Source organism: Lepisma saccharinum, chromosome 2 (assembly GCF_977018435.1).
Source record: "Lepisma saccharinum chromosome 2, izLepSacc3.1, whole genome shotgun sequence".
In the NCBI taxonomy this organism is placed as follows: Eukaryota; Metazoa; Arthropoda; class Insecta; order Zygentoma; family Lepismatidae; genus Lepisma; species Lepisma saccharinum.
Window position 1 is genome coordinate 197,935,871 of NC_139230.1, and position 72,089 is coordinate 198,007,959.

Here is a 72,089-nt window from a genome sequence, read left to right on the forward strand (position 1 = left end):
GTTCCTGTCTATCGTAATGTTACACATAATGGATGAGCTTGTCATCTGGGGCTTGGAAATGTGCAAGAGGACAGTAGGTGGTTGTTGTTCGTTGTAGTGATCGCTGTTCGGCATGCACGTTTGCCATCATCTCTTGTGAACCACCGTCAATTAACAGCCATTTAAGCACGAGACAAGGCCAGGTACATGGACATTAAGTGAATTTCTTCACCATTTTACATAACGGTTCTGACGTAGCCGGTAAGCAACTGCCAACACTTCAGAAAAGTTTCCACGCCGCTCGGTAAAACTAATTTTGTTATTGGGAACGTGGGCAGGCATGGACAGGTGTTCATCACTTTTTTTCCATTTTTTAACTCGGCACAATATCCTTTGGAGGAAAGCAAGGAACAAACGTGTTATCGTGTGTATGATGAACAGGGCACTTAAAACGTATTTTCTGGAAGTTAACAAGGAGGGTTCCAAGTGAGAGTAGAGAAGTTTGAAGCAGCCATTCTCAGTCTTGCAAGAACAATATACATCACGGATTATAATAATGTCCAGCACGTTTTCTCTCTTCCATGCATATACTGAGCTGATAAATTTCGACGAGTTCGTTGTGGGTCAGTGGCTAGAGTATATTTATTTCTGGCGCATGACTTCAATAGTAATTTTTTTTCTTTTTCGTTTTCAACGTGCCTTCCTTGCTTCATCACGAATCTTTCTGAAGTGATTTAAAAGATGTAAATTCTAATTTTCGACTAGTCCTAGCTACCTATGTATTTCCTTGTACTTGTCGACCAATTTTAATGTTTTTATTCAGTTATACTTATCGTGCTGGTAATGTATATTGTGAATTAAAATACACAAAGAAATAAATAAATACATAAAATCTTTAACTATCTACTGAAATCAGTGGACATGATGAACTATTTGAAGTATCACGAGATTATTTCGGAAGACAACAAAACTTTAGATGAGAAGGAATTATTTAATTTTCTGAAATGTCATTGTTATTAGTATGTATGTAAATTAGATGGATTAAATTTTCAGTTCATACAAAAAAAATTGTATAAGATTTACAAGAGCAGATTGAAATCAGATAAATGAGTGATGTTATGTGAGTGATACTTCATCAGTGACATCAATTAATCACCCATCCTCATCTTCACGATTAGCCAAAAGAGGCAAGAAATCGATCGAAGGAAATTAAACCAAATGAATAAATCAATTAATCAATTATAAAGTGTGAAACAATTTTAATTTTATTTCTTACTTGGTAATTGTAAAGTTTTTGCAAGGACAATAAGGATTTTTGTCAATATAATAATCCAAAGGTTTCCGATACACTATCCACTTCTCATTATGAGCTGGTGTTCATACAATTTTACCAAGTCTTTATTGATAATACTGCTAATATACGAGGCTGAGGACATTTTTTAAAAATCTATCTCGTATTTAGACAGTTAAGCACATATTGTAACGTATTACATGTATTCAACAAGGCTTATTTCATTAAAAATATTCCTACGTTCATCATTACAACACTGGAAATCTCACGGTATGAAGTCTTGATGACGAACACACCCTTCCTCACGGAAAGGGGGGGGGGGGGTATTTTCTAGGGCTGAGAGCAGTAAGATTTGATATATTAATTAATGAATATCATACAATAACGAATATTTGTGTTGAAAGAGCATGTGTTTATCTGTATGTTATTCTTTACCGGAGACAGTAGGATTGGATTGGATTGATTTGTTGTTTTAAGTCCACTTTATGCACAGTAAGGCTAATCGGGACTGGACCTACAGTTTAAAGTGGGATCGGAACCACTTGTGTCTCCACCGGGTATCGAACCCAGGACCCCTTGATTACAAGGCGATGACGCTACCACTGCTCCATCGGGGAGGCCCGGAGACAGTAGGAGAGCGGAGGTGTCCGCCCCCATTGCCGTAACTGCAATAGATAATACCTATCCATCCCCACTTACTAATGTACAGCCACTGACACTTCTGGGTTTTAACAGCCCCGTAGACTTCTATGGTATCATTGCAACCCAGAATTGTCTGTAACTGTACAATGCGGTGGGGTATCCAAGCTTAACCATGACTCAAAAAGTGCAATGTCATACATTAATGGGAGGGGTTCATTGGCCCGTAGTGAAAAAAAAATTTTTTTTTTAGTATAATATACTGTATATCCTTCATGAGATAATTTATGTGTAAATAAAAAAGCAATGTTCGCTGTGCACATTGCACCGTGCAATGAAAGCACATATACAGGGATGTGGAGGTGGCCCCACACATTCTCGATCTCGGCCATTCTTTGGAGGTGATGTGATTAGCACCCATACTCCGTAATATGTATGTTGATTGTGTCAAATATCTTGGAGAGTTATGTAACTGCCACCTCATTGACATGACTCTCCCACGAGTAGCGTATTGGATAACCCAGTCATGTTATAAGCAAGATGTCCTGGGTTCGATTCCTGGTGTATGGAATTGCACAGTGAATCAGATTCCACTTTAAATTGCAGACCCAGTCTCGATTAGCCTGTCTAAGCATAAAGTGGTATTGAAAAAAATCAACCGCATTGGTCATTCCATCATGATTTATTCTCTGAAGATTCTGGGTTCGAATCCCAGGCAGGGAATCCTTGTGTCCTCTTTGTTCTTTCATCAGTCATGGTCATCGTCCAGATTAGCGAAGAATAGAACAGACAAGTTTAAAAAAAACAAATAATGGTGTGTATGCTATTTCTTCTCTCCGTCACTGATGTCATCGGTGTGTTTAATAATATAAACTTGAACATTTAGCCCCAATAATGTACGTATGTATCGTTTGGAAATATTAGCACAAGAACATTTTTATTGTCCGTAAAAGGAAAGAAAAACTCGCCACTTAATTATCTTGCAAAATTTGCATGTATACTATAGTTTAGGAGAAATTTGATGGGGTGGGTATTTCCAATACTGGATTTGATTGAACTTATAAGTGTTTGTTTATGATAATTTTAATGGTATTTCATGCAAAAGTGGCACATACATAAAAATATCTACGTATATGTGTATATATTTGTTATTCACATGGAGAATGAAGGGAGTAAGAAATTAAAAATACGATTTTAAAACCAAATTAAGTGACAATGAAAATATTTACGCATGATTCCAAGTATTTATGCGCACGCATGCGTGTGTACATATGCATGTATGCGCATACATACATACATTTAATGCTAATTCACGTTTTCGGTAATAATAAAGGGGCTGATTTTGACATTTCTATCGTCCAAAGATCGATTTGAAGACAAACGTCACAAATGGAGTAAATAGGATTGTATTTGCGTTGTTTGTGGCCATGGTGATGAGTTCAGGAACAATTAAACAATATAATGATGCAGGACGCGGACTCCGATAATTCTATGCATGGCTTGCCTTCAATCAATATGCAAATTTCCGATAATTGTGTAAATACAGACGATATATCTAAAGTACATAGTGTCCTACTCTTCTTTGTTGTGGCGCAGTAAACCAAATTCTCGTCGTCCTCTTGATGCATGCATATTTGGGGTGGAAACAATGGAATATACGGCTAGAGCTTTTGAGTGCATTGAAAGGCAGGTGATACTTGATTGTCCCTTTCCACATTACGTGAAATCTTCAGGTTACCGAAAAATACGCTTCAAGGATGCATCCAACCATACGTTATGTTTCCACTAAAGTAAGAATGAAGCTGTGCAATGAGTGCATGCATGAGGGATGTAGGGATACCGCTCCACATATTCTGCCTCTCCCCCCCCCCAACTTTCCCGAATTGAGTTGGTGTGATTCAGCACCCAGTTTAGGCCACCGTACACCAAAGGATCCGGTTCGAATCCTGGCCTGGGTGTTTATTTGTGAGTGTCCAGTCTTCAATTTCACCATGTCATCAGTCGCGATTAGCCAAAAGTGGCAGAAAAGCGACGCTACATAACAAGAAACAAAGGATCGCGCCTACACTCTGTCTTGGGAATCTGCGGAGCAAGGCCGTACATAACGATAGAGATGGGGAGAAAGCGAGTGGGCGCTTGCTGTAGAGATTCGAGGAACATAATGTAGGTACCCATTTGTGAGAGGAGATGTAGCTTCGGAGCTACTTATGCTGCAACATTTGTGTGTGTGTGTGTGTGTGTGTGAATATCAGTGGCGTAGAATGGGCAATTCGGGTGGGAACGCCAAGTCCGAAGGAAGGGTCGGCCCTTTCTTGCTTAATAATTTACTTATGGTATTAGTCGCCACAGGTATTGTTTATTTGCCTGAAGTCAGCTGGGTTTTCAATAAAACATCATCCATGCATGTTTTAGCTAGAAAATTAGATGCCTCACTATGCCACAGATGTTTTGAACTCTGGTGTTTTATACCTTTCTGCATGACGCAAGTCATTAAGAAACCTACCTGAATCACAAGCGCCTCTGCACAACAGTAGACGTCATTGTTGTGGATGATCCAACTACTGATTGATTTGGTTTATTTTACTTCGCTTTTCTACCACTTTTGGTTAATTGCGAATATGAATATGAGTGATGATATTGAAGAAGGGACACTCACAAAGAACACCCGTGCTCACGCCGGGATTCGAATCTGGGGCCTCTGTCGTCTTGGCGCCCTGTGCAAAACACTCTGACACGGAGGTGGGTGGATGATTCAACTATAGTACACTCAACTGACGTAACAGTGCCGATTAGTAATTCAGACCACTGTTTATTACATCTTGAGAATGTTGATAAACATTTTAAAATAATTTTATCCAGAGACCATTCGATGTTAAGAGTTTTCAAATGAATGCTAAACATTTCCATTGACAGATACTAACAAAAAAGTAATAATAATAATAATAGAAAAGAATAGTTTTGTGGGTTAAGTGGTAGAGCAACTACAGGCTGAACTTCTACCACGAGGACATCACCAACTTATTTGACAAAAACTGTTTTGATCTTTTAGTTTCTAATGCACGTCGCTGTTCGTGCGATAAATTATACAAGGCAGTGGCCATTAAGAAGCAGTATATTTGAGATTGGTAAAGTTACGTCAGTCAATATTGCGTATTGTAGAATCACATAGCACGAGTTGCGTGAGCGCGAAGAGCGAAGAGCCGAGTAGGAATTCTACCGCTGTCGTCTGCTTCAGAAGGCAGGAAGGGTCACATGAACCAATCACGGTAGTAGCCCTCTGCTCCGTACGCTGGCGTACGAGAGAGCATTTGGGCGCGCGTGCTGTAGAGATCCAAGCTTCCCTCCAGATAGACAGCAAGGTATATAAATTCCTTTACGCCGAACCTGCCCTGCGTCCGGCCAGTAAAGGCATTGAAAAAAATGCTAGAACGAGTGTTGTTAGTGGAGCGTTGCAAGCGGATCGCGAAAAATAGCTATTATAATGCCATGAAGGTCAAACGTCCATGAAATTAGTCAAGTTTTACTTTATATTGACAGCATTTACGCATTTTTGAAATTTTAAATCTGGGAACGCCGGTTTACGGGCGTACTATAGCGCTACGCCACTGGTGAATATGTGTTTGCATATTAACATATAATTTGCATTGTATCAACAAAACGCAACCTACACCTTCAGTAATTAGAGGTTAATCTTATGTAGAAGTGCAAAGAAACAATATATAAACATTGACGGAAAACTCTTGCCTGAAATCACCTACAGTGGAAATCAAACCTGGGTACTCGTCTGACAAACCTCTACCAACTGTTAGTTAATTAATTGATTAATTCATTTTCTTTATTTTACTTCGCTTTTTGTGCCACTTTTGGCTAATTTGGGAAGATGTGGTTAAGTGATGTCATGATGAAATTGTTGAATGAACACTCACAAACATCCATGACCAGGTCACGATTCGAACCCTGGACCCCTGGCGTCGTAGCGCGATGTGCTAACCACTCCGCCACGAGGGAGTGGTTAGTTAAGTAAACCCTATTAAGACAAAAATATAGTTACATCATTATGCCACTAATAACTTTTACCTTATTAAATCAAGCATTATTTATAGCCACCCCCGCCAGGGTAATGGTAACGCAGTCACCTTGTCATCAAGGGATCGCATGCTCAATCTCCGATAGAGGCACATAGTGGTTCAGATCGTAATGTATAAAGTCTTAAGTCTAATTCTAATTAGCCTATCTGTGCTTAAAGTGGACTTAAACAAATTTTCACATCATTGTCAGGTACATTGCATAATATTCCTTTGCTCCACACATCCAGTTCTGTGGCATAACACCAACAAAATTACTTAAACTTCATTTAGTGCCATTTGTTACTATATCCATTTGTAAGAAATATATAAATCTGGTCTCAAAACGTATCTTACTCTTAGGTCTATCAATAAGAAACAAACAATACCAACACAGGGTCTCCCCGATGGTGCAGTGGTGCCGTCGTCGCCTTAAAAATCAAGAGATCCAGTGTTCGGTATCGGTGAAGGCACATAGTGTTTCGAGTACCACTTTAAATTATAGGTCCATTCCCGATTAGCTTCTCTGTGTATAAAATGGACTTAAAACCAAACTTAAACAAACAATACTTACAAAAAGCCTGAAGTTATCTCACAATGGATTAATTTATGTTGTATGGTACCTCAAATTCAAAACCTTTGGAGAATATCCAAATTTCGATCCATACGAAAACCTACTTTCAGAAAACAACTTCAACAAACTAGCACTCCGACGACAAGTGACTTCCTCCTTCTTTACAAAATAATTAACGGTATAATAGACGATTCTAATATTTTATCAGCCGTAACATTTAATGTTCCCGTTTTTAAAACACGTCCCATACACAAAATATTTTGATTGCCAGAGAGCAAAAACGTCATTTCTTTCTACCTCTCCGGTGTGGAGAGCGTGCAACTCTTTCAACACAATTTCGAGTGTGTAAATAACACCATTGATATTTTTGCAATGAGTTTACACAATATTGAAACATTGCAGTGAATCTATTGTAAGAATATTATGTAAGCAATTATGTAACTAAACACACGGCCATGAAAACATTCGGCTGGGCAGAATTCCGCTGATACCACTTATTGGAAAAGCAAAGCGATAGCGGGACAAAAGTCGCTGGTTCCCGCGCACTGTGTGGCAACGTCAACCGGGCTGCGTTGCCTAGTTCATGCGTCAGACCGACCTCTCTCCGGGGCATACAGTTGTCATCCCTGAACTTTGGAGCAAATACTGTCAGTTTGTATCACATGAATTACAAAGACCAACTCTACAACGATATCTATAATTCTCTTAAAGCTTCGAACATACGGGGTTGTGCTTCAACGTGGCAACAGCGCGAACTTGTGCCACCCGCCTAATTTCATGGCCGTGCGTTTAGAGCACTTTAATTGGGATCGGTCTGTTGGGATCTATCAATAAATAAATAAAACACCATATGAACTTTAGTTCGTGTAGTTTTTCTTTACAATCGAGTATTTCATTTACAGGACAAGACCATAACGACCATTGAAAATTTACTTTTGAAATACGTTCTTTTTTTTGTGGAGATAATCACAAAGAGGAGGAACCCTATTTTGATGGGAGAGAGCGCGTCTGTTGTTGGTCAACAAGTTCGTTTACTTACAGAGAGCGAAATTGACCCTGTTTCTCCGTGAACTCGCATTGACCTTGATTGGCGTGGCCTCAGCTCGGCCTTGTAATTAGCGCACGGGGAGGAAATTGACTTGCAGCCGAGGTTCCTGGTTGGATCTGCTCCATTACACTCCAGGGAGAAAGGGTCGGATTTGTATAATTGGTGTGCAGCATCGTCGACCTAACAGCACAATTCGACAAGCTCCAACAAACCGTCGCAAGGGACAAATTCGGTTGATCACGGCCGGAAGTCCTTAGCCAACAATTGTTCCGCGTCTGCTGTGGAAGTGAAAGAGAGGAGCACGTTTTATACATGATCCACACTGCAGACAATTTTAATTAGAAACGAACTTCAAAGAGCTGGAAATAGTTTTCAGTTTGGATGATTCTGCTTTTCTTTTTTTTAAAGGTTTGGGTACCGGAGGGAAATTTTAGATTAAGGCATGTTTCGTATATCAAATTTTAGTACTTTTTTAATGTAAAATATTTTATTTGGAATTTTAAGTATTCCACATTGAAATATTGCAAGTGGAAATTACAATGTTACATATAATATTAATCCATTAATTTTGCTTCTATTACTTTGTATGTGTGTATAATAAAACTTCTACGTATACTTAGAGGCATTTGAAGGGGAATATAGGGAGGGATGGTGGCAGCGTCCAAGCAATAGACAGAGATTATAAACAAACTCTTGGTTTACTTACATAATTAAAAGTGCACATTGTACCAATGTAATAACTTTTTACTTTTCAACAAGTTCTTGAAAACCAAACTCTTAAAGTGCAGAAAACTGCTGAGTTGCTTGCTTCACACATAACATTTTTATCTACAGTTTTCGTTTTACAATTATAGAAAAAAAGTGATCGCATAAAGGAAATAATATGGAAGATATAAAAACACGATTATGCGTAACTTGGGGCAACGTACGATAAGCGAACCTTGAGGATTAATTCACCCTCAGTGACATTGTTAACCGCAAACTAATGATGAGAGAAGGAAGAAAATTGTTAGTACATGAAGTTACAGTTGTTAATGTTGTCACACATGTGTAAGTAACTGGAGGCCAACTTGTTAATAATACATTTAAGTTATTGTCTATGTTATGCCAGTAATTAGATCCATGATACAGTCAAAGTAAAAATTTCAAAATATCAGAATACATAAGCACAGATCGCATCTTTATAGTACCAGTTACAACTAATACAACTAAAAAATAAGTTCAAACTATAATGTTGGTCGTCACCTGTAATCTGGCAGCTACCGAAGAAGACGAAAGATTTGGGCATCCAGTCGAGAGCGTACTAACTTGAATAAGTACGCACGGAACACTTGATCTTTACAAGTTAAGGGCATACGGGACAGTTTCCACGGGGCTCATCCCAAGCTCTTCCCCCCGTGGCAGTGTTGGCAACTTAACTCTCTTAGAGCCAGAACTGGCTCTTTCGTGCACTCGTTTGGCTGTGAACTGGGGCGCCTGCCCCCGTGACCCACTATGATGCCATCACTGGTTCCGGCCCACATAGACCAACTTTTGCCATGATTATACATTTTGCACGTGACGTGATATTGTTATATTGGCTGCGTCGCCCCACCCCCTCTTATATCCCCAGCTGCTTTTTTCTATGACGCCTTGTTGACGTGAAATTGACATAATATTGTTATCAGGGAATCCTTTATTTTCGATTTCATACGACCATCGGTGGATTATTGAGATGGGTGATGTCACCGGATGTAGATGGTGAAAACTAAGAATAAATTGTCATCAATTTAGAGTTAACGGTAATACATAGCAGCACCCCAACCCTTTGACAACTTGCTTTACCCTAGGAAGCACTTTATCCAGCCTTCGTAAATCTAGCTCCTTGAAAGTCAGTTTTAACTCCATTTAAGGTGAAATATAGGTCTTTTATGCGCATCAGGTTTTGCAGCACTGCCAGGATGGCCGTAGGAGGCAAGGAGAAATCCATTGGGCTTATGGGAGTATTATTTGACTTGTTCTCTTGGGAATATCAAACTTCCGATGGAATGGAAAAATATATCAACGGGAAGAAGGCAGCTTGAAGATGCATTTCACCAGCGGAATAGTCGAAACTTCCATTTGATTATTCATCATATTTTTCAAATATCGTATCCAGCTTAATCATCAACATTAAAAAAACGCTTCCACTTGCAACATGGAGAGGAACTCATACTATTGGATACAGCCAGTGTTTTTTTTTTTTTAGCGGTGCCTATTCGGGCGATATTAACATAAATGCACAGTTGGTGCGTAACTGTAACTCCTCACCTTAAGTTGTTACCTTTCCAAATTTATGTAAAATATATAGCCTGTGAGCTCTATTAGTGTTTGAACTAGTAATCAAATAATATTTTTGATTCAAAATGTTAAAAAGCCTAACTATCCTTTTTGTTAAGCCTGGAAATGCAATATTTTTTTATCGAAATTACTAGTAGAGTCTACATCTATTGTTGTTTTAAGGAATGTAATTCTGTTGATTTGAAAGCAGGTGTTGTACTCCACTTATTGACTTTTCAATTTCAATTCATCATCATCATATTGTGGAACATATTGTGAGTATAATTATGATGGACAATTCGACTACTGCTGTTGGGTGTACAACAGGTCATAAAAATTAATTTCACGATAGTTAATTCTATTAAGTTTTGATTTTAATTATTAGTAATGCTATATTCTGTAAATAAAATATGTATTTCACAATGTGAATTTATATCCACCATCATGTTGGTAGTTACATGATTCACTACAACCGTACAAGTAAAATATATTTTTCACCAGTGTTAATGCAACACCATAAAAATAAAATGAATGCTACGCTTTAAATAGCATCGTGGTGAAACAACAAACAGTTACGAGGCATTTTATTGTTCGTGTTTCGTCCCTTGTAACTGTTGATTAAGATAAGGTTCCCAATGGCGAAGGGTTGGCGGAGGGCTAACAACTTCTCGACTTGTGTCTGTAACTCTCTCTAGTTCTTTCTCGCCTCCGCCGTTGTTACTTATAATTAATGGGGATCTCTGTCGGGGAATGTTTTCCTAATTGAACAGGACAGGTGAGCGCCGCAATACTATGCAAGTAAGCGTGTAGCAGAGAGCAAAATGAGAGCGAAAAAAAAGGGAGAAACAGAATATTTGCCAAGGTTTGAATTCAGTAAACTGTGAAATTGGGAACATTTCGATGGGAACTGCAGAGAATTAACTTATACCGGTGCATTTATCACAACGCACGGTTATTTTTCCTCTCCTATGCAGACATTCTCTTGGTCTCCCTCGGTGCCGGCTTCGTCCGGAGCAAATGAGATATTCTATCAAGTTTTCTTTTGCTTTTTTCCAACGGTTTATTTAGATATGCAGATGCATGCATATGCAAAATCGATCCTCCCAACGCATTTATTTGCCTGGTAAGCGTACTGAAAGGTAGAGTCCTATTATTTTTACTTTAACAAGCAAGTTTATGTTGCTAGGTTATTTACCCAGGTCAAACGTGACGATGACTTTTTATTTTGATAATGACGAGTCCAATTTCTCCCTGCTTTCAGACCGCATTATGTGGGCCTCCACACTACACTACGAAGGCCGACTCGATTGTTTTAAGATCAAACAAGGGGTCCCGGTTCGATACCCGGTGGGGGCACATAGTGGTTCGGATCTCACTTTTACACTTTAGGCCCAGTCCCGATTAGCCTATTTGTGTATAAAGTGGACTCAAAACTCAAACTCAAACTTTATGATCAAGTATATTATTTAAAATACTTGGATTTTTTAAACATAGTATTCAATGGTTCAAACTTCAACTTCGACTACTATGTGCTTTAGCTCTTGTTGTAGAATTTTGAAACATGGTCCATCCTGGTTATCCATTTATCACCAAGTTTATACGAGGGTGTGTCAATAATTATCTGCAATGCAGGTACATTTGTGTTTCCTTTGGCAGCATTGTTATTTTATCGCATGTATTTTATCGCTACGAGTGGTTTCTGACACTTTGCGCAGGTTTCAAGTTGATCGATCAGTTTCAGTATCACTGCATGGCCACTCGCTTTCCAGTTGCACCAAAGGGCAGCATTCCATTATCAATTTTTTGTGATCTCAAGGCGTATCGGTAGTCAAAATCCAGAACAACGCGGTATCAGGACATTGTTTTGCCTCAATGGAGTGTCTACAAATGGATTGGCGTAATGGAACAACCTAGTGATCACGCCAGCGACAATGAAACGGACAAAGGACCAGCAGTGAGAGAAACCGCGCCTAGTAATGGATGCGAGAAAAGCAAAAAAATGCTGCAAACGAAAAACAAACACAACTGCATTGCTGTTAATTTAGGTCTTGCCCTCAGCTCCGGTAGGATTGGGTTTCTTCTGACTTTCTAACTATGCTCTGTCTCGGGAATCTCTGTAGATAACGGTAGACAAGGGTAGGAAGCGAGTGGGTGGAGCAAAGCAGTGCGCGATGCTGCAAACGGCTGGTAGCTGCAGCCTCGTTTTCCCTTTCATGCACCCATTTCCCCTCTCACGCATTTATTGGTCGAGCCCTCTCGAGTCACTATTTACGCAAAGACTTGTTTGTGTTTGCTTGCTCCAGAGTTTCCAGGGACAGAATGTCGCAAACCCTAAACAAATTACCGAAATACAGAAAGGGGATCTCAAGGTGTAACATTAGCTTTTAAAGCGTACGTATCCTGAAACGTTTGCAACGCAATTAACGCTTATGGATTTCTAGCTTGCGTGGAACTAAGGCGTACGTGGAGGAATATCTGAAAACTAGACGAACCTTACATTCCACAATTTTTCTTGCTGACTGTACAAGAAAATAGTCCTTGTTTAGATTGGAGTTTCCTCAACTTCACCCACTCTCCATCTATACGTTGCACGTGATGATTGTGACACCGTAGGCTAGAGAGAATCCTCGTCAATAATGGAGTTTGGTATTGATCGAACCCAACACACTTGTTCGAGTCAATTACTCGGGCTTAAGTACGCAGATAATTACATTCCATCTCTGCGGATCCTCTCTGTCTCAAATGAGGCGAGGCCGAAAAGAAAGCGAAGAAGTTTTGGCGGTTCGCGTCGGGACGGGGACAGGTTGGGTGGTACGGAACAGCTGGCGAGTTCGCTACCGGTTGCCGTTTAACTGATAGAACAGTTCCAGACCAGCAGGAGAACGTGGCGAAATATATGCGAACGTCTACGATAGTTCAGCTGCTGCACTTGCGCTTTTGGGAGTTTTACCCTCCGAAGAATTTTCACTCTGCGACCTACCTATCTGGCCGTTAGCTTCGCACCCATTCGCGTAATTAAAATAAGACAGGAAATGGTCTCCCAGGCCCGGAAACGAAATATACGGTTGCCATTTTCATCTACTCGGAAGGAACCTAAAACAACCTCTCCGCCGATCCTATATTCGAGCGCATTTGCATGGTTAAAATTAGATTATTCTCTGCAAAACAGATTGAAATGGGTCTCCTTAGTAAGATTGCCTCGAATCAAATTCAAATTCGTAAGCGCGGCCGTTTATTTTTATCCTCGGTATAATTTAGCCAATGAGATGTGGGTTTAAACTTGATTTTCCGATCAACAAACGCTTCTAGACTGGTAACTTCATATTTTCTCCTCTGTGCTAAGCAAAAGGAAATTGAACATCCTCGCGCGCCAAGCTGTTGTTTTCCATTCTGAACGGTTCAACGGTAAACATCTGTGTTTACGTAGAAACTTTTCAGATAATTTTGCAGCTTTCCTGAAACGTGACACTTTCATTTTCAATTGAATTAACAGACCTCTTCATTTTATGAAGTTCTAGGGTAAGGGATATTTGCAAAGTGAGAGAGACAGCGAGGTAGACAAGATTGTACAAGCACTTAACTTGTACCACTGATTAAGAAATTTGAATTTATTGAATTCCTGTGTGTAATTGCTAATATTCTGTGAAAGGCAAGGACTTGAGGCTTTTGGAAAACTTCACACATATTGAGCATATGCACAAATAAATGCGTCGCTTCCCCCACACCCCCTATACGCCTTCATGGTGTGGTGCTAAGCACAGGGGAACACTTTACCTTTTTTTACCTCATAGATGCATATCTAGAATTTTCTTTACTTAATTCTTTGTTAACACATGGACTAGTATTTCATTTGTTTTTTGAATCGATATGAGTATTTATATTCCTTCGTACACAGTCTCTTTCTATTTAGAAGAAATCATATTACTAAAATCGGAGATTTGCTCTTTGTAGTTAATGTAAAAAAATTGATGCCTTTATTAATTGATTGGTGTTTTAAGTCCACTTTATGCACAATAAGGCTAATCGGGACTGGACCTACAGTTTAAAGTGGAGTCTGAACCACTATGTGCCTCCACCAGGAATCGAACCCGAGACCCCTTGATTACAAGGTGACGACGCTACCACTGCGCCATTGGCGAGCCACCTGATGCCTTTATTAAATCGTAAGTCAACCCAGTACAGTTGTAAAAAATATACATGTACAACAAATCAAATCTTTCATCCTTTGCAATGTAATAAATATTCAAGTGATCATTAAGGGACGTCAGTGAGCTGGAGATTTTTTTTTTGGTGTTACCTTTTTCCATTACCCGTCATCTTTTGTAAGTGCATACCTCATGTAAGTTATTCAGAGCAAAAAGTGAGATACTCTTACACCAAATCAACGAGAGAAATAACAGTAGGTTCCAGTATACGTTTAGATTATTTCGATTAATTCCACTTTATACTCAAATAGCCGCACAGGATTTCATCTGTACATAAAAGTAGTATCCGAATCACTGTGCAATATTCCTCCACCGGGATCTAACCTGGAATATTCTTGATTACCGCTACTTCTTCGGGAAGGCCTAGTTTTATATTCGTTTGAAAGAAATATTTATGCAAATAGTTCTAATAAATGTTTATGTATAGGAACCGGATACATGAAAAGAGGCTATGGAAAGTATGAGAATCTTTGAATATTACAAATATTTGATGTCACTTCAAAAACCAAGGTTATTCACTTTTCCATGACAAACAATATAGTATATTCAATAGTCGTAACTTCTATTTATGTTAAGGAAATTTATAATGTCAAATTAACATTGTCATCAGAGAATAATTACATTGTTTACATTCACCCTCTTCAGAAACAATTACAATTTTAATCGAACAGCTGCACTGTGACCCCACAAGAAATCACACTTGGGACAAAGATAGTATGTAACTAAAATCTATCAAGATACAACAATGTATTTAACGTTTTTGCTATGTCTTAACATATCATTTGTTAAATTTCCGGTATTTCGGTTTCTACTTTAAACTGTTGTTCCACTCCCAATTTCAGCATAACTTAGACTTAAAACCAACCTTTTACAGTATCTGCATCGAGCCGAACGTGTAGATTTCATATTCACATTTCTCACACCCAATTGTGAAGACTTCATCGAAGTACGTGATCTTGTGCCTTTATTACATGTTTCTTCCTTTTTCTTCAGTGTTTTCGCTACATATTCATTTAGTCGAGACTTGGAGTATTGCGGGTAACTTTCAGGAATAATTGAATTTAGAGCCGGAAGGTCTGTTCTTCAGCTCTTAAGATGATTATGAGATGAAATACATTGATCTCAGCCATTCTTGTAACTGCTGTGTCTGCCAATTCCACAAGCAGCGAGATTTTTTACTTTCTATTGACGGTACAATGCTCTGGGTGGAATCAGAAATTATCAGAGGAAAATTATCATCTCTCTGATTTCTTCTCTCTCTCTCTCTCTCTCTCTCTCTCTCTCCCTCCCTCCCTCCCTCCCTCTCTCCCCATCTTTTCGGATTTCAATGTCTCATTTTACCTTTTGTTGGTATTATTTGAGAATGCATTGAATTGCTTTCCGCAAAGTGTGTATTCCTCTCATACATTATCTAGCTTATAAACTTCTATCTCATTTGGCACAATAGGGGAAATTGTAACAAATTGCTACTATAAGCTGTATCAAATATAGTTCAATATAAATACTTATAAGTGGCATTGATTTTAATATTTACCCATTACATAAGATTCTTGAAGGAAACAAGAAAGGTAATGTCGTTGACAAAGGTCGCTTAGCAACGATTTCCATTTTGCAAAATATATTTTAATAATCTTTATCATAATTCCTAAGACTAATGGTGTGTTTGTTATTGATAGCAATATAGATTAATGTTTTTAGAATTTTAACACCATTGTTCAATTTATTTCAAAATACAGTCACTTCTAAAAGTGAGTAGAAATTCTGATAGTCTGTCTTGGATGTTCAAGAAATTCAAAACAATGATGAACACGAAGAGAAAGTATCATGACAAATATAACCAAAGTTGCAAATATGATAATTTTGTAACATACTCCAACCTATGAAAATGTGTTAAAAATGCATTATACTGATAAACAATATTTTCCTGCTTTAGATGAAACGTAGAAAGGAAAATATCTGTTCTGGGTTCACTTTTATGAAATATACTTTATGGAGATGAATTTCTCAACGAAGAACATGAATATGAAGAGTGGTGGGAATATCTTAATTTACAATATAAATACTTATTTTTGCTAAAAAAAATGTTCACCTCCAAGATTATTATCGACTGTTTTTTGAGAATCATTTCTTAACAAAGTTCGTATATATATATATATATATATATATATATATATATATATATATATGTATGTATATCTCATCTCAATAATCTGTTACATTGATAAATTCTTTAAATTATATGTATTGTAAATTATTTGTAGAAATAATGGACGTGGTCCTGTGTTCCACACTATAGAACAGTTGATTGATTGATTTAGTTTATTTTACTTCGCGTTTTGTGCCTCTTGCCTAATTTGCGAAGATGGGGATGAGTGATGAAATGATGAAATTGATGAATGGACATTCACAAACAACCAAGCCCGACCGGGATTCGAACCCGGGACCCTTGGCGTCGCAGCGCGATGTGCTAACCACTCGGCCACAGGGTCGGGCTATAAAACAGTTGAGTATTATTGTTATTGAAATAGGTTGTCATGTGACATTCCACGTACGATGTGTCAATTTAGTGTAATAGTTAGATTAAAATCTGTTAATCATAATGCACCCATACAAAGCGATATAATATAGTAAATGTTATTGTTATCGCCTAGAGACATGAAAAGATGGCGTTTAAGGGGTGATATTTTGAGAAAGCACTCAAATGTTCACGTAGTGCACCCCAGTAACTGCAGATTGCAGGCCAACGAAGCTCCGTCGCCTGGACCTACAGCCAGTATAATCCTCTATGGGACTTGTGTTGTCCTTTGTTTTGTCCATATGTGCTGAGTGCCCCTTTGCAGTCTCTGCTTTTAACTAGTTAAGCAGATTTTAGTCCTCGAAGACATATATTGATTTTAGCTACTGTAAGGTACTGGGCACCATATAATGTGACGGGTCCAAATAGCCTAAGTGCTGACGCACCCATGATTTAAATTTCATTCAATCAATTAATAAAAGACACGAAAATATGTATAAAAGCAGCAGTGGCGGATTCTCCAATGTTAACTGGTTTACCGCCGGTAAATCAACTTATTTCATATACGAGAAATTGCAGGAAAATTTGAAGTTGTCTGACTTGTGTCTTTGTTTTACTTTCGTGTCTGTGTTTCATTTCTATTAGAGTAAGATGGGGCAAGACTGCGCAGTTTTGGTTCATTATGTTTTATTGAAGTTATGAATCTATAGTAACACACGGAAAAAGTAACACAGAATGCACTATCCTTTGCCAACATACAGTAAATTTCCGAAAGCTCAGTAAACAATATTTCAGCAGAAAACAAACGAAATACATGACCATGCAAACGCGCCGTCTTACCCGCAGCGCGGGGTAAGACTGCGATCACGTTCGGGTTAGAATGTGCATTGTACTAACACTTTATAAACAGAGCCACATTCGTATGAAGCTTCTATAAAAAGGAACACAAATCACTAAAGAAAGTTCCTCTTTCATATGAGAAGTATTTGTCGTGCCATCCAAACATGTGGCACAGTGAATCAAGTCCTCGGCTGGGTATCGCTAATACAAATCACAAATGAAGGTTCCTGTTTCATACGAGGTGCAGTTTTCGTGCCACCATTCGTCACATGCGGCACACTGAATCCAATACTCGACTGGGAGTTCGTGTACTTCTCATCCCAACCAGGGCAACTGTACTCTTTCTTTTGACGTTGCCAGCTTGATACGTCGTATTCAGCAAGGATGTTCGTTTTCATCATCATACCAATAGCAGATGGCGGTACCCCATCAAGTAGTTCTGCTTTCATTCTTTTCCGTGGAGAGATGAATGCAGAAGGAATGAAACTTCCTGACGCGCTCATACGACATACGGCAGTGATGGTTTGTCCACGTTCTTCACTAACAACCTTCTTAACCGATCCTTTCCCCTTCACACTTGTCACCTTTGGGTTTAGGAAGGAACTGTGCTGACACCAGATTCATCCATATTAAATACACAGCATGGTTGAAATTTATATCTATGCAATAATTACTGCAGATTTGTAAAATATCTGTTCACCTTGGAATTTATTGCGCAGTCTTGCCCTACGCTGCAATCGGGAACAATGAACGTGATGCTAAGGACCCATTGCACAATGCAATGAAAACGAATGCACAGATGGACTCGGCATGAACACAGCTGCTTCTATGAATCAACATCGAGATATTCTCTAAATTTACAGTGAAGAAATTCTAAGAAAACTTAGTATCGAAATATCTCGCTTTCCTCTCTCAGCACAACGAACTACCAAAATGTCTTCACCAACATCTACGGCTAGCTTCCATCTTAGGCGAAGTGAAGGTCGAGCAGTGGTGCCAACCGTGTATGATTTTCACCTGAAAAAAACCCAGAAAAAAACCGGTTCGCAGTCTTGCAGTAAACCTGATCAAATTTTCAGAATACACCACTGAAAAGTAGATATATGCGAACAGTGAGGGAAATATAAAATATCACGAAGATGTCTTATTTTGAAAGACTAAGGGAGACCTAAAGATTTAATTTGATCTTGCCAAGAGTACAATGTTTCGAAAGACACCGTTCCACGGAATTTCTCCATAATAAGGCATTTTGTGGTTTCCTCTATTTAATTCCCCCTTCCTTGGACAGCTGCGCGGAAGGGTGGTGGCTGCGAAGTGCGAAGGGAAGACCAGTTGATGGTCTTCCGTTCGCCCATTGCCGCCCGGCTATTGTCTTCTCCCGGCCATGAAGAGGTGGAAAGCCGAACTTTTATATAACTTAATTTTAATTTCAATCAATCAATTAATCAAAGACATGAAAAGATGTATAAACGTAGCAGTAGCGTATTCTCCTTACCGCTGGTAAATCAACTTATTTCATATATATAGAAATTACCGGAAAATTTGAAGTTGTCGGATTTTCTGTTTTTGTTTTACTTGCGTGCCTGCATTAGTGTTTTATTTCTATTATATCTAATTAATATATAATAAATATATGCAATAAATAAGAATTATTGCAGTAAACCTTCAGAATACGTCACTGAAAAGTAGATATATGCGAACAGTGAAGGGTAGATAAAATATCATGAAGCATGAAGATGTCTTATTTTGAAAGACTAAGGAAGACCTAAGGATTTAATTTGCTCTTGCCAGGCGTACAATGTTTCGAAAGATACCGTTCCATGGAATTTCTCCATAATAAGGCATTTTGTGGTTCTCTCTATTTAATTCCCCTTCCTTGGACGGCTGCGCGGAAGGGTGGTGGCTGCGAAGTGCGAAGGGAAGACCAGTTGATGGTCTTCCGTTCGCCCATTGCCGCCCGGCTATTGTCTTCTCCCGGCCATGAAGAGGTGGAAAGCCGAACTTCACGACGCCCCAAATAAAAAGCCAGGGCAATCCAAACCTTTAAATCTCGCCTGCGAAGGGGGGGCCCTACGTGGTACAAAGACCACACTTGAGGGTCTCTTTTTTTCCCCCTTCTCTTCCGTCCAGGTTACTGCTTAGTTTAATGGCGGTGTGGCGAGACACCCATCCTTTGCCGACTGACCCTCCTTAAAGGAGCAGGACGTAAAGCCCCGCCTTCAAAAACATTTACACCCTTTTTTAATGCGTCACATAACTGGAAGCTAACGGCGCACGGCCCCGTACCTGGTCCTCCGTGATACACAGTATTACATGCCTTTAAGAGCAGCTTTTATCGGGCAGTCTACGGATTTTAGTACGATTCGTATAACCTGGAGTGGGCCTGCTTTTCCAATCGAGAAGGGCCTGCACTACGAGATGTATACTTTGATGGATAACTTTCTTCCCCTTTCCTAGACAGGTTCTGCCGAATGGTCCGCAATATATATGGAAAGAAACAGCCTTTTATGACGTACCAGCTACGCAGTAGCGGAAGACATTGGCACAGGAAGCAGGAAAAGACGAAACTCGCCGAACTCCTGTTTCAAGCGAAAACTGCAATATATCTTGGCCAGAAATAAAAGTTGGCAATGGATGTCAGTTTGTTTCAATTTGGTGTACGTACATCATACAATTGACATGGCAGCAGGAAAAAATATAAATATTGATTTAAGGAACGTAGATATTCCAAAATGAACAAAAACATTTTGTAACTTGTTTACATTTAATAATGAACTTATTATACATATATATCCAATGAGGTACTTGTTTTCTAAGTCTTGGTACTAGGTGGGGGAAGTTCTACATATACACTTTGTACACAGACTGGAATCTCATCCCTATTGAAAAGTTGTCAAATACCACGCTGCATACCGGCTCTGTGGCCGAGCGGTTAAGTGGTCCACTTTCTATCTCGAAGTACCAAGTTCGAGTTCCAGCATGAGCACGAATATATTTGAGTGTCCCTTCATAAATTTCATCGAAGCATCACCTATCCTCATCGTCGCTAGTAGCCAAGAGTGGAAGAAGAGCGACGTAAATAACAAAATGCGTGTTCAAAATTTTCACTCCTAATGTTGGTTTGTTGAAGCTCTTTTTGTGCCATTCGAAAATTTTAATCCTCTCCCCCACGTTATTTCTCTGTTATTTCTCTGTTCCTTTCATAGCTCCTTTTTGTATTGTTTGTTCTTTGTTCTTTTGTGTCCCGTTCCATTTCTTTTTTCGGTTCAGTCCGAAATATAGTCACTCTCTTAACCCTTACATCATTGAAATATTTTCTCTCCTATGAAGTTTCAATGAATATTATTTAAACCTGCTGTTTGCATTTTACTTACAATGCCACACTTTGGCATTCCAGAAGTCAATATATTCTTAATCTGGAAAGTGTTTAATTTTAAGAGGAAAATTTAGTCTTTAATTGAATGTGGCATAACGGGAGATTACGTATTTCTGGAATTTCTAGTGAGCCCTCCCATCTTAGTCAATTTTTGTGCTCTTTGGATCAAGAATTCATAATAACTACTACAATCATGAGAGAGGAACTCAACAAAATTCCCTTCTTTCCTTGAGGGAATGGCGTAAGCGTATTATCCAGGTAGATTTGAAGGAGATAAAAGGATATTCCACGGTGACGTTCTTCCAACAAGAAAACAATCAAAAGAGAAAAATCATAATATATCCCTTCATTGTTGAACTAAGAAAATTGAGAGTGTAACTACATTAGAGAGAAGGGAAACACGGAAATATTATCTTGAGAGGAAATCTTTAAAGAAGCTAAGTGGTAAACGGTAAATATATCTTCCTATATTTTCAGTGCATGTCATATGATATTTCCTCATTCCCAATCATCAGCAGTGGATTCATATTAACATATTATTGTATGTGAATGAAATATTTCTGTAGCACATTTGTAGTTTAACTTCATAAACGTGTCATTACTATTATACTAGAAACTTGAACTTTTCATGTCCTACCATTGTAATAATACTCTTTACTCTACGTGTTTAACTTATAATTCGTCTTCCAAAACAAGATGTTCACTCTTGCCCTGGTTTCCTATAATTTGCAATTTTTTTTTAATATTGCATTATTCACTTTTGGAATAATAGTTTAACAATGTTGCACATTGTTACATGTGCGATGTATTGTTGTTGCACACCATTCTCTAGCAGTTGATTGATGACCCGGCTCTCTGTATTTCTAAGTGAAACTTGGAAACCGGATATCTCGCCTGCAATATTGGTTTCGGTGCGAAAACCGTCGTGTTTGAGGACGATCTCACGCAGGCTTATGTCGGCACGTTAATTTAAGGACGCACCAGAATGTGCAGCATGAGTTTCAACCCAACTGACTCGTATGTCTTCGGACCCACACCTTAAATTCCATTCCCACCGTCATCACCTTTCCTGTTTTTTCTCTTCCTTTTAAAATGTTATTGCACTTCTGGAAAGGATAATCTTGAAGGCTCATAAAGTCCTTCGGGCTGGTGCAAGCGGCTTCTTTCCAACAACAAAGATCGCGGCTCCATTGTAACCCGGGAAAACAAGCGTCGCTTCCTTCCAGCTATTCTTGCAAAAGTTATTACGATTAATAAATTTTCTACTCCTCAACAATGTTTCAAATGGCCAAGTTGAACTTACCCTTGGGAAGAAAATTCCCACGTCCATTGTCAAGTACCAGCTCAAGGATGATGCAAATTTGTTACCCAAGTTCAAAATTACTAATCACAATTTGAATGTTTAACATTGTGATTAAACTTTTATATTTTCACTGAACTAAATGATATTGCTCATCAGAGTCGTCACATTTTATTAATTTATATTAAAATATAATGAAGTTTTCAAATAATCCTGATTTTAATTTTAATGTTTTTTTATTAATTTCCCTTGCTCACTGATATTCTAATTTCTAGAAACGTTAGAATCTAGGTGCTTTTATTTGCCCACATTTCCGCTTCATGGGCTGATCTTAGGATAAACAAAATAAGAGAATAACCATAACAATACATGAAAATGCAATGAGAAAACTAAAGTTTTAAATAATATGATGAAGATTTAAGAGTATTATGGAGTGTGACGAAAATAGTATAGCACAATAAGAGGAAAACTATATATTGATTCGCAAATTAATGAAGTTTTGTGTTAACATTTAGAAATGAAGTAATAAAGCAATAACAGTTACAACGATTATAATGATTGTATTTGATGGTGCAGGAAATTTGTTCCCTTACTTTATTGCTGTCACTGAATTGTACACAAATTCTTATTTCTTAAACTTGACTCTTCTTTAGCGTTATCTTAATTTAGAAGTATGGTTAGGAAATTTGTAGAAAATATATTAAATTAATTAAATGAATTTTCAATTATCTTGGAAAGCTGAACGTAAAAGACAAGAACATAAGAGATAGAGAAAGATTAGAAGAGGTAAGAGGTAGGAAAGTAATTGATTGATTGATTGATTTGCTTTATTCTACTTCGCTTTTGTACAACTTTTGGCTAATTCCGAAGATGGAGATGAGTGATGATGAAATTGATGAATGGACACTAACAAACATCCATGCCCAGGCCGGGATTCGAACCCGGAACCCCTGGAGGCAGGGAAGTAAGAGAGAACAATAAAGAAATAGATATAGAAGTAAGAGGGGGGACAGAGAAATAGAGAGATTGTGATAAAGGGAATCAGTTTTGAGAAAACTGGAAAGAGAGAGAGAGAGAGGAGACAAGGTAGGAGGAAGAGAGAGAGAGAGATACAAAGAGGAAAGATGGAGAAAGAGATAGAAACGGAGAAACCTAGAAACGAAGTAAAGATATTGTAGGAATAAACAAAATAGAAAGACTGGAGAGGGAAAAGTAATTGGAAATAAAGATGAAGAAGAAGATGCGAGAAAAAATCGGAAATGGAAAGAGAGATAGCTAAAGAGAAAGAGGGGAGAGAGAAAAGGAGAAAAATTTACATACAAACAGATAAAAAGTAGAAGCAAGAGATAAAAAAGTATGCGAATGGAGAGGAAAGGCTAAAACGGGAAAGAGAAAGATACAAGCAGAGAGAGTAGGAAGACGAAATAAATAGCAAGATTAGGGAGGAAAAAAGAGGCAAAGAAAGAGGAAAGATATGTTTTTCCTTTACGGAAGTTTATTGTATTTTCCCATTTCTGTTCAAACTTTCGTCCTCTATTCTTAGTCTAACAAAACTGTCTTTACAATGAAATTTTATTTTGCTCAGTTGATTTATTTTTTATTTAGAGAATTTTCATTTCTTGTTTCGGCAAGAACTCCGATTTAATAACCCAGAGGGATTTGAAAGTCATAAAATGTAATTTTATATAGGCAAATCGAAGATGTTCGTGAAAACTCTCAATTTTACATATACGAGTACGTATAACTTAATTTATAAATATATTATGTTGTAAACCTATAATTATCATGGCTGTTCAATGGCGTTGGTGGGAATTTAATGTAAACAATAAGCAACAAGCTGCTTTTGAAAAAAAAAAATACTTTTTTGCTTGAATGGTATGCTTGCGGTCCACGATGCGTTCATTCATTTTGTGTTCTTATGAGAGGTTAACAATGAAAAAGGAAATCTTGCAGATACTTTTAATTAAACCCTATTTTAGAATCTTATTCATCTGATAATTTTCATATATTCTTTTATGTAGCAGTTAATGCCAACAAGAATATTTTTCAACGCAAACATTAAGTCATGAAATAAATTGAGATTATCTCTGTAAAAAACTGTCGAAGATTTAGTTCGAACTAACAACAAATCAACTAATGATAGAAGTCTTATTTTATTGTATTTGGACAGTAAAGAAACGGTAGATTTTTCATTTGAAGTGATATCTCTACGTGATAATTAAGAGGTAGACGTTGTAAAAAGTATTATTAGTACATTTGTAACCGTAAAGGAGAGATAAATGTCAATAATTTTTGTGGACATGATAATCTATCGACTTCTTCAGAAATCAATTTGATCGTAGATGTAGATGACCAACTCGTGCAGAGTGGTAAACTCAGGATCTCGCCAAAGAATGTTCAAGGATCGAGCCCCGTCCCAGATATGGATGTTTATTTGCTATCGTTCCTTCATGAATTTCCTGCAATCATATTCGCGATTAGTCCGAAGTGGTAGGAAAGTGACGAAACATTCAAAAATACAAATATAGATAGATGCAGCAATTGTCATGTAATTTGTTATTTGATTTTTGTTATGTAGCTTCGCTTTTGTACCACTTTTGGCTAATCGCGACGATGAGGATGAGTTATGGTATGATGAAGTTGATGAAGGGACACTCACTAAGAACATCAATGCCCAGGCCGAGATTAGAACCCGAGACTCCTGGCGTCTTATCGCAATGTGATAACCACTCAGCCATGGATGTCGGCGTAATGTAATTTGTGACGTGTAGGACATGTCGGATAATAGTAAGAACGTAGGGTAAATTTTTGTTTGATAATTATATTATTATATAGTTATAATTATATATTATCCAACCTCACTTCCACGTAGTACACCCTGGATTACATTTTGCAGTCTAAAGAGGCTCTGGCGTCTGGACCCATGAACAGTATAATCCTCTAAGGGACTTGTTGTGTGTTGTCAATATATGTTTGTGATTGTCCCTTGTCAATATATGTTTGTGATTGTCCCTTCATCTCTTTGCGATTAGCCAAAATTGGCAGAAAAGCGAAGTAAAATAAATTAAATCAATCAATATATTATCCAGTTATTATTAGTGGATAATATTATATATTATTATCCAATTTTAATTATTGTATAATTGAACCTGAATTTTATTTTTGAGAGAGAGTTTTGACACATAAATTGTCTGCTTGCTATTCCTTTGCCGATGTTATAATTCATGGCCACGTTCTTGATTTACCAGGGTGCATACTGCTTTCCGGCGGAAGAGGATATGTTTCCAGCTTCAATATCAAAGCTTCCAAACTTAAATCTTTGGACCATATTGCTGAACTTTATACCTAGGTATATGATTTAGTATTCCGGTTGCCGAGTGGATAACTTGCCTCCGGGTGTGGATCTTAATCCCACTGGGCGAATGTTTCGGTTATAAGTGAGTAACGTTTTCATCGCACGGCGGAAGGAAATGTCCCCAACGAGACTTAGAAATTAGTCCCCCAGGGGCCCATGACTGACACGCGAGAGGGAGAAGCGCACAGTCCAAATCCCCGCCAGATCGCACCCTATTTCCGCATAGCTTATCCAATGAAATGTACCCTCTTTTCTTTGAGAAGTTTCAATGGGGATGAAGAATGGGATTGATTTATTTGATATGGTTATGTTAATTCTTGCAGGATGGGCATGCGCTCTACCTACTCTTGACAAATATTTGCATAAACCAAGTTATGAATAATTCCATTTGAGATCTAGAGATGTTCTTTTCCTCATGATCCTCGGGTTCAAGGGTCAATGAACTTGTGCATGCGCATGTGGAACGATAAACTCACAAGCTATAAAATAAGTGTACGTACCCTTGTTTCCGAAACAAGTTATTTTATCTACTAAGTATGTGGAACATTATGTGCAACTTGTACTAAATGTGCTAAATTTATATAATAACTATGTATGTATTAATTTATTTATTTATTTATTACCTATAACAGAGCTCTGGCTCCAATTACAATAGGCGTACATAGATTACTAAAAATTCAATAATACCAATTATAACAATAAAATATAACAGAAGAAGAAATATAGAGAAAACACAACTACAGTACCTAATTGTATAAATAATACTAGTACAAATTTTATACAGTGCATAAATCTAATAAATGATATTTGCAGAAGTATAACCATATATATATATATATATATATATATATATATATATATATATATATATATATATATATAATATATCGTGATACGCTATAGGGGAGAGTTGTCGAAATTGGACCAGTGGGTACTATTTTGCTTCTGCATAAAAAACAAGACACAGAAAAAGAACTAAATTGTAGGTATGAGAAGCACAAACTATTAGCTTTCACTTCATATATGTATTTCAACAAGAAATGCAGGAACCAATATAATAGGGTACGTAAACGAAAGTAGTGACATCGGTCCACTATAGGCAACTGGTTTTCTAACTTGGACCACAGGTTGCATAGGTTGGACTGCTCACAAAAGGCATGTACGTATGTATGTCTACGGTATCTAGACACCTGCAACATTCACTGCACACACCATTCTGGTATTTAGTCCACGTTCACCGCTTGTAACAGCACCTGCCCGTGATTTTCCTTTCTTTGCTACATTTTTTTGTGGACGTTTCTGGACTGTGATGAAACCTGACTCATCCACGTTGAATATTCGGTCAGCTGTAAAACCAAACAAGCCATACCTTCTACTACACTCGTTCAAGCCATAGTCCCCATTATTGTATGCTGTTATAGCTATTTGCAATTCCATCTCTGTCCACAGCCCATATTTTCCCCGGTCCAATTTGGGAAACACGTGGTGGTCTAACTTAGGCAATTATACCCCGTTAATATAAATATGACTCTACACGAACATACGCAACTAAACCATAGTTTTACCACATGTAGTTAGTGGTTAATGAACGGCACCGAAGCACAATAATTGCAACACGAACAATGGAGGTCCTCGTCGTAGTGGTAGCGTCGTCGCCTTGTAATCAAGGGGTCCCGGGTTCGATACCCGGTGGAGGCACAAGTGGTTCGGATCCCACTGTAAACTGTAGGTCCAGTCCCGATTAGCCTTAATGTGCATAAAGTGAAGTTAAAAACACCAAATCAACCAAATCAAATCAACGAACAATGGCAACACAATAACAGCACTCCTACTTCGTAGAAAGTCCCTAGTTGACTGACCATTCAGTCATTTGTACATGGCACTGAAGCCAACTAGTAGTGCCAACTCACCTGTTTCAAATACTCGTCTATAGGCAAAAACAAAGGCGGTCCAACTTATTCAACGGTACAATTTCGGCAACTCTCCCCTATATATCATATATATATTCTCATATATACGTACTCATATAAAAACAAATATAAAGGATGTGAGGATAGAGAGAGATCTAAGATCCTCCTTATGCTATATCTTTAAATATATGCTTCTGTAATTATGTTGGGCTTCTGCGATAACATTATTTTCTTTCGCTGTTTGGTTTGTTATGTTTTACTGCAATGTATTGAATCCTACTGTATAACTTTTCCGTGTCTTAATTGTAACACAGCTCATTTTCATTATTAATACTAATTGAATGACAGCACCATAGCACGATCAATGGTGAGGACACATTCAACTTTTATTCGGACCCTATTTGAAATTGTACTTCCAGTTCTATTTAGCCTATCTACGCATAAAGTGGACTTAAACAAGAATACCTTTAAGCGATAACACTGTATCGGCGGTCAGAATATTCTGGAAAATTCGAATAAATAACAGTAAGAATAAATTAAATGAGATAGATTAATAAACAAAAATAAGCCTAACTGATAATTAAACCCTGACTATCCATGGTATTATATATCATATATCTCAGCACGAAAGGTCTTGATTTTAGGCACTTGAATTACAAAGATTAACTTTGTTAATAAGATTACTGTTTCCTCTTCACCAAACATCTGATGTATTGACATTATTTATTTATTTACTTATTTAATGTTTCAGGTAAACTGCTGAATGAATATTTTATACTGAAAATGAAAAAGCAGGAAAAGAACAACAAAAAAGAAAAATAATACACAGAAAAAAGTATTTATAAATTACACATACATTCTTAACCACTGTTGGAACTGGCAAGAAAATATCAAGATTTGGAGGTAGGTAGAATTTTAGAATTTATTACGTTTCCTTTTTGTATGTGTCTCATTGTAAGTCGCTTTAGTTTTCTGTTACTTTTGGCCAATGGAAATGATGAGGATGAGTGATGATGAGATGAACATGGGACACCCAATGCTCATGCCAGAACTCAAACCTGCTGGAATCTTCCATGGCGAGATCGTTAGTCGACCGCTCAACCTACTCAGCCATCGATGCGGCAACATGTCTCCTTTAGTTTCAATGCGTACATGCAGCCTGATTCTTTCCACTTTTGGCCAGCAGATCCATACTTAAATTAATGATATTTTACACCGCCGCTAATTTTGAACATTTTTGTTAATACATTTGGACGTAAACGGTTAATAATAGACTAAACTTCTTTTCTTGGAGATAATACCTAGTAACAATCGTAACAATACGAAATTATTCCAATTTACTAGACAGATCTTCGAGTCGTCTTTTTTCCACTATTCTGAATTGGGCGCCCTTAAAGGGGAAAATCTCTGCTACATTTCTGTAGCCATTTTCCCAAATTATATTTCCATTCCTCTTTTGAAGAATGGCACGTCATTCTCTTTTTAGTGAGATACCCGGTGGAGGCACAAGTGGTTCGGATCCCACTTTAAACTGTAGGTCCAGTCCCGATTAGCCTTACTGTGCATAAAGTGGACTTAAAACACCAAATCAATCCAATCCAATCCAAATCTTTTTAGTGACACTGATCTTTGTTAATTTCACCTCATATCGCAGATGCTTTATGACTTTCAGCGTTACTTAATATATTGCAATTATTTTTACCCTTCCATTTCAAAGTTTAATCATTGATGAACTATAATTCTATGCATCGAAATATACGTTGATAGATCAATTAAAGTTCATCTGATGTGAAAAATTTAGGATTATACTATTTACGAAAAGTTCAGGATTTCCTTTCTGTCAGAAGCCAGTAAATATTACGTAGTATTTAAGAATTTTGTACAAGTACAGTAATTAATTGAAATAGCATATTTATGACGTCACATAAGTGGTACTAAAGTCTGTTCATGTAGAGGCCTTTTGAATAGATACTTAAATTAGTCATGTCTTGAACTTATTGATAAGGAGTTGAATTTTTGGACAATTTACGAACAATTTTTCAGTGTTATATTTAATGTTTGTTTCAAAGCCTTCAAATCAGTGTTTGATACACGTAAGTTCAAGTTGATTTATTCAATGTGTAGAAACCCAGATATTTCAAAAATCGAGAATTCGTGAGAACAAACCTCAATGAAACCTTTTGCAAACAAGAATGTATATTTCTCTACTCATGAAAACTGCATAAGTTTGTACTTCTGTTAATCACTTTTAGAAGAAAATAGAGTAAAAACTATTCTGTGTTCGATAATTGATTACATAATGAACCAGAATGCAATAAAATTATGAAATGAAAGTGCAAGAATCTTTATGTGGAAGACATATGTTCTTTTGCATGAACATAGTAGTGCTTCAATTAATATTTATAGTGGAGATACGTTTTTCTTTTGAAAATAACTTTGCATAACTGAGAGCAAAAATGAGTCAACTTTGAACGAACAATGCATTGCTCGAGTATTAATGAAACTTAAACAATAAGTTTGTGGGGCAATTTAATTTCAACCACTTATTCACACAAACGCATTCCACCCATGCATTAAATAAAATCACTGCCATATTTCTGGAATTAATTATTAAAAAAATTCACTGCCTTATCTAGCAGTTACAATTTTACTTTAAATTCTGGAGTAAGAAACATTAATAAAATAATTTTAGTCATTGAATGTAGACAAAATCTGTAAATATGGAACTGCGGTAAACACTGGCAGGTCCCATACCATATTTTCCTATAAATTCAACCTTCACTGACACGCACACTTTGTATTGAAATGGAAATGCATATGGACATGATGGAAGCCAGTATTCATATTCATAATCATCTGGTATCACTGGAAGGAGCAGGCCTTCATACAAATAATAACTTCCTCTGTCAGTCCGCATCGCATAGAGGGAAGGCAGTTTGTTTGCGTTCTTGCGGATCCCGCCCGCTCTCTGGTGTTCTTTGCCACTGGGGATGCTGCAAACTTAGTTTGAGAGCAGAGGATGAAAACTGGCCCTGTCGTCTCCCCCAACCTCCAAGAAGATCTAATCCTTTATAACAGGCCCCCAGTCGGATTTCTGGATCTTGGTTGGTTTCCAGTTCACGGCGAACAATAGTGGATGGGCGAAGATTGGAGAAAACGGGTCAATACGCGAAAGGGACGGAGGAAAGAAAGCGAGATTCCTTGAAAAGGGAGAAGATGAAGAAGAAGAGGAAGGCGGAAACATAAAAGGGAATTGCACACTAAAGTAACTGAATAAGAAAGCGGAGAATAGAAATATTTCCGCTCATTCACGGGGCCACGGTGGTGGGAGGATAAAAATTATTTTCCATTTCTGTGCCGCTTCAGATTATCTGATTCCCCTTCTTTACTCGACACCTGTTTTGAACAAGATACCTTATTTTTTTCCTTTACAAAGTATGGGATCTTTAATGCTTTTATATCTCGTGATTTCGGAAGGTAGTCTTTGAAACGAAATTAGAGTTAAGTAGAAAACTTCAAGGAATATATCAGGATAATTATAAAACTTTGTGCTACAGTTCACAATAAATAAAAGAACTTATTAACTGATCCACAATCGGGCCCCATATAGTAGCAATCATCGTTAATATTATGTCTACGCCAACTACAAATTGCTTAATTTTTCATGGATTTATATACGCTATTAATATTTTCAAATGATAAAGAAAATTGTTAAAGCTTCTAACGTTTTACAAGAGAGAATAATAAATGAAACTCTTTCTTTGAAAACAAACTATGGAATATTATTTTCCTGGATATTCTCCCTTTTATTCCACTCATTTTAATGAATACCTGACGATAACAATTACATATTATACACTGTTGGTCGGATTATGCTGAGGGCCTCCCCGATGGCGTAGTGGGAACGTCGTCGGCTTTTAATCAAGGGATTCGGGGTTTTGAAGCAAGTCTTTTGCACATACTTCAACGAAACATCCTAGTATTTACCTTTATCCAAATCTACTTACTGTTTGCTAAATTCAAAGAAAATTCGGACGTCACTATACAAAATTTCAATATATTTTTCACTTACTGATCTACTGTCTTTTTTTCTTTGTCGCTGCTGTGGTCAAAATGTTATGACGTTTTTTAAGCACTTGATGCAAAATATACGAATAATACACGTCACATTGCTTCGGTAAAACACAAACGCAACCTGGGATAAAGAAATAAGAAACTACTTACAATTTTTCGATTTCAGGCTTCAGCCATCTTATTTCAGTAGTGGTCATGATAATTTTTCACCTCATTCTTTATTGACATTTTTTCTTTCCAGAATCGAATACAAGTTGACATAATTTCTACAAAGTTTTATATTAACAAACTTGAATAGTTTTTTAAAATATTGTCTGACTTTAACTTATTATTGAATAATTTGAAATAAAATAGGTTTTAAAAAAATCGCTACTATGTTGGGATATGGTTTGCTATGGTGAACAATAGATGGCTCTGGACTTATGAGTATTTTTCTGACATTTCTCTTTATTGTTTCTGAATGTTTTACTGTAGTGGAAATGAGTTAATATCTTGATCCTTTTTACAGAATTTAGAATTTTATTTGAAATTGAGAAGAAGAGAAGTAATAAGAAGTAATAAGAAAGCTACAGCTTCTCTGTAGAAGGCAAATAAATAAATAAATAAATCTAAATTTTTCTTGCCAAATGATATTGATATCAAAGCCATTTGGCAAGAAAAATTTAGCTTTCTTATTACTATTTACTATAAAAAATAGTAAAACTAAAATTATTGCGAAATAAATTTATTTGGGTAAATGTTTCAAAACAAAACAGAAAGGTTCAGGATATTCAAAAAACAAATTGTAATCATCATTTGTACAAGAAAAAAATCATACTTATGTACATTTTAAAATTCATGTAACATGTCTTGGTTGAGTTGAGCAGTGGATGGTTTGGGATATTCAGGGTCTGTAGTTCGAACCCATGTTGATCGCCATATATCAATATCATGCAAATGATATTGATATGAAAGCCATTTGGCAAGAAAAATTTAGCTGTTCTTATTACTTCTATAAAAGGAAATTACATACATTTTTCTTTATGGCAATTAGAAATTAAACTTTGTTATCTTCCTACATGTGGTCTATCTTCTTAATTTCAAATAAAATTCTAAATTCTGTAAAAAGATCAAGATATTAACTCATTTCCACTACAGTAAAACATTCAGAAACAATAAAGAGAAATGTCAGAAAAATACTCATAAGTCCAGAGCCATCTATTGTTCACCATAGCAAACCATATCCCAACATAGTAGCGATTTTTTTAAAACCTATTTTATTTCAAATTATTCAATAATATGTTAAAATCAGACAATATTGTAAAAAACTATTCAAGTTTGTTAATATAAAACTTTGTAGAAATTATGTCAACTTGTATTCGATTCTGGAAAGAAAAAATGTCAATAAAGAATGAGGTGAAAAATTATCATGACTACTGAAATAAGATGGCTGAAGCCTGAAATCGAAAAATTGTAAGTAGTTTCTTATTTCTTTATCCCAGGTTGCGTTTGTGTTTTACCGAAGCAATATTTTACATTATCAATAATGTAATCATAATAAAATTATACATCACGTTTTGCGAACATAACAAAATAGAAATTCATAACAACACAAATATATCGTGCGTATTAAACACACAAATTAAACAATAAATAATATATTAAATAAATGTGAATATTTGGGTCAGTCACAATACACACCCCTTCCGGGAAAATTTTCGACCTATTTCTGTTGTGTAAATATCGAAAATTTTACCACATTTAGTTACAAACTTATGAACATTGCATTTTAAAATTACAACATGCATTCCTTTTATCGAACAGTATTAATTCAATTCAGTATGAACTCCGTGAATCAAACTTGCCCGACATATTTTTTCATTTTGTTTTAGTTCCATGCATTCAGTACATTAAACGAATAAACAATCAAATATACAACATTTTTCATTGTAGAAATGTCCGTAGTTACCTTACAATAACTACATTCAAGAATTCTTTAGACAAATTTGAGCAACTCTGTTTTGCTGTCGGCTGAACAATTAAACTTCTTTACATTAGATAAACTTTGCTTATTTACAGATTTCTTCCCATCTAGAGACATAAGTTCTACGTAATTGTTCTTAAATTTTTTTAACTAAGTAAGGACTTAACCATAAATCCAAAAGTTTGTGAATTTTCGTATTAAGGACGCTGCTTTTTTCGTAGTTTTTGACAAGGACAATATCGTTGACTGCGATTGAGATACTCCTTCCATCCTCTTTGTTCGTTTTGGTTATAGACCTTTTCTTCATTCTTGTTTTTGCCATTACACATTTATTCTGCCACGTCACCTTATCCAGTTCAGATGGCCAATTGATTTGATGAAATACTGTATTCTTGACATTATCATGAAGAAACAGTTCGGTATTCGAGGTCACAGGTCACTTAAGTGTTTAAGCCACTGCTGATGATTATCCTTCGTGTAGAGTCTTAGAAGTCTGATTATTTCCTTATTGTATCGCTCAATTGGATTGGCGAAAGGTGAAACACTGATGTTATAACATGTTTTATTCCATTCGATTCTACAAAACTCTTCCATTCAACTGATCGAAATTGAGATCCATTGTCAGACAAAATTACTTTAGAAAATGGATAGTGATATACGTATTGCAGCTGGAACTTATTTATAATTTCTTTGTATGTAGCTTTTCTCAAAGGGTAAGCCATTATAAATTTCGACATAACGTCCACTATTGTTAAAATAAAGCTATAACCTTGTGATTTTGGTAAAGGTCCAATAAGGTCTATAGAAAGCTTACTGTGAGGGGTTGCAGTATGTACGTGGAAGTGTTCTTTATCAATTTTTAAGACTGCCTGCTTAGTCTTTGCACATGTTAAGCAGTTTCTGAGATATTCATTAATAGTATCTTTCATTTTTGGCCAATAAAAACAACCTTTGCATTTATTATGAATCTTAAAATATCCAAAATGTCCTTGTGTGTCGTGATGCCGATGTAGAATTTAAGGTACCAACTACCTTGGAACTACCAGTTTCCACTTATCGTCTGGAAGGTGCTTCAGAAACAGAAGACCGTCATGAAATGTGTAAATCTCTTTGGATCCCTTCGGAGTAGGTCCTTCCTTTAAATTCCGCATAATTTCAGAACAGTATTGATCCTGTCGTTGACTCTCCTTCCAAAAGTCAACTGTGTCCTCATCAATAATATCTAAATTCAAATAATTAATGTATAATTCAATGATAAGAGGAACGCCTGTAGATAAATCAGGATACCTACTAAGAGTATCGGCAGCTTGGTTACAAGTTCCAGGTATATGATGCACGGAATAATCAAATCCTTGTAGTTTCAAGGACCATCTGTTTAGTCTCTGATTTAATGACTTCGCAGACTCCAGCCATGATAATGATTTGTGGTAAGTATACAAATTTATTTTGGTTCCAGTAACATATATATAAAATTTTTCGAAAGCAAAAAGAATTGCCAAACATTCGATCTCGTGAGTACTGTAAGTCACTTCGTCACCGCGAAGAACTCTTCTTGCATATTGTATAATCCTGGGATCCTCTCCTGAAGTGTCGCTATTTTGCTATAAAACTGTCTCGATCCACTTCTTCGAGCCATCTACATTGATGTTGAAGGTTTTTGAAAAATCAGTTTGTGCTAAAACCTCGGGAGATATAACTAATTCACGCAACTTCTCAAATGCCTCTGAATGCAAATCCTTCCACATCCAAGGAACATCAGATTTCAGAAGTTCATACAGTGGCTGAGCAGTTTCTGCAAATTTATTTATGAATTTTCGTCTCCAGTTGACCAAGACAAGGAATTTACGAAGAGCCCTTTTGTTATTAGGTGTCGGAAAATTTATTATTACAGAATTCTTGCTTGAGTCTACCTTAATTTGGCTTCCAAAAATTATATGGCCAAGAGAAGATATTTCCTTACATGAAAATTTGCACTTCGAAAACTTAATTGACATATTCGCCTCCTTCCGTTTCTGAATAACAGCTTCTAAATGTAGTAATGTTCCTGCCAAGTTTTACTGAAAATCAAGAGGTCATCCAAATAGCAAACAACGTAATCATTAAATTCCCTTGTTGATTCAGTGTTGGAGAACAGAAACTGCGGACTTTATACCAAAAGTAAGATATCGAAAGAGGTATTGTCTTCAACGATATGAAAATGCAGTATAAATATATGAATCCGAACTTAACGGTATCTGAAAATAGCCACAAGATAAGTCAATATAAGAAAAATACTGCGCCCCTAAAAAAGTTGCAACATTTCATTGATTGGTTATACTCTAACTTGCGGACTAATAACAATGCTTATTTAAATTCCTAAAATTCACAACTGGTCTTCACAGGCCCCCTTGTTTCGGGACTATGTGCAAAGGATTTAAATATGGCGAAGATTCTTGGTAAATTATGCCCCAACTTTCCTATTTGGCGAGTTCTTCTTCCAAAGGTTTTCTTCTAGATACAGGTATTTCTGTATCCAATTGTATCTTATGTGCCTCTACATTTGCATGTCTTGGTCTATCGGAAAATTGATTATGGTATTTCCATATAAGTGAAAGTAAATCTTGTTTTTGTACTTCATTTATGTCGTTAATTTCAAAAACTTTCTTGTAAATATCGCTCTTAGAAGGCATGTATTTAGATTCGATATCTGATACAGGCACATAATTTAACAATCCACAATACTTCAATTTATTTGCTTTGGATTGAGGTTCATTCTTAATCGTAGAGCTACATCGTTCGTCACATTTAGAGTGTAACAAATTAGAATCTTCATTATTTAATGTCGCACAAATTTCATTACCTGAATAACTTACTAAACTTATGTGCTGTGTCCTGAGATCTACTATAGCCTTGTACCTCCGTAAGAATGGAACTCCTAAAATAACATCAGCGTTAAGTTCCTTTAGAATAAAGAATTCCATACGAAAATATACATAATCAATTTGAAAGCTTATCGTTTTACAACCAGCAATCTTGCACCTTTTGCTTCCAACAAATCCAGATAATCTAATATCTTCAACCTCGTCTAATCTAAGATTACCAAGCAATGATATTATTTTGCACCAAACTTCGTAATTTAAAACATTTGCTTGACTTCCAGAGTCTATTATACAAGTAATAGGTAGTTTACATATGAGTCCATGTATGATTGGTACTTCTGTTACAGGAATAGGAACACCATCCTCATTAAAAGTCTAGTCTGGTTCGTCGTCGAACCATTCTAACAGAAAGTTTATTTTAAACGTTTTGAAAGATGAACTTGCATTATTTACAACATTAATATGACCTTCTTCACTAACACTATCATCAATTGAATGTTGCCTCTTAACAGGATAGCAGAGGGACTGAGGCACTTCCTTCTGCGCAACTAATTTAAAGATGCAGAGTTCGGAATTCGTTGCTGTATCGATCCTTGTACTTGATTTGTTCGCAAAGTATTTTGTTCACGATTTGCCATTCTTGTAGAATAAGAATTAGTTTGTGATACCAAACCTGCTGCTTCAGGTTGAGAATTTAATGGATTTGAATTTGAAGGAAGACACTGATATGGCATTGTATTATTATTAGCACTGCGATTTTCATTCCTGTAATAGAATCGCGATTGATTGAGCAAATTTTCATCATTAAATTGTCCTGTAGGTGAACGATAATTATTTTGCCTGTAATTATTTCGGAATTGTCCTCCGTTTCTAGATCTTAAGCCATTGTAATTGTTTCGTGCAGTAAAATTTCCATGAAAACCATAATTATTAGAAGTTCGCCTAAAATTTAACATATTATCCAGCTGTTCAATATATTCTCTCGCTGATTGTTGCTCTATCTTGCCAGAGAACTTAGGCAATTGGGATAATTCATTTAATTTTTAACTTCCACTTCTTGCATTTCCTTCTCCATTGCATGCATTTCTAGATATAGGATGATAATTTCTTCCTCCCAAACTATACGGTCGATTACCGCAAATATGATTTGCTCCATTTAACCCTGTGTTACTACAGTTATGCAATCTCGAACCATTTACAGAAGAATGAGGATCATCGTGATTCTTCGAAACTGAACATGGTACACTTGCATCACGATAAATATTACTAACACAATAATTTTGTGGGTGGGTTAAAATCACACCACATATACAAGTAGAATTAAAGCTTTGATCCAGATGACAATGTGGATTATTATGTACATTCCTAACATTGCCATTATTCGTACGAAGCACGGAACTAGAAGTAGGATGTGCATTTGTACCAAACAGTTGATAGCAAGCCCCAGTGTAGTTATATTTCTCAGCATCTAACTCTTGTTTTTGGAATGAAACTTCTGTGTCGTCACATCGAAATTTCTTTACGGAAGTTTCTTCAGAGCAAGATCTTACAGATTTATTATACTTGTGCTTCCAACGGACATGTTTACGAGCACGAGAGTTAGTAATATTTTTCTTACCAAAAACTGTCCTAGAGGAATCATCTGAAACATCAGTAGACGAGGTACTGAGTCCAACATCACCTTTGTATATTCCACAACAATTGGTTTTGTTCTGCCTTTACTATTTGTAACAACTGAATTATGAGCAGAAGAATTATGTGCAAGGGCTACGCTACCCTTATCATTATCATTAGAATTAACTTTCACTGTTAAATACTTGCTATCAGATTGAAGCTTTTTAATATTTTGTTCCATACCTTCAATACGGGAAATAAAGTGTTGGGATTTTTCTGTACAATCACAAATATGATTATGTACATCAGAATTAACATCGCTTTTACTTTCTAACATAGTGACTTATAAGGTCAACAATGTTAGAAGAGCAGTCATTATAATTTGATTTGATATTATCTAAACTTTGATCATAATCATTAAACTTGTTACTAACATCCTTCAGACGTTCGTCACAATCAAGAACGTGTTCTTTCAATGATTCTTGCACATTTTCAAATGAGATAGTTTCTCATAAAAATTGCAACATTTGTTATCGAACGCAGATTCAAGACGTGTAGTTGATTGTAAACACGCTGTACCAACCGCATCTATTTTGTCCTTAAATTCAGACATTAAAACATTGAGCCGATTGTTAACATGACTAATATCATGATTAACAGCTTCAAATTTACCATCATGCTGTGAAGATAATTGTGTATGTGCACTGGATAGTTCAGCTTGTTTTAAAGATATAACGTTGAGCTTAACCTGAATATTTTCATTAGGCAGATGTAATTCTGATCTAAGTTCCTGATTAGACTGTTCAAACTGAGTCTTAAGTTCTTGGTTAGACTGCTCAAACTGAGTCTTAAGCTCTTGATTAGAACTTAACAGCAAATTGTATGCTTCTAAAGCTGTTTAGTATGTCATTTAAATTAGGATTTATACTTTCCAAATAAACCGGCAATTGGTAATAATTGTAACTAGAATCACATTTGTTACAACAGTATTTTTCCTTCGTGGTAGAATAGATTGTCCAATGTGTGATGGAAAGCTTCAAACATGACACATGATAGCACGAATAACAATCAAAACATTGAACATACCTCAGGTCATTATCACAAAATGCCACTCCTTCAATCTTACCTGACTGTACATCACAAATGGCACCATCGAGATAATTACTACTATTTAAGTAGGTTCCTTCATATGCTCCTTCATAACTCTGATGATACAAATCTAAACAATTATAATAGAATAAAGCGAGAAGTTAACCGCACGTTTAGAAGTAAAAAAAGAGATTACTTGAAAAACAAAATTAACGAAATTGAAACAAACAGCAAAAATAAAAATATCAGAGATTTATATAAAGGTGTAAATGAGTTTAGAAAGGGGTGGCAACCTAAAGTAAACTTGATAAAAGATAAAGACGGTGAATTTATAGCTGACCCAAGCGATATTCTAAATAGATGGAAGAACTACTTTAATGACCTTTTAAATGTCCATGTAGGAGATAAATCAGAAGTGAATGAAGTCCACACGGCAGAACCTTTAGTTCCAGAACCTAACTTGACTGAAGTTAAAGATGCTATTAAAAGGCTAAAAAATAACAAAGCACCTGGCATTGATTTAATACCAGCTGAGTTAATTAAATATGGTGGAAATTCGTTAATATGTCAAATTCATAAATTAATTTGTTTAATATGGAATAAAGAAGAAATCCCTCAACAGTGGAAAGAATCCATAATTGTTCCTGTGTTTAAAAAAGGTGATAAAATGAACTGCAATAATTACCGTGGAATTTCTCTACTCTCAACAACATATAAAATATTATCTAACATTCTTTTAACAAGACTAACCCCATATGCTAATGAAATTATAGGTGATTATCAATGTGGATTTAAACGTAACAGATCAACTACAGATCAAATTTTTCACATCAGACAGACACTTGAAAAAAGTGGGAATATAATCAAAATGTCCATCAACTATTCATTGATTTCAAAAAAGCATATGATTCGGTCAAAAGACATAAATTATATAATATATTAGTAGAGTTTGGAATACCTAAGAAGCTTGTTAGTATGATAAAAATATGCACCAGTGAAACAGAGAGTAAAATTCGTGTGGGTATTAATATGTCTGACAAATTTACAATTCATGAAGGATTAAAACAAGGAGATGCATTATCTCCATTGCTCTTTAATTTTGCCTTAGAATATGCTGTTAGGAAGGTAAAAGAATCTAAAGAAGGACTAAAATTAAATGGTGTGACTCAGTTGTTAGCATATGCAGATGATGTAGACTTACTGGGGGATGATGTGAATACAATTAAGAATAATGCCAAAATATTTTTCAAAACTGCTAAAGAGATAGGTTTGGAAGTTAACAAAGAGAAAACTAAATATATGCTTACAGGCCGAAACCAAGTGTTAGGTAATAATCAAAATCTAATTATTGATAACAACTCGTTTGAACCAGTTTCCAAATTCAAATACTTAGGAGTAATATTAACAAATGAAAATTATATTAAAGAGGAAATAAAAAGTAGGCTTAATTCAGGAAATGCATGTTACTTCTCTCTTCATAAACTTTTGTCTTGTCGTTTAATATCTAAGAAACTAAAAGTTAAAATATACAAAACAGTAATTTTGCCTGTAGTATTATATGGATGTGAAACTTGGTCCCTTACATTGAAAGAGGAACATAAATTGAGAGTATTTGAAAATAAGATCCTTAGGAAAATCTTTGGACCTAAAAGGGATGAGGAGACAGGTGAATGGAGAAGGTTACATAATTTAGAACTACATAATTTGTATTCATGTCCAGATATTGTTAGAATAATTAAATCAAGAAGACTTAGGTGGGCAGGCCATGTGGCACGAATGGGAGAGGAAAGAGGAGTTTACAGGATTCTTGTTGGGAAACCTGATGGTAAGAGACCTGTAGGAAGGCCAAGACGAAGATGGAGGGACAACGTTGAGATGGACCTAAGGGAAATCGGTAGGGATGGAAAAGAGTATATAGAACTTGCTCAAGATAGGGAAAGATGGAAGGCCTGTGTTGCTGCAGCCATGAACCTTAGGGTTTAAGAAGGCTAGAGAGTTAGTTAGTTTGTTAGTTAGTCCTTCATATGCAACATTAGACTTTAGCCTACGTGAATGTCTAGGCTTGGATTCTTTACATTTATCTGCCATGATTGCACAGATTAATAATAATAAACTTGAGTACAATACAATATAGGGTCGACAATTTTGTCTTCGCAACATGTTCAACAAATTTCAAATCCAAGACAAAACAAAATTTGAAAGTCTATAACAATCATTGCGCAAACTTCAAACCACGCATCAGAAGATTGTCCTTTCTTTGTTCAATCCTGGCTGTAGGTGCCAAATTATTGAAGCTAGTCTTTCGCACACACTTCAACGAAACATCCTAGTATTTACCTTTATCCAAATGTACTTACAGTTTGCTAAATTCAAAGAAAACGCGGACATCACTATATAAAATTTCAATATATTTTTCACTTATTGATGTAGTCTTCTTTTTCTTTTTTGTTGGTATGGTCAAAATGTACATAGAAGTTTATACATCATAATTTTACATTATCAATAATGTAATCATAATAGAATTATATATCACGTTTTGCGAACATAACAAAATAGAAATTCATAAAAACACAAATATATCGTGCACCCGGTGGGGGTGCGTAGTTGCTCGAATCCCACTTAAAACTGTAGGTCCAGTCCCAATTAGCCTATCTCTGCATAAAGTGGACCTAAAACTCAAACAAAGAAACTATGCTGGCACTGGTCGGAAAAATACATAAAGAAAATCACCCCTGGTGCATAGAAAACTAGCATTACCACAATAGTTTGGTCTTTATCTACACAAAAAAGGCATTTGCTTGCATCTATTCGTTGCAACTTAACTGTAAAAAAAGGCCAATTTCTCATATTCGACACGCTCAACCTCAACTGCATAAAGCAGGATCAGTGAAAGCAAGCTGTTATCAGAGTCCATTATTCTAGGAAATTAGTTAATTATTCAAAACCAGAAACTTAGATATTTTCCTTTTTATTTTAACAGTACAAGAGTATTTTTATAGAATGGTAACAATCAACAAGTAAATATATTCCCTTTCTTTATATATCATTAATCAGACAACTACTATAAGCCCTACAATTTAAATTGATAAATAATTAGGGGGCAATGCGTGTATAGTGAAAACTGCCATACGACCGAGAATTCTAAGAATAGGTTCCTCAATACCCAAACTAAGATTAATTTAATAATAAATTTAGAATAACCAAACCTAATATAGAACCAATAAATAAACCAATAATCTATATAACGTAAAGGAACCACCATCTACGTAATTCCCCCATATAGCCACACTCACCATTCACGTTATTAAACCGAGCTTCTCCACTCTTTCCCCCGTGACCGATGCTTCAAGACAAAGCGTGCTCGTATGCTCCTAGCGGCCCCGAGCATACCAGGCATGACGTCAGTTCCAATGTTACCAGTACATTTAGTACATTTGAGGGCAGAGGGTTATATTCGTCAAGTTTCTGGGATATTATATATACAAAGTGAACTTTTAATGAAAAAATATTCAACTGTGAATTCTTTAGCTATTCCAAAAAAAATGTCGAGAGTTTGACGAGACATTATTTTTTAATTGATGATCTAGCTATGTTAGTACGGTGGCAAAAATTCCTGAAATTGATTTCCTCGGTGCATATAAGACAAACCGAGTCTAGAATGACGGACTTACATTTTTCACAAAAAAAAAAGCAATTTATTATCTTGAAAGCTATTTATTAAGCACAGCCTAATAAACCTCGGGGCCTAAATCTGTTCAATTAGCCAGATGGTGTTATTCGCCGCAACGCGAGATCATAACCGAATCCGGATAAGACCTTGGTGGCACTAAACAGAATGCTATGAGGCAGTATGTAATTTATTGCCATACTTCTAGACGAGAGTGCCACTTGTCTGTCTGTAATATCCCCACCTATATGCAGGCTACCGAATTCACCCAGTATGACAGCAAATTAAAAATGAATTTATCGCCCCCTTCCCAACCTGCTCTCGTGCGGGTATTATACAAGAGCAAGGGGTACTTTATTTCTTCTTTATACATGTATGAAGTTAGGTTGTTATATCAATGGCTGTGTGTGTAGCTGTCCATTAATTTGTCCCATGGAAACTCTGGCTAATTCAATGAAAGCTATGTGGCCGACTTCTGATATATATGCGTGTAATTGGTACTGGGTAGTGTGCGGAACATTTTAGAGTGTCATCAAGTTGTACGTAACTGGTAAACCATCGAGGTTGTTCGTGGTGTCATGGGGAATCCGATACGTGTTTTTATGATTTACATGAGACCCCAAATGTAATAATACCATTGTGTTCCTGATCCCCAAAGTTCTTGCCATTAGGAGTTGTAAATATTTAATTGATTTATGACCTTTTCCTCTGTTATACTCCTCATGATGGTTTTAGGGAGTCCTTTTCAATTCAGTCTGTTTTAAAATGCTTGTTTTCCTGAACCGTATTCATTTCCAATTGTTTCTTTTCTATTTCAGAAATATGTAAACCGATTACAACAACTACAGGTTTTAGATAACTAACTGTTTCAAAATATTTTCACAATTTCAGATCAAATATATAATATTCCTGAACAAAGTATAGACTTAGGTTTTAATACTTTATGTAATAGAATTTTGAGTAGTTCTTGTTTAATTTTGTCATCATATTAATTATCGTATCGCAAGGTCAAATTATAATTTTCTTTCTTCACATTTCCATCATTGTTTGCTACACTGAACGTTTGCATTCTTATATGGTATCAAGAGCCGTATATGCATGGCGTAATTTGGGATGCATATCGGACTCGGATTGTTGTTGAGTTGTTGTTTAAGTTCACATGCACAGATATGCTAATCAGGACTGGACTTACAAATTAAAGTGGGCTTTTACCTCTATAGGCCTCCAACGTTAACGCGAATTGAAACAGCCCATATGATTTTACCACAATTCTTCATTACTTGGACTGTACCAGCACTCAGCTAACTACATTGTCAAACTACATCCTATCATGCCACTGTAGCTGGAATTTCTTGCCGAGAAGCAGGAAGGTTACAAAGAATATTTGGGTTTTATTAGGAGAACATCTCATTGTACGATTCACATGGAGGCGAAAGCCATTTCAATCACGGAATATCTACGGGAAACCCGCATAATGCATCCAAGAATTTTACGCTGAGTTAACCCCTATCTTCCCCTCCTGGCTAAGAGGTCTTCAATATCTGGAGAAAGATCACGTCTTGCGGTTCCTTGCAAAGGAACTCCTGGAGGAAACTGGAAGTCGGAGGAAATCTCAAAACGGAAGAGAAATCTTGGCATGAGGGGCGATAGCAGAATCTCCACGCTCTCCAGAAACTAGTTGCGAAGATACATTAGTTGGGAAAACAAAAATGGTCCCCGCCGTTTCTTAAATGGAAGTGAACCCAGGCGTAGATAGTGAATTTGGAAGAGAACAATGAGAAGCCTCTTACCATTAATCATTGCTAATTTGGACCATAAAACGAATGGAAAGGAGGCAAATTATCGTCGAATTGCTTCCACGTAAAACGTCTTCCACCGATAAACCGAAGCAAAATTATAATTTACACAATTCTGTAACAAACGCTGAAACTTTACGCAAAGATATTACATCATGGGGCCCCTAGTGGTAAATTTCTTAAGAGATGGGTCATTGGTAGGGATCTTGATTTTTGCAAACGGGGTGGCGCTGAAAAACGTTAATTATAGCAGGGAAGTGTTTTATGCCTACGATTTCTACTGAAATATGAATTTTTAAAAAATACTCTAAATCGGATCAGAAAAGGTGGCATTGTTGTTGAAAAATGAAGGTTAAAGACCCGAAATCTGATGATAATGAGAGAAAAACATTGCAGAAAAGCTCAGTTTTTACTGAAAAATGAATCAAAGTCTCGAAATCAGATCAAAACGAGTGCAACGAATTTTGCCTATTACACGATTTGTTTTGTTTCATAACGAATATCAACACATGTTACACTTAAAAAAACAACTAAAAAATAGCGCAAAAATCAAACATTCATACTCTAAATAAAGTCATGCTTTGATACATTACACGAACAAGAAATGAAAGCTTGAAGAAGGGATGCTGTGAAGACCCATGTGATACTCCAGGAGTGATTTCTAGGAGGAAAGAAAGAGCACAGTGTCAAGAGGTCAGGTGCAAAATCCTCCCACTGCGTGGTGAACCACAGGATTGACAGCATTGTCCCATTCATCATCCCCTTTCAGTCGTCCTTGCAACCATCATCCTACTGCATCCAGCAGAAATGGAAATTCGGAAATTAAACATTCATCGATAAGTATAGAAGAAAAACAGAAGAAACTTCCCAAAGAACTATTTTTGTGAATGAAGATATTCTCTCGGGGTATCAACCAAGTGAGTTGTGGAAAGAACTCGAAGCTTTCGAGAGCTAACATCACTTTCATCTTCAGGGTAGAAGTTGAAAAACCCTGAAGATTAGAGTGAAGTTAGCTAACGAAAGCTTGGAATCCTTTCCAAAACTCATCTGCTCGATAGCCCGAGAGAATCTTTTTATCATTCGTCGCCAGGAAAGCTTCATGATTTAAAACTATTTTTGTTCCCACATTACTTGCCCCACAGTCATGATTGAAGCTATGATGCAAAGCAGGCTTGAAAAACTCTCATGCACTTGTGGCAAGCTTCCCGCCTGTAGACTGTACCACAGAAGTGGAAGAGTCATTACGCCGAGATGTAAGATGAAGAAATGCGCCCTCCTTTTTACTGCACCACCTCTTTCTGCCATGATTAGAGTGCCGCACTCCACTGTTACTCATGAATCAGATGACAAGATACTTCCCACTGCATAAACGCAACCGACGAAGCCTCCTTTCTCGCACCCTCCCTCCTTTCAATTATTCTTACAACGTTGAAGTACTTTTGCTCTCTCTGCAATCTCCAGTCTACACGTGCATACATGAGCGCTCTTCACAAATACAGTGGGTTGACCAGGGCTGTTGGAACGTATACAGTCACGGACACTTCTGGGTTGTAATGATCCCATTGACTTTCAACCTAGAAGTGCCCGTAACTGTACAACAGCTAGGAATGGAACCCATATTCATCAGCTGTGTTCCAGTTTTGTGGACAGCAACTTTAAGAAACATCATCAACCGAGTGAGGCTCTTCCTAAAATTTCCTTGCCTCGGTTCTCATTATCTATTTCTCACTCGCTTCAAGCATCGAGGTTAATTACATACGTGCTGAAATTATGCAAGTTATAATTGAATATGGCTAAAGACAAGCATTCACGGCGTTTGAATTACAGTCTCCGCATCGCTATAATCACAAAAATACACCAATACATGTGTGGACCCAGTATCAAAACTTTTTTCGAGGCAAATGTTGTTTTCCTTCATGTCCTTTAATTATGAGCATCTGATACATCAAAAGATGGTAAAACTCTGAAAAAGGGAAGGGAAGTTATCGCAAGCGTATATTCTTTACACCCCCTAAAGTAAGTCACCCCTAAAGACCATCCGAGCCATGGACCAGCTTTTGGCAGCTTTTATGGACAGATAAGCTAATCAGGACTGGACCTACAATTTAAAGTGGGATCTGAACAAATTTACAATGTTGTATCGAACCCGGGACCCTTTGATTACAAGGTGACGACGACGTACCAGCTTTGACGGGAAAGTTCCCAACTGAGATCACCTAATTCGAGAATCAAACCCGACCCTTCTGCTAACTTACAAATGTCTTGTAGTTCATGTGCAGAGAGGGCAGACGTGATATTAAATCCAAATTTAAATTTTGGGCTGTCAGTTTCTTATGCTGATATTAATTGTACTAAATATTTGTCAAGATTATAGCATATAATAATAATAATGTCGCCTTAGTTGGCAAGTCCGTTGAGTGGTCGATTCCTGATCGCGCTAGCCGAGGTTTTGAGTTCTAGTTCTGGACGGATATGGTGTTCCTTGTGAGTGTACTTTCATCAGTTTCATCTAATCATCATTCATCCGCCGGCCCCCGTGGCGGAGTGGTTAGCACATCGCGATACGACGCCAGGGGTCCCGGGTTCGAATCCCAACATGGATGTTTGTGTGTGTCCATTCATCAATTTCATCATATCATTACTCATCCCCATCTTCGCAAATTAGCCAAAAGTGGCATAAAAGCGAAATAAAATAAAACAAATCAATCAATCAATCATCATTCATCCCTATTGTCACGATTAGCCTAAAGAGGCAGAGAAGACACGTAAAATAACATTCAAATATTAATAATTAATTTTTAAAAATATAAATCCATTGGTATGTTTTCAAGCCATTACATTTAGAAAATTTTCATTCATAATACATTGAAAATAATTAGAATATTGATAACAGAAATCCAGAATATTTTTCACATTGAGAGTCAATGCAAGGAAAATCAATAATTTTTTTTGATTATTTTGTAATAATGTTCGGCAGAAATATCTGGAAAAAATTCTCTTTCTTTGAGAAAGAATGGTGCGTCTTTGTTCAAGCTCGATCATCGGTATAAATCTTAGAGTGTTGTAGATTTCAGTAAAGCGCAAGTTTGTGTCGATTTTCTCGAGGCTGCAAATGTTGTTAACGCTGTGATGGATGTTTCGTTTTTGGACCCGGGCTTTGGGCGGAGGCGGGGGGAGGCTAGTGACACAGGGCATCCCATTTCTTCACAAGATGAATTGTCCACTTTCACTGAGGGACAGGAGAGTCCCAAAAGAACGTCCCCGTAGAATTGCCGCCTCTACATCTCTCTCGCTGCCCTTCTTCTTTTCTAAGTTTCTTGAACCCCATCCTGTTCAGAAGGGTCCAGAACATCATCAAATGAAACAAAATCTACCGTTCCTTCCAGAGATTTGACCCCAGGCAACATTCCGAGCATCACCTTTCGTCATATTTTATTTTGGGATGTCTGTTCGTTGGCGCCATGTCAAGTATTGCACGCTAAAGGACGTAATATTTGATTATGGATGCTATTAGGCTATGGTATTTATTTACATCACTGTAAAACCCGGTGTCATTCATCGCGGTCCAGCGGCGGTAAAAATATATTCGGGAAAATTTAATTTTCTTGAGTGGAATAGCCTCGCACCCCTCTCCATCCCCCCCCCCACACGCACACACACACACCTAATGCTAAGAAAGTGCAAAATTGTATTTTTTTTTTGTTTGGTTTGGTTCATTTTACTTTCAGCCAATCAGGAAGATTAGGATAAGTGATTAAATTGATGAAGGGACACTCACAAAGAACCGGGATTCGAACCTGGGACACCTGACGTCCTGGTGCGCTGTGTTAACTACTCCACCGCGGAGGTCGACGCAAAACTGTTCACATGTGTATGGGTGTGTGTGTGTGCGTATACATGTATGTATGTGTGTTTACACTGAGTTGTTTCACATTTATTTTATGATCTTAACATGTGCAGACCTTTGTCATGCACACAAACAAACAAATGTATATTGGTAATAATGCACACAAGTATAAATGTAGGAGTGCATTTAGAATGAGTTGAAGACTATACCTATTGCTGTATCAATATATGGATCCGAATACCTCAAAATCATAACACATGTAAAACGTATCCAGATCAAAACTGCACTAAAGAACATTGGTCATTCACATTGAGATATTTATTTATTATAATAACATTATAAGTGTTGATTTTAATCCTTTCACTAAAAGAATAACATTGAAATATCATATTTTATTTATATTTTCATCGTTGCCAACATAATTTGGGTCGGAAGAAATTCTAAAATATGCACAGAACATTGTAGCTACAAGACACGTACTTGCAATTAAAGAAAATAATTGAATAAAGATGTTTTTAACCAACATGAACAAAATAGGATAGCAAGAAGGCAGAATGTCATCCATTAAGCGTGGTCCGAATTAAGCCCTGGACATTGTATTAAACTCTTAGCCACCTCTTCTTAATGCTTCAAAATCTGGCAGCATCGGAATTTGAGCTGTTTGCGGGCCACACTAAATTTGATGAGTCGGCAGGGCCATTTCGGTCAAGCTCCACGCTAAAACAAACGATAATTGGCATTATTGGAAAACAGCACTTTGGTTCCATGTAATACCTAGTTTACCCACGCTTAATTTGCAGGGTGGTATGCGTTAAGTTATTTTAATTGGCTTTCAAACTACACTTAATTTCAATTAAAATGTTTTCAATGGTGCTTTGAGTTTGGGGTCCTGTGGAATCGTCCGGCTTTAGTTGTAGTCATTTTCCACAAGCTCTTCTTCCCTATTTGATCCCTTCCGGTCCGAGATAACACCGTAATGCATGAAAGAACATGCTACGGGGTTCGATATCAATAGCTGGAACTGTCAACTTGCATTTCGCAGTGTAAATTATTGCCAAATGAACTTGCCAAAGAGGGATCGTGTTCGCTGCAGCAAGAAATCCAAAAACCTTCCTCAAAAAACAAATTTCGCACATTGAGTTTGGAAGAATGCCCAAGTCTCTGAGAGCTAACAACAAAGAGACTTTGATTTTCTTTATATTTATTTATTTTACTTCGCTTCTTGTGCCACTTTTGGCTAATTTGCGAAGATGGGGATGAGTGATGATGATATGGATGAATAGACATCATAAACGTCCATGCCCAAGCCAGGATTTGAACCCGTGTCCCCTGGCGTCGCAGCGCGATGTGCTAACCACTCCGCCACGGGGGCCCGCCAAAGAGACTCTGAAAAGACCCATTGTCTTAGGCTCAAACGAGGGAAGGAAACATTATAATGGAGGCTTGAACTTAGCAGCAAAAGTTTATATTTATTTTCCTTAAAAAAATAGAATAAAATAAACTTTGTTGTTTCATTGAAATTGGGTAAAATTGTTTTGTGTGTCTTCAAGTTGTCCCAAGAACTACTCGTGGTCTGCATTTTCATTGAGTATATGTGAGGGATTTTCGCAGACATTCCAGTTTAATGAGTGGATGCTATCTTTAACGAAGACCACGGACGCTTCCTACTACGCCTTCTTTCCGTCATTCCTTCGCTTCCAAGTTGTGGTTCAATTACGTAATAAATTAAGGACATAAGTTAATTTAACTACCAACCAACCCAAGGGCACCTTAACGAATAATATAGACTACACACTCACTTTAGTGTATGTGTGTGTATGTATAACAATAATACTTTTTGCATTGATCATTAGGACACTTGTTTATCTTATTATTTTTATTATTACTATTATTGTTATGTAAGATTGCAAGTACGTGAAAGTTTGTTTCAAGTCCATTTTGTCCAGTCCATTGCTAATCGGAATTGGAACTACAGTTTAAGGTATGATCCCACTATTTGCCTCCGCGTGTATCGACTTAGGGACCCATTGATTAAAAGGCGACGACGTTACTTTTACGCCATCGGGGAGGCCTGTGCTTCTTTAGGACAATCACTATGCACTATTTGTTTGGGGACATTAACACAGAGAAAGAAAGGTGTTTAGTTATTTATCCGGATGCAGGTGGTCGAGCGTGTTGAGTGGCTGAACTTACAATCTATACACTGACGGTGCCAGGTTGGAGTCATTGGGTGTTCCTTTGCGGATATCCCTTCATCATTTTCCTCTAATCACCTTTCATCCTCACCGTCACGATTTTATACAAGTAACAGAAAAACAATGTAATATGAGAAACATACCAGTACATATTGCTATTAAGCGGCTTGCAAGTAGCGTTAACATGGACGTGCCAACAAATTTAACTTCAATCAAACGACTGATTCGATTCTCGTGTTAACTCTAATCAGAGTCTTGATTACTTACTGTGTGCAGACGGTGTACTTTAATGCAGACGTTTCCTCTACAACTGTTTCTCTGTTCCATTCTGGAATTCACTTGGGCAGATAAATTGTCACCAGCATGTAACAGATTTGGTACAGCGGTGTATGTTACATTTCTCCTTCGGTCATCCTGTTGTATCAAAAGTTTTGGAACAGTCTGAGAAATCCACACCCTCTTTCCCGAACCACAATCGATCATTGGACTTCCTTTTCGCCACCGCGTGCTGTGCAGTGCCAAATCTCTACTGTGACAGCTTTGGGTGTGCACAGATGGAATGTTCGCTCAACCGGAGTCTCCACATCTCAACGATACAAACTTCTCCCACGCTGTCACTGGAACCAATTCTTGAGGAAAATTATATCTAGTGGTCAACGTGTCCCCACGAGATGTAGTTGAGATGAAATTTGAAAGTTCATCCTGAGAGCAATCAATACCTAAATGCCCATGAAGAAAAACTGAATGTTATTTTGATGTAGACGAAGAGACATAATGGCAAATGACAGCTCTCTTGGACACTAAACGCACGGCCATGAAAATAGGCTGCTGGGCAGAATTTCGCTGGTGCCACATGTGGGAAAAGCAAAGCGAGAGCGGGACAAAAGTCGCTGGTTCCCGCGCACTGTGTGGCAACGTCAACCAGGCTGCGTTGCCTAGTTCGAGCGTCAGACCGACCTCTCTCCGGGGCATACAGTTGTCATCCCTGACCTTTGGAGCAAATACTGTCAGTTTGTATCACATGGATTACGAAGACCAACTCTACAACGAGATCTTTCATTCTCTTAAAACTCCGAACACGGGGTTGTGCTCCCACGTGGCAACAGCGCGAACTTCTGCCACCCGCCTAATTTCCTGGCCGTGCGTTTAGATAATCAACATTGTTTTAAGCTTTACCAATTAGTGTCAAACTCATGCCAACTTCTGCAAGAATGGAATGGATGGAGATGACCGCCTTAGCCACTCCGTTCACTAGTAGTTTCGTTGTTTCTGTAGTTTTTGTTTCTTTTCTTGTCTACTTTATGCCCAGATAGGCCAATCGGGACTTAACCACTGTGCAATGTGGCCTAACCGGAGATCGAAACCGTCAGCCCTTGATTACAAGGCGTCAGGGTTACAACTACGCAATCAGGAAGGCCCAGTTTCTAGAGTTGAACCTGAAAGTAAATAACTGTGATTCACAAACAAGATTATTTGAATGATAAATAACCATTGAGAAAACGTATCAGATTAACTAAAACATGTGATCATTCTTCAAGATTTTCAAATTTCCTACGAAAATTCAAGATAATAATAATTCATCTACAATAAGATTAGATGCGATGATAGGGTCCAAGGTGCAAATCTCGGTACATACTTACTACTAAATATACACCTTGAATTAAGGTGGAAAATAAATATAGCTTGGATATTGGCTCTAATAGCTTCTACACTAGAAAATACAGTTTTTAAACTCAGTCTCTATCTCTCTGCCAGGGCCTACCTGATGGCGTAGTGTTAGCGTCGTCGCCTTGTAATCAACGGGTCCCGGGTTCGATACCCGATGGAGGCACATGGCACACTGGTTCGGATCCCACTTTAAACTGTATGTCCAGTCCCGATTAGCCTTCCTGTGCATAAAGTGGACTTAAAGCAACAAATCAATAAATCTCTCTCTCTCGAATCATATTTACTTGATGAATCGTATTTTAGGAATACTATTCCACAAGATAGTTATGATGCACTGATAGCAGTATTTAATAATTCAGAATTATTGTTACACAAAAGTCTAGACGAATAGATTAGTAATACGAACAACGCCATCTTAAGAATATCAATAAAGTTGTGAGAAAAATATTATGTTTCATGATTTAGTTTAGTTTAGTTTAATTTACTTTGCTTTCCTGCCAATTTTGGCTATTCGCGATGATGAGGATGAGTGTCGATAAGATGAAAGTAATGAAGAGCCAATCACACACACACACAGACAACACACAACGAAGGTAGGATTATACTGGGCATGTTACTCAGACGCCAGAGCCTCGTTAGTCTGCAAATCACATTCCAGGTGTACAACGTGGAAGTGAGGTTGACATTGGGGTATCTTGATAATGTGTCACCCCTTACACTCAGTGACGGCGCCAGCCTGATATAAGCAGGGGGGCTACAGATTTTCGTCTCAAATTATCGGGGGCTAACTGGCATGGGCGTAACTTGGGGCCTAACTTTTGGTGGGGGGTGGTCAGAATCCGAAAGTTTCCATCCCATAAAAGTAGTGTCCAAGACTATTTTCCTAAATAGCTGTTACATTTGAGAAATATTAAAAATCGGACTTTACTTCTTTCTTCGTCAGGTCCCAGGAGGATAACAAAAATATCCTTGTAAATTTTAATGTCTGAAAATTTCGGGGGACAAGTGCTTCTCCTTGCTCCCGTCATATTACTCCCATGCTAATACCGACTAAATGATATTTACTTAACATTTTACTACGCTATAATTTTACCAATGACAAATTTTAGTCAGACGCAAAAATAAATCATATGTTAGATCTTGTCCATCTGCTTCAAAAGTACTTTTACGCGCGAATCTTTTATTCCCAATAAAATACCATAATTATATTGTTTTCGTTTCCTAAGCTGTTATTTAATGCAATAATATGTCACAGACATACTACTATTCATAGCAACAGTACTAAGTACACTATAAAAACTACACTCACTCTCATCTCTGAATATACTACAATCACTATTTCTATGTGAAGAGTGCGAATACTTTTTTTTACTGAAATGGGAAAATGAACACCAGCAAGAAACTACAGAGCATTCCCTGACATTCGCTACGAGACTCGGCGGCAAGCAGCCCGGCATCAGCGCTTGTCTTTTCCGGTGAACGGGTTCCGCGGTCGCTAGAGTCGGCTGTTAAAATTACAGTTTTCATATTGTGTACTAACCGTGACTACAGAAGGTGTTGAAAATGATGTCCCTCTGCTGCAACACATTCCTGGCATCTCCGGAGGAAATTGGCATTTACACGTGCAAGTTCGTCTACTGTAATTCTCCCGATTTCTCGTACAATACTCTCTTTTAACTCACGGATGGTGTGCGGATTGTCTTTGTATACTTTATTTTTTAGTTTCCCCAGTTTTCTTTCCACTTTTATTCAGAACTGACCCTGTTACTCTAAACGTTTTACGAGGTTTAATATAGTGGTCCTATGTGGAACGAAACAGAAGGATATTTCGTTGCAAAACGTTGTTGCACTTCTCCACAATTCCTCTTTCCGAAGTAACACTCAACAAGATAAATCCTTTGTTGTAATGTAAACTTTTGTGGTGCCATATTAAGCCACAATCTTCAACATACGGACACGACACAACACACCTTCCGAGGGAGGATTATACTGGCGTCAGTCTGCAACGTCAACAGAAAGAGAAAGAGAGCGAAGGCAGGGAGAGCGAAAAAAAAGACTGTAGCGTGCGACTGTCGCGGACCCGTTCACCGGGAAACACAAGCTCTGACGCCGGACCGCTTGCCGCCGAGTCTCGTAGCAAATGTCAGGGAATGCTCTGTATAATAAGATATATATGCTTATGTGAGCAGATACAAAATTATCTACAAACTTGTTTAAATTTTAAAAATTAGCAAGCTTTTCTCAGTGGATGGAATAGATAGAGCACTCAACCTCTTGTTACCAATTCGATTACGAAGGTATACTTGTTTTGCTGCAAACTAGAAAATGTTCTACCACATCCAGCTGTTTATGAGGTATGCACATTGTAATAACACAAAGGCAAGCACAGAGGATAATCGGGACGACACCTACAGCCTATAGTGGAATGCGAGCCACTTAATGAAATGTGCTTCCACCAGGGATCGAACCCGGGACCACTTGACGGCAGTATTACATATAGACTGCCGGGGTTGGAGGCCCAATTTATTTTAATCTTCCTTGTCTACTCCTTGATTCCTAAACGTCGTATTTCTCCCTTTCGGAAATTTGCAACGATAAAGATATAATGATAAAACCAATGAGAGAACATTGCTAACATGCCATTGCCGATCCGGTACTAGAATGAGAAACTAACAAACAGAAGTGAAACTTGACGGTTCTTTATATGTTGAAGGTCCTCTTACTTATAAAAAATATTTTTTCACCTGTTAGACCTATTCCCAAAATTGTAATTCGATTCATAGGTGTCAATAACACTGCACAACACGAAATTTATCATTTAGATGAAAATGTATGATTGTAATGTATTTGTGCATGACAAAAACGAATCTTCAATTTGTTTCCGTGTATCACTTGTAATTTAGCCAAAAACACAAATTTGTAATTTACATAAGAAACGCATGGTACAATAGCCGAAAGTGTATTTCTCCTGTGTTAGAAAGAATGAATGCTCGAAATTATACATTGGTATGACAGGATAAGATGTTTGCAAGAAGGTTACATGAAATACCGTTGCTTCCTCTGTGAGTGGGACAGTTGGGACAGAGATAATCATTATGTCCTCGCCGCTACTACAGGCATCAAGAACATATCACGCGATCTAATTGAGAAGCCCCAAAATTTGGGATGCGGCAACGAGGAAGAAGCTATTTTAATATAATCAATTAATGAGAATGTATTTCTGCCCCATTACTCATCAAGCTTGGTTTGATGAGAATCTTCGTCAAAGCACTAGGCCGAGAAGGCCAAGCTTTCAGGTACCTCTGGACGAAATTCCCACACTTAAGTGAGGCAAAGGTTAAGGAAGGTGTGTTTGTTTGCACATAGATTAGAGTCGTTTGATTCTACACATTCTGACACAGCAAATGCAGCATGTCAGGCATTAAAGTTGGTGTGTTCTAGATTCTGGGTAATGTCAAAGCACACAAATATGAAGTCACTGTTGGTGACATTGTGCACTGATTTCATATCATGGGGTGCCACATGTACCTCAAATTACACTTTCTGGACTCACATGTGTGCTTTTCCCAAACAAACCTTGGAGCGATCAGTGATGAACATGGGGAAAGGTTGCACCAGGACATTGCTGTGTTTCAAAATACGTTGGAACGGCAGTATGCTTGCTGACTATTGTTGGCCTATCATCAGGGAGATCCCTACAGATATGTACAAGCGTAAATGCTCCACAACGTCATGTTCGTAGGTATTGTTAGTGTGTTTCCTTACTGTACAGTGTATTGAAAGGCTTCACACATACTTGTAGCAATGCATCAGGTGGCTGTCCAATGAAAATGATGCGTGATAGAAGCATACGGTTTTCACACTTCAATTCTGTATCCTTTGTTTAGTCCAAATCACATGATTTCATCTAAAGGACAGAAAATGTCTTCAAATTTGTTGTGCAGTGTAATTATACACATTTATATGTATATGCATATATTCATCATCGCCGTTTGAACCTCCAACCAAACAACAATCTCGCAGCCACTGAATACATCCACCTACGAGGCAGGCAGCAGAGTAGCATGTCAATTTAGGAGCAAGTTTGGCGAATCATAATTGGCCAATTACTTAGTACCAAATAATCAGTAACCATTGTTAATCCAGTCAGATCTACAGGTGCCCCTCCACCACCTTCGATTTTAGAATACACCGTAATAAAGTAACATCGAGATCTTACTAAAGTAGGAAATGGACTTGAACTATGTAACGTCCTTGTCCCAATGGAAGTTTTATAATGGAAATATAAGGAAACTTCTATTCGAAATGCATCTACCGTACTATAAAAATCTGGGGGGCTCCAACGGGGGCTGAGGTCTGTTTTGGGGGCTTCAGCCACCCTAGTCCCCCTGTAGCGCCGTCCCTGCTTACACCCCCATGGATCTGCTGGTGAACAATTTGGGCACACGAATTTCTGAACCTGGCCGTCAGTGGCGTAGCATGAGCATTTCGGATGGGAACGCCAAGTTAGAAGCAAGGATAGGCCTTCTTCTTTTTTTTTTGCTTAAGAGTTTGCTTATGGAATTAGCCGACATATGTATTGTCTATTTAAAATCTCATTGTGTTTATTACATTAAGTCAGACGGGTTCCGATAAAACATGATCCATGCTTGTTTTATCTAGAAAATAAGATGCCTCAGTGTGCAATAAATGCTTGGAGCACTGGTGTTTTATACCATTTTTAATTAGATTGCTCAAGTCAGAAACACCGTACACCATTCGGAGTATTTTGTTCCACACGTAACACATGTGTAGCAAAACAGTATTTTATAATCAAGGAAACCTTTCGGCATGACGCAAGTAATTAAAAAAACCTACCTGAATCACAAGCGCCTCTAGAACAACAGTAGACTTCATTGTTGTGGATGATACAACTATTGATTGATTTGGTTTATTTTACATCACTTTCTACCACTTTTGGCTAATCGCAAATATGAATATGAGTGATGATATTGATGAAGAGACACTCACAAAGAACATGCGTAGGCCGGGATTCGAACCGGAAACCTCTGGCGTCTTAGCGCGCTGTGCAAAACACTCTGACACGAAGGTGGGTGGATGATCCAACAATCGTACACTCTACTGACGTAACAGTGCCTATTAGTAGTAATTCAGAGTTTCAGACCACTGTTTGTTTATTGTATCTTGAGAATGCTGATAAACATTTTAAAATATTTTTGTCAAGAGATCATACGATGTTAAGAGTTTTGAAACGAATGCTAAACATTTCCACTGGCACAATATTAGGCAGTTAGATACTAACGAAAAAATATTTTTTTTAAATAAATAGTTTTGTGGGTTAGGTGGTAGAGCAGCCACAGGCTGAACTTCTACCACAAGGACTTTATCAACTTGTTTGACAAAAACTGTTTTGTTCTTTTAATTTTTAATGCACTTCACTGTTCTTGCAGTGGTCATTAAAGATACGTCAGTCAATATTGCGTATTGAAGCATCACACAGCACGAGCACGAAAAACAGGGTAGAAATTCTACTTCTGTCGTCTGCATCGGAAGTACAGCGCCTTGAATCGGAAGGCAGGAAAGGTCACATGGCCCCTAGAACCAATCAGGTGCTCCGCTCCGTACGCCAGCGTATGGCGAGAGCATTTCGCCCGTGCTGTAGAGATCCAAGCCACAAGCTTTCCCTCCTTCTCTCTGCCTACAGGCAGGCATGGTCCTGTACGCCAAACCTAGCCGGCGTCCGGCAAGCAAAGACATTAGAGAAATGCTACAAGGAGAGCTGTTAGTGGAGCGTAGTAGACGGATCGCGAAAAATAGCTTTTATAATGCCATTATGCTCAAACATGTATATAATTAGTCACGTTTTACTTTATATTTACGCATTTTTAAAATTTTAAATCGGGGAACGCCGGGCGTATGGGCGTATTAGGACGCTACGCTACTGCTGGCCGTGAGCATTGTATACGCTCTGCATCTTCTAATTTGCAAAAGCAGAAAAAAAACGAACTCGTGCTTCAAATCTGTTGCGTTTCTTTCGCTTTACGCTGCAGTTTTTTCCCTGCATCTTTGATTTACAACGGGCAATCATTCACGGTTGAAATCCCATTAAAAGAAATAAAAAGGAGCATGTTTCTCCGTTTGTTAGCACGGCAAGGAAAGGTGGAAAAAAATTTCGACTGCGATAGCTTTGCGTGCGAAAAGGACACACCAAAGGGGCGAAGAAGAAACGCGTTACAGCCACGTTTATATTGTTATCGGCAGGAGCCAAAAGGAAAGGTAGAAAGGCAGACGTGAGTTCCAATTGAGTTCTTTGTCTTCCTATAATTCTAAGTTATCTGAGAATCGCTAGAACAAGCAGATTCGCTGGCAATTAGTTATCGATTCTTGGCAGGCTGCCAGGGCAATAAAAACTCTTAGACTCCTAAGACAGGTTGGGGACAGGCGATTCCCCTTGACACCTGTCTCTTGGGGAAAAAAGGACGAAAGCGAAGTGGATTGTAATTGCACCAGGAATCGACTTTGCATTTTGAACAATACACACCACATTTCGACACTTTAATGAGCTGGAAGGAAGGAGTAATTAAAACTATGAATACAGTGACGCAACGTTGTAGATAATTATTGAACATTAAACCACACACAACCTGCCGAAAGGGTACATGTCTCTAACTTTTATGACTGCTTTAAAAACGTGACAATAGCCATCAGAAAATGAGGGTACTACGAAAGGGGTGGAAACTAGTAGTCGCAAACCTTCCTTCTTCCAGAACTGCGGCGTTGGTCAAAAATTTAAAAGAAATAATATTTAATGATATTTTAGTTGTCATTAGATGAAACGTCACATCAAGTATCTAAACTTACGACCTACCTTACCCACGCACATGTATACCACATGTGTTGGAAAGTTGTTAACCTAGCACATTACAAAGCTAGTGATCCTAGATTTCAATCCTGAGTATGACATGGAAGTTATCTAAATAAACCTTTTCATCAATTCACCACTTATATAGCTGTGTTATACCTTAAGAGTTGCCCTTACTGTGCATAAAGTGGACTTAAAACACCAAATCAATCAATCAATCGATGGCGTAGTTGTAACGCCGTCGCCTTGTAATCAAGGGTGTTCGATGCCCGGTACAGGCACATGACACAGTGGTTGGAATCCCACTTTAAACTGTAGATACAGTGCCGACTAGCCTTTCCGTGCATAAACTGGACTTAAAACAACATATCAAACCTAATGAGGTGTAAAAGCCACTTTAAAAAAATGTGTGTTTGTTTGTATGCGCATACTTAACATACAGCCTGAAGCCTGATGACCATGGAAACATATGGTTCAGATCACGCTTTATACTGAATAGCGTATTTCAATATAAAGTGATTCATGCTTAAGGTAATTACTAAATATATTTCTTGTGCAAAGCAGAATTTCATACATAACTCGGATATTCTATCTCTCAGATCTACTCCATTAAATTTTAGAGCTTTCTTTTGCCAGTTTTATGTCGGCAAAGGAGGGGCAGTAGTTTATATAACGAGCTACAACCAAGACTCAATATTAGAATCTTTGATAAAGGCATGGATTTGTCATTCTACTTGTCTCATCATCTATCTTATCAATACACCCTTCATCCTCATCGTTCCAATTAATCTAGCACGTAGAAAAGCGACCTGCCAAAATATTTTATTGGTTTCTCCCTCCACGTATTTTGTGTTGAATATTCATTTAACTAGTTATTAATTGAAATTAAAATCGTTAATGTAATGTTAATATTACTTATGCTAATTTCAGTGTGTGCTTAGTGCTACCAAAGACTAAGACTGCTTTAGTCTTTGGTTTTGGGGGGCAAAGGATATGTGGGTATGGATTAACACATAATACAAATGTAACGAAAATATTTTTATTAGTACTAATTCCTACCCTTGGAGGAAATAATAGCACATACTTAATACCAGCAGAAATTCTCATTTACAACCTGACAGGATGTAGGTTTATATTTTGTGGTAGCTAGACAAAACATAGTTAGCTATTAATTCATCATGTAGTCAAGGGTCATCTAGGAATTTATCCTTTCTAACCCGTTTCCATGATATGTTATTAAAACGTCTAGAATCAGAAAGATAAATAGAAACAAATTACATTTATCTATATTTACTTAAAGTACTTTTAGTAGTTCAATCATATCTAACTGATGTGTGTGTTTTCAAAATAGTATAGAGAGCAGTAGAAACCTTTTGGTAAACACGACAATTATGGTTGAAATGATGTCAGATATTATTATTTGAAATGAAAACCAGACCAAAGTGTACACAAAGTGCAAACTACTATTTAACTGAACACGTTTTGCCTCTGATTGCGAGCAACATGCCGTCAAAAATCTGACAAGATCAATTTCTGAAGATAATCAAACAAGAATGATAGCTTCCTGTAGATCAGGAAGGGTCGTTCGTTTGTTTCCAGCAACTGCATGTTGCATGTGACCACCATTCTGTATAGGATTCACAATAGGGATATTCGGACGCGCTTTCTTTGAACAACAGTGTACAAGATGTTAAAGTTGTATAAATAATATAAATATTCACATGATATTCGTCTCAAGTAGGAGTGTTTCACTGGAAGAATAAGCAACCCAAGAAGAATGATATCCCTGTTTGATAACATAATTTCTCGTGAAGCTAACTGTTATGGCATTAAAAGTATGATGAAGTAGGTGTTGGGTAAATACTGTTGTCTCGGAATAATGAACCTTCAACGTGAATTGTCTTGGGTTAACTAATTATATTTGAAAGCCTCAAGGATGGACATTAATTGAACTTTGTGCATCTTGTCGATAGCAATTTACTTGGACATTTATTACGCCTGTTTAAATACACTTGCCTGTGACAGTTAGCTAATCGTGACAATGGCATGAGAGAATGAATGATGGAGGAATGAATGGTGTAAAGTAAAAAGAAGCGTGCATGAACATCGTTAAAACTATCATCTGGTATTTCCTGAAAGAAATTCTTTGATCTATTCTTCAGTCTGTTGATTAGCTAGCCAAGTGGTTGGTAACATTCGTTAGCTTAGAAACTATTAGAATCAAGGGTCACTCACCAAAAAGGTTAAGCTGCCCACTTAATAAGATACAACACAAATGTTAACCCCACAGGAAATCGTTTCTGATGCTGCACAGGAACGACAAGAGCATATTCGGCCAGTGATATTTGTACTTAGAGATTTTTCTTATGTATACTTGTAAGCAAGGAGTGCTGGGTTTCGATTCAACTTTAAATCGTAGATTCAGTTCCAATTAACTTGTATGAGAATCAGGAGGATTTGAAACGAATTTTGTTTTCATAAAAAGTACAGGTAAACTCTTTTCTGCCGCGAGGTGTATAATTATCTGTAAGAATAGAATAGAATAGGTTTTTATTTAAGCAGCCGTGTTTCGGTCTCGTGGGCCGATCTTACAACGACAGATACAATGAACTAATAAAAACAAAGAAAGAGAGAAAACATAATGATCAAGATAATAAAATAAAGATAATACAAAGATTATAAAATGATGAAATAATACATTGAATCGAGTTCCTATGGTCATGAAGCAAAATTTTGTTGGATTTATTTGAATAATTTTTAAAATTCACGAATATTGCATTTTGATAATATTAATAAGCATGCAAGCTCACACAAACTAATATATCTCTTGTGCATTATATCCATGATCAAGTGAAGTATTAATTAACGAATTTTGTATGTTCAATTAACTTTCTTTGCTTTTTACTTTACAAGTATGCTTTTCCTGTGGGAAAGGTGTAATAGCAAATGCATTAATTGGTCCTACATAATATGATTACTTATGGTCACCATGAATAAGAACTGGTTAGGGGATTTAAGCTCTCAATCAACTATTCCTGTGCTTCTGCTCTGCAGGAAGTTACAGTTATATCCTTAGGTTGCATGCAAACTTGTAAATTTTTGTGCTTTGTCTGTCTAAGGCTGCAGAGTGATGTATTTTTAATTTACTGTACTGCGTGGTTTTACGTCATTTGTACCAACATAATTTATTACAATAGAAGTTATAAAGGGTTTAAAGAAATGGAAGAATTCAAGAAATCAAAATGTAGATTAGTGATGTGTATACATAAGTAAGTGAAAACGATGGAGAAAATTCGTGCAAATGCTCACATGTACGTCCAGGTAGTTCCTTGCCTTCACAGGCGCACTATATATTAGTGACTTCCATATATTTATATTCTTAATTCGTAAACAACTCGAAGTCAAGATTTCAGGCATTTTTTTTTTAATATTCTATGTTAGATTGATATTCTTGTTCATTTCATTTAACAGCCATGAAGACATTTAAATAAATTTTCTACCTCTCTAGGTTAATGTGGACGATGAGGGTAACGTGTATGAAATAGCAAACATAGTGCAATATTTCATGTGTGGCTATAATAAGTAATACATCTGTCCAAGCAGAAGGTGATATTTCTCTGCAACCACTTGGAGTTTTACTGTAGAATAAAAGTCTTACTGAGGTCCATTAAATAAAATGATACAGTGCGATAAAAATGCCTTTCGGTTCTTAATATGCAACACCGACAACTGAGTACCGTATTTGTTTCACTATTTTCTGACTTCTGCCTTCCAGATGGCGTCGTCACCTTGTAAACTGTAGGTCCAGTTCCGATTAGACATTCCGGGTATAAAGTGACTTAAAAACTCAACAACAAGCTCAAGTTGTTCAAATATTCATAATGTATCCACATTTTTCAGGTGTCCCATAAATGGACCCATAAATAATTTATAATTTGTACTTTCGTTTTTGTTTTTACTCTCTGTCACACTTGGTACACGAAATTATAACGTAAAAATAATAAGGTATGGGAAAGAAATCGAAACTGGAAGTAAGCAACACTTGGAAACAATCCTGACTTTGTAACCTAAGTGGATCCTGTTGTAAGAGTCGGTGGCAAATAGTGGCCATTAACTTAATGAAACTGCTTAAATAAACACGCGGTTCAAATGAGGAAAGAATTTGCCGTTGCAGCAGGCGAAACAGAGAGCAAATAGAAGGGGCACAAAGCAAATTCGTTCTTCTACTTTTTTACTGGGATTCGTTTGGATTTTTTTTTTTTTACTTTTTGGATCATAACCTACCACCCCCTCCCCACACTTTTCTTTCAGTTCAGTAGGTAATTATTAAAGGTTTCACACTTGTCCAAGACTTCTTTATTTGCATCTTGACAAAATTTTAGATTTAGATTTTTGAGTTCGTTATTGCTGGAGACTAAGTCAAATGTTTACTTCAACATTTCAAGTGCTGTGACATTCGTATGGAAAACTCACATGTAACTTTCAAGTTGTCGAATTGCACTTGTACAAGACAGCATGCTTGATTATTTGCTACGTTAAGTTCATTAGTTTCAGTGCACGATAACCTCAAATAGCTTGTTTCTTTACTCTTTTTAAGAAGAGAATTATTACAGTTACTATAGCCAAATCCTTAACCTTTCTCAATGTATTGTATGTAGACCAGCCATACCTTTATGTCAATGTGTATCAGAACAATGTATCTCAAAGCACAAGAGAGAATAGTTGGAATAACAATTAAAGTGCTTTCTGTATATCGTCGTATTAGATCCAAAGGGACGTAACTCCACATAATGTATTCTCTGGAGTTTGTCTGACTATTAAAAGAGTCTTAATTGAAGATTCGTGACTCCACTTTACTGCTAAGGATTAGAAGTGGATATAAGTCGATATGACTCCAAACAGAGTTCTTGGGACGAGTTTGTTTAAACAAAACTGAAAACCGCATTTTTGAAGTTACGTTTCTCTTGTTCTCACACGGCGATGTGATAGGGCCTACCAGATATGTCAGAAGATATTCTCTATTTCAACATGTTATTGTAGAGACATAGTTTCTCTGCCAAAAAACTGTAAACTCAAGTAGGTTGGTACTGTGGGCATTTTCACCTTCGAACTGTTCAAAGGAGGAGATGGAACGTTGAAGGAAACCCAGGACTACCTGTTGAGTTCTGCTAAACCCTTGGGAGAGGTATCTTGCTCGCAAGCAGGTTGACTTGGAGGAAAGGCTAGGAATTAGAAGGATGGACATATCATTCGTCGCCATCTGTCACGGAGAATGAAGACAAGAGAACAACGTTGCATGAAACTCGATACGAGGGATGTGTGTGTGGAGAAAACAAGAAAGGAAAGAGAGAAAGACATGGCTTTTCGGTTTTGCCTGCAAGCGGTTGGCGAGGAACAAAGACGGGGAATCGGTAGTGCAGTTAATTTTGAACCTTGAATGGTTTGGAAGGGGGATGAATAGTGTGTATGGGTTGGAGTTCGTTCTCGAACTGATACCATCTCCCTGTACAACGATGCTTAGTGATTAGGGAGTGACATCTCTTACTCACCGGCGAAGGAAGCTGCTTAGAAAAGAGATGTCCACACTGGCAAGTGTCAGGATAGAAAATTAGAGGACGCCCTTTTTCCAGAGAGGCATTTGCCTCTCGCATCCCGTCCATTATAGACTGTGGTCGTAACATGTGACGAATAAAAAACCTAAAAAATACTCACTGACCATTTTCTTGTCTCTCCCTTTTCTGACTTTCTGTGATCTTGATATTGAGTATTTACTGTTAACCTTCAACTTGGGACCAGTTTTTAAATTACATTGTCCAATAAAAGAAAAACGAAATTATACTGTCCAAGTGGAACATCAATCCTTTACGCCTTTTTGAACTTTATCCTTATCTTCGCTCCACATAAAACTGAAAGGAGGAATTGTATTGTTGATGATTCAAAAGCGTTTGAAAACATATTTCGATTGATATCCAGTTAGAAGTAATTAATTGTGAATGGATGATAAAGGTTGTTGCCGCCTCTCTAGAAAATGACATTCTACAACTCTCCTAGAATATACAAAGTCGCAAAATCGTACCATTACTTGGGGCATGCATATTTCGTTTTTGACGAAAAAACGAAATTTGAAAAAACACATTGTAGTGTTAATTTTTAATGTTTTTGAAAGGTGTGAGATGCATTTTGTGACCATGTTTTGTCACGAAATAATGCGAAATGAACTGCAAAAAAAGAAATTAACTCTTAAACACGAAATTTAGGGTTTATTCACCGACGCGACACCTTCTAAGGTCTGAATTATCCTGAGAGTTATGCAATTCCCGGAAAATTGATTAATTCTGCTGTTAATATTGGAGAAACAAAAATTGACTCCTTTACACAGAAATAAACTTAATACTCGGATAACTACATAAATGGGCTATTAGAAGTGAAATGTTAATTCTGTGGAATAAGTGTAGTTTTTAAATCAAATTTAGGATTATATTCACAATTTTAAAACCAAAATGTCATTTTATATAGCATTTTTTATGTGATTATTCACCGCTATAACACCGATATTTTATTTTATTTACCGCTTTTGAACCCGAAATTGACTCAATTTTTATACCGAAATTTTGCTTTTTTATTTACCGAAAATATGTGCCTCTAACCATTACTAAACAATTTCGGCGAAAGTGATTGATTGATTTAGTTTATTTTACTTCGTTTTTCTGTCAAGTTTAACTAATCGCGAGGATGAGGATGAATGGTGATACGATGAAAGAGATGAAGGGAAAATCTCAAACATATATTGACAACACACAACAAAGTCTCATAGAAGATTATGCTGGCCATGGGTCCAGACGCCAGAGCCCCGTTATTCTGCAAAATGCTGTCCAGGATGTTCTACGTGGAAGTGAGGTTGGCATTTGAGTGTTTCCAAAAAGGGTCACCCATTGCACCCCAAAAGCGAAATACATTGGCAAATCTAGTTATATCTTAAGAATCTAGTGATTATGAATGTGGGTGGTAAAAGAATCCTCACTCTATGTGTCACGTCATCAATTTCACCTGAATAAAATTCATTCTCACAGTCGCGATTAACCAAAAGTGTCAGACAAGCTAGACAAAACCACAAAATACTATGAAATATGAAATTCAGTAGTAATTCGTGTGATACAAACCTTATTCTCCTATATTTCAGTGGAACCTAAAGGTTGAGAATATCCATAACTACTTTTAGCAAGATCGTTGTGTCTTCGAATAAAGCCTAAGACGTGATGTTGTTACTACTTTTAATTACCAGTAATTAAACTGATCAGAATTTACGATTAGTATCGTTGGACGTTCCCATGAGCTAATTATTACTGCATTGTTTTGCTGATTGCCACACTATAATTTCTGCGTCAATTGGCAGTAATTTCGGTTCATAAATTAACGTGTTTTGTTAACATTATACAAGTTGTTATTGATTCTAGAAGTTGATTTTCCCCTCTGGGATTTCCACTGTATTTAATGTAGATGAGAAAACAATTTTCAATAAAAAGAAAAACGCTCACAGGTATATATTTTTGCTGAAATTCAAATACACAAATTTAAACAAACTTCTCCAAAACCTTTACATGTGGCTATAATATATGTGTTTGTAGATGTACACATTCGTACACGCAAAGCGACAGGTGATAATCAGAGTAATATTGGATGTTTGTTATACCAGCGGCAGTCAATATTTGTGGGAGGTTTTGAAAAATATTAAAAAAACAAACAAACAGAAACCCATACACGTAGCAGTTTGTTCCGTCCCCGTCTATATTAAACCTGTTCTGACTCATAATTATGGTTAATTGAGTTGCTTTGTAAACAAAAGTACACGAAATAGTTGAGTTGTAAAATATTCAAATTAATTATTATTTGCGGCGAGGCTTAAACATCACATTAAATGCCGTTCTTGGTGCACAAAACAAATATTTTGTATACAACGATAACAGGATATAAACCTATTCCTGTTTTCATTTGGCGTTGCTTAATTTACTACCTATTTACATGCATCTAATTAATTTACTGTTTATTTTCTATGTATATACCTATGATGATGTTCATTATATTACTGTATTTCATGCATATCTGATATCTATGTTGAATGGTTAAACTGTGGACTTGTACATATTAGGGAAGCAATAGGTTGAAATACTACACTCCAGTTCTCAATGCTTTGAGAGTAATAATCAGACAAACTGATATAGAGAGGTAGTTTTCTTTTTAAACTTATCAATGAAAGAGAAGAAACCTTAAGTATTACTCAGTTGAGTATTAATTTTCATGATGACCATCTGTATTACTGGAATGTTGCAACTAAACTCCATGCTAATATTCAGATTCTAATACGGTATCATTATTTTTCTCTTCTTCGTTGCAGAAGATGCCAACAAACCAAATCTGCCAGACAATCTTTTTTCAGTGGGTAAGTACATGTATCTAATTCGTACCTATTTTGATATTATTAGTCAGTGTTGATCAAGGGTATATCGAGAAAGCTAGAAGGTCACAGTTCTTATAAGGGCTTCCCAATTCCACATTTCCCATAATACAATAGAGTGGTATTGTGAAAGAGATCAACGCGTTCTTAAAATGATTGAAATGGAGAGTCGAGATTTTGTGATGATTAATGTTGAACAAGTAAATTTGAGTAAATTTTGAATTTGAAAATGCAGGTGCTAACAACAGTTTGAAAGCAAACATATGGCAAGACGCAAGTTACAATAAAAATAGAACAGATGATCAGTTTATGTATGTAACTTGGATCAAAACTTGTGGTATGTTAACAGTTAAAACTGAAGACAGTGAGTGAACATTGATACAAGTATAGAAAAAACATTTGACGTTACAGTGTAGCTAGTTGGACTGATCTGCCTAGTTACACGCTTGAATAGTAGTTTGGGTAATAAATAATTTATCTTTTCAATTGCGCATTTTTGTCCAAGCTGCAGTTCGAAGAATGAAAGAAATCATTATTTTCTGTATTACTATTTTTACTATTAACGGCATGCAGTATTAATTAATATTAATGAGTTCGCCATTGCAATAATTATTAATTAATTAATTAATTAATATTAATGAGTTCGCCATTGCATTGGCGTAGGGATGTGACGACCTCATCGCCCAGTGACTTGTTCACTGCAGTTGGTCAACCAACAGAGTGAAATGGTCAACATTTTGCTCTGTTCGGATTTACAGAGCTGTCCTGTCATAGCTCTATGAGCGTCCCACAATCGGCAGAAGAGGGTATAGTTGGTGGACTACAATGTGATCCTCCCAGCTAGATCCGAGCGATCGGCTGACCAACGACAGGTTCAGTCCTCCATTCATATTGGAGGTTAGGCGTACAGCTGACAACTCTGCACTGTAAAAAGACATGTCAAGAAACAGCAATATGAGGCCATGGATGTTCCCCAGGTAAAATATTCCGGAGGTAAAATAGTCCCCCATTCGGATCTCCGAGTGGGGACTACTTTGGGAGGTCCCTGGACTAAGGATAAGATCTACATTAGGAATAAGGATATCAAATTAGGCACCTGGAATGTTCTGAGCCTTTACCGGACTGGGGCATTTCAGTGTACAGTTAATGAGATAGTTAAGTATAAATTAGATGTAGTAGCTGTCCAGGAAGTTAGGTGGCCAGGAGAAGGGAATTGTAAAACTAAAAATTATACTTTTTTCTATGGTGGTACTGAAAATCATAATTTTGGAACAGGCTTTTTCATAAATAATAGAATTATCTCGGCTCTTAAAACAGTAGAATTTATTAATGATAGGATATCATATGCAGTTTTACAGGGTAGGTGGTGTAAAATTATTTTAATAAACATACATGCTCCAACGGAAGATAAAGATGATTTTTATATAGAGTTAGAACAGGTCTTTGATAAATTTTCTCAGTATGATATGAAAATTCTGTTAGGTGACTGTAATGCAGATTGGCAAAGAAGAGACATTTAAACCCACGATTGGTAAAGAAAGTCTTCATGAATTAAGTAATGATAATGATATAAGATTGATTACTTTTGCAACCTCAAAGAATTTAATTGTGAAAAGTACCACTTTTAAACATAAAGATATCCATAAATATACCTGGTCTTCTCCAGATGGTAAAACTCATAATCAGATGGATCATATTCTCATTGATAAGAGAAGGCATTCTAGTATAATTGACGTTCGTACACATAAAGGTTCTGACTGTGCCAGCGACCATTATTTAGTAATTGCTAAATTAAGAGAAAGACTCGCAGTGATAAGCAACAAAATCTAAAAGTAATAAAATTTAATACAGGAAAATTTGCTGATGAAAGAATTAAGAAAGATTACCAAATTAAACTGTCAAATAGATTTGATGTTTTGCAGGAATTAAATGATGATGAAAATATAAATGAAACATATGTAAATAAGAATTGGAAGCACATACCTAATGCAATAGAATCAGCAGCTAAAGAAAGTATAGGATACCATAAACCAAGAAAAAGTAAGCCATGGTTTGATAATGAATGTCATAATCTAATAGAAATAAGAAATCAGGCTAGACTTAGGTGGTTAAATAACTCCGATGATACAAATCTAAGCAATTATAATATAATAAAGCGAGAAGTTAACCGCACGTTCAGAAGTAAGAAAAGAGATTACTTGAAAAGCAAAATTAACGAAATTGAAACAAACAGCAAAAACAAAAATATCAGAGATTTATATAAAGGTGTAAATGAATTTAGAAAGGGGTGGCAACCTAAAGTAAACTTGATAAATGATAAAGACTGTGATTTTCTAGCTGACCCAAGTGATATTCTAGATAGATGGAAGAACTACTTTAATGACCTTTTAAATGTTCATGTAGGAGATAAATCAGAAGTAAATGAAGTGCACACAGCAGTACCTTTTGTTCCAGAACCTAACTTGACTGAAGTTAAAGATGCTATTAAAAGGCTAAAGAATAACAAAGCACCTGGCATTGATCTAATACCAGCTGAGTTAATTAAATATGGTGGAAATTCGTTAATATGTCAAATTCATAAATTAATTTGTTTAATGTGGAATAAAGAAGAAATACCTTAACAGTGGAAAGAATCCATAATTGTTCCTGTGTTTAAAAAAGGTGATAAAATGAACTGCAATAATTACCGTGAAATTTCTCTACTCTCAATAACATATAAAATATTATCTAACATTATTTTAACAAGACAACCCCATATGTTAATGAAATTATAGGTGATTTTCAATGTGGATTTAAACGTAACAGATCAACTACAGATCAAATTTTTCACATCAGACAAACACTTGAAAAAGTGGGAATATAATCAAAATGTCCATCAGCTATTCATTGATTTAAAAAAAGCATATGGTTCGGTCAAAAGATATAAATTATATAATATATTAGTAGAGTTTGGAATACCTAAGAAGCTTGTTAGTATGATAAAAGTATGCACTAGTGAAACAGAAAGTAAAATTCGTGTGGGTATTAATATGTCTGACAAATTTACAATTCATGATGGGTTAAAACAAGGAGATGCATTATCTCCATTGCCCTTTCATTTTGCCTTAGAATATGCTGTTAGGAAGGTAAAAGAAACTAAAGAGGGACTAAAATTAAATGGTGTGACTCAGTTGTTAGCATATGCAGATGATGTAGACTTACTGGGGGATGATGTGAATACAATTAAGAATAATGCTAAAATATTTTTCAAAACTGCTAAAGAGATAGGTATGGAAGTTAACAAAGAGAAAACTAAATATATGCTTACAGGCCGAAACCAAGTGTTAGGTAATAATCAAAATCTAATTATTGATAACAACTCGTTTGAACCAGTTTCCAAATTCAAATACTTAGGAGTAATATTAACAAATGAAAATTATATTAAAGAGGAAATAAAAAGTAGGCTTAATTCAGGAAATGCATGTTACTTCTCTCTTCATAAACTTTTGTCTTGTCGTTTAATATCTAAGAAACTAAAAGTTAAAATATACAAAACAGTAATTTTGCCTGTAGTATTATATGGGTGTGAAACTTGGTCCCTTACATTGAAAGAGGAACACAAATTGAGAGTATTTGAAAATAAGATCCTTAGGAAAATCTTTGGACCTAAAAGGGATGAGGAGACAGGTGAGTGGTGAAGGTTACATAATTTAGAACTACATAATTTGTATTCATGTCCAGATATTATTAGAATAATTAAATCAAGAAGACTTAGGTGGGCAGGCCATGTGGCACGAATGGGAGAGGAAAGAGGAGTTCACAGGATTCTTGTTGGGAAACCTGATGGTAAGAGACCTGTAGGAAGGCCAAGACGAAGATGGAGGGACAACGTTGAGATGGACCTAAAGGAAATCGGTAGAGATGGAAAAGAGTATATAGATCTTGCTCAAGATATTGACAGATGGAAGGCCTGTGTTGCTGCAGCCATGAACCTTCGGGTTTAAGAAGGCTAGAGAGTTAGTTAGTTAGTTAGCTAGTGAGATCAGCATGTCTTGTCATTAATATAATCGGTATACAGTGTATTGCGTTTGTCGGAAATTGTGATAAATGAATCCGTTTACATCTTCATACTTCACTAGCCTAAATAAATAAATAAATAAATAAATAAAGTGAATGAAGAAATTTAAACCGACCAAAGTATCGCTTATAACTGGCAATCATCACTCCTGCGGTTGGCTTCCAAGTACCCAGTTCATTCGCTGTAAATATGTGCGTCTATACACACACATATATATAATCAGATTTATGACCACTACCTTGTTTCGTTCCTCAACCCTTCTCGCCAATTGTAAGGCGTTGAGCACCTCAAAGTAGACCTTCAATTCATTCGTAGGTTTATTATGATGAAACCCGAGAGCACTTTTATATCGTTGCTATGGCAACAGCTTTCCAGACGAAGTATCATTTGGGTCCTCATCTGCATGTTATGTTAAATTTTGTGACGGTAATCATGCAAGATGGATGAGTAATATCATCATTAATGTTACGCGGTTGTGGTATTAGCACTGTCTGCCGCATACACGATATTGTCATAATGTTTCATCGTGGTGCACTAAGATGCATCATATATC